The sequence below is a fragment of the Heterocephalus glaber genome, unplaced genomic scaffold (assembly GCF_053883595.1).
Source record: "Heterocephalus glaber isolate CG9 unplaced genomic scaffold, H.glaber_assembly_v1.0 deba00001729, whole genome shotgun sequence".
NCBI lineage: Eukaryota > Metazoa > Chordata > Mammalia > Rodentia > Bathyergidae > Heterocephalus > Heterocephalus glaber.
This window is the reverse complement of record NW_028258440.1, coordinates 15533202-15605290: the sequence shown is the minus strand read 5'-3', so window position 1 is coordinate 15605290 and position 72089 is coordinate 15533202. Positions and strand designations below refer to the sequence as shown.

The window sequence follows — 72089 nt, the reverse complement described above, 5'->3', positions numbered from 1 at the left end:
GGCTGTTGGTTTTTCATAGATGACTTTTATCAGATTGAGGTAGAGACCGTCTATTCCAATTTTTTGTAGGGCTTTTATCATAAATGCATGTTGGATTTTGTCGAATCCTTTTTCTGCATCAATTGAGATGATCATATGGTTTTTGTACTTGGCTGTATTGATATAGTGTACTACATTTATTGATTTGCATATGTTGAACCATCCCTGCATCCCTGGGATAAATCCCACTTGGTCAGGGTGTATGATCTTCTTGATGATCTTCTGCATTCTATTTCCCAGTATCTTATTAAGGATTTTTGCATCTATGTTCATTAGTGAGATTGGCTTATAGTTCTCTTTTTTGGTTGGGTCTTTTTCTGCTCTGGTGATCAAGGTGATGCTTGCTTCCTGGAATGAATTCAGGAGTATTGCTTCCCTTTCAGTTTCATCGAAGAGTTTAAACAGTAGTGCAGCAGTTCCTCTCTAAATGTCTTGTAGAATTCAGCAGTGAAGCCATCAGGACCTGGGCTTTTCTTAGTTGATAAATTTTTAATTATGTTTTCAACTTCATTGATTGATATTGGCATTCTTTTTGGCTTCACAAGGGTTATTCTCCAAAATAGACCACATGCTAGCTCATACAACATGTCTAAGTAAATGTAAAAGAAATGAAATTACACCCTGTATATTATCAGACCATAGTGCAATAAAATTAGAGATCAATAACATAAGAAACCGCAAAACTCCCACAAACACATTGAACTTGAATAACACCCTCCTGAACAACCAATGGGTAACAGAGGAAATTAAAGAAGGAATTAGACAGTTTCCACAAGTAAATGATAATGCCAGTACAACATACAGGAATCTATGGGATACAATGAAAGCAGTTCTACGTGGGAAATTCATAGCAGTGAATGCCCATATTAGGAAAACAGAGAGAACTCTGATAAATAACCTAATGTAGAACCTCAAGCTCCTAGAAAAAAAAAGAGCATAACAAACCAAAGCTCATACAAGAGAGAAAATTACAAAGATCAGAGCAGAAATCATTGCAGTGGAGACTAAGAGAATGATACAGAATATCAATGAATCAAAGAGTTGGTTTTTTGAAAGAATAAATAAAATTGATAAACTTTTAGCAAACTTTATCAAAAAAAGGAAAGAAAAGGCTCAAATCCATGTGATTAAGAATGAAAAAGGTGAAGTCACGACAGACCCAGCAGAAATCCAGAGTATCATCAATACCTACTTTGACAACCTGTACTCGAATAAAATGGAAAACACAGAAGAAATGGACAGATTCCTAGATACATATGAATTGCCAAAATTAAAGAAGAAGATACAGAAATTCTAAACACCCCAATTAGAATGAGCAAAATTGAAATTGTGATAAAAAATTTACCAATTAAGAAAAGCCCAGGTCCTGATGGCTTCACCGCCAAATTCTAGAAGACATTTAAGGAACTATAGCCATTACTCTTTAAACTCATCAAGGAAATTGAAAGGGAAGCAAGTACCCCAAATTCATTCCTGGAAGCAAGTGTTACTTTGATTGCAAAACCAGAATAAGACCCAACCCAAAAAGAGAATTACAGACCAATCTTCCTAATGAACATAGATGCAAAAGTCCTCAATAAGATACTGGAAAACAGAATACAGAAGGTCATCAAGAAGACCATACACCCTGACCAAGTCGGATTTATCCCAGGGATGCAAAGATGATTCAACATTCAAAAATCAGTAAATGTAATACACTATATTAGCAGAGCCAAGGACAAAAACAATATGATCATCTCAATAGATGCAGAAAAGGCATTTGACAAAATCCAACACCCACTCTTGATTAAAAATGCTACAGAAAACTGGAATAGAAGGCCTTTCTCTCAACCTGATTAAGGCTATTTATGAAAAGCCAACAGCCAGTGTCATACTAAATGGTCAAAAACTGAAAACTTTCACCCAAAATCAGGAACAAGACAAGGATGTCCCCTATCACCACTGCTATTCAATATTTTTCTGGAAACATTAGCCACAGCAATTAGAAAAGAGAAAGAAATAGAAGGAATAAAAATAGGAAAGGAAGAAGTTAAAGTGTTATTATTTGCTGAAAAACTCAGTCAAAAGTCTTCCAGACCTAATTGACAGATTCAGTAGAGTAGCTAGATATAAGGTCAACACTCAAAAAACAATAGCCTTTTAATACACAAATAGCAGATTCATTGAGAGAGAAATTAGGGAAACAATTCCTTTTACAATAGCATCCAAAAAAATGAAATATCTAGGAATCACTCTTAACAAAAGAAGCAAAAGACCTCTACACTGAAAACTACAGCACTTTGAAAAAGGAGATCAAGGAGGATATACGAAATGGAAAGATATCCCTTGTTCCTGGGTAGGAAGGATCAATATAGTGAAAATGGCCATACTTCCAAAACTACTATATAGATTTAATGCAATGCCAATTGAAATTCCAACAATATACTTCACAGAACTAGAGAAAACAATCCAAAAATTCATTTGGAACCAGAAGAGACCTGGAATAGCAAAATCAATTCAAGGCAACAAAGACATGGCTGGGCATATCACAATCCCCAACTTGAAACTATACTACAAAGCTACTGTGATAAAAACAGCATGGTACTGGCAAAGAAACAGACCCAAGGAACAGTGAAATAGATTAGAAGATGCAGAAACAACTCCAGACATACTCAACCAACTCATCTTTGACAAAGGAGCCAACCACCCTCATTGGACAAAAGATAGCCTATTTAATAAATGGTGTTGGAAAAACTGGATTTCAACCTGCCAAAGATTAAAACTAGACCCATGCCTATCACCATGCATTAAACTAAGATCTAAATGGATTAAACATCTAAATATTAAGACAGAAATATTGAACTTGCTGGAAGATAAGTTAGGTATAACTCTTGAAGGCATTGGCATAGGAAAGGACTTTATGAACAAAACCTTAGTAGCATGGGAACTAGCACAAAGAATCAACTGCTGGGATCTCATCTTATTAAAAAGCTTCTGCTCTGCAAGAGAAACCACCAACAGAGCTAAGAGACAACCTACAATATGGGAAAAATTTTTAGCAGCTGTACCTCAGACAAAGGTCTACTATCTAGAATATATAAAGAATTGAAAAAGTCAGACCCCCCCCAAATTCAAAGACCCAATTCAAAAATGGGCATCTGAAATGAACAGACATTTCTCAGAAAGAAGTAAAAGCAGCAAATAAATATATGAAAAAATGTTTAACATCACTGGTCATTCGAGAGATGCAGATGAAAACAACACTGAGATTTCACCTCACCCCAAAAAGAATGGCTGCTATCAAGAAATCAATCAATAACAAATGCTGGTGGTGGTGTGGAGAGAAAGGAACCCTTCTCCATTGTTGGTGGATGTGCAGACTGGTGCAACCACTGTCGAAATCAGTATGGAGATACCTCGAAGAACCAGGGCTAGTGGTCCCATTTAAACCAGCTATTCCCCTACTGGGTATCTTCCCCAAAGAATTAAAAGAATCATACCACAGTGATATATGTGCACCCATGTTTATAGTGGCACAGTTTCTAATAGCTAAAGCTTGGAAATAGCCGAAGTAACCATCAACTGGAAACTGGATAAAGAAGATGTGGATTTTGTTGTAAAATGGAGTACCACTCAGTCATAAAGAATGAGAAACTAGAGACATTTATAGCTAAATGGATGCATATTGAGGCCATACTCTTAAGTGAAATAAATAGGACACACATGTGTAAAAACTGTATAGTTTCTCTAGTGGGAGAAACTGAAAGTGTAAATAAGCATTAAAATGAATAATTGATAATTTGAAATAGGAAAAGGTCCAAAGGTGTATGGGTGGTGAGAAGGGAAGAGGAAAGGGAAGAAGGGAAAGGAAAAATTATGAGAAAAGAAAAAAATGGAAATGAAATCTATGTAGAAAGGGAAGGGTGGAGGGTGTGAAAGGTGCACAGGTAATGGGGAAAAACATAAGAACTAAAATAGATCATGTACAGGTACAAGCACCCAATGATAAATGTAAACGCATTGTGTACCTAAAATGTAACAATAAAATAATTTTTTAAAAAAACCAACAGCCAATATCATACTAAGTGGTCAAAAACTAAAATGCTTCACACTAAAATCAGGAACAAGACAAGGATGTCCACTATCACCACTCCTGCTCAATATAGTTTTTGAAACATTAGCCACAGCAATTAGGCAAGAGAAAGAAATAAAAGTAATAAAGATAGGAAACGAAGAAGTCAAATTTTCATTATTTGCAGATGACATGATACTCTATGAAGAAGACCCTAAGAACTCCACCAAAAGTCTTCTAGATGTACTAACCAAATTCAGTAAAGTAGCTGGATATAAGTTCAACACACCAAAATCAAAAGCTTTTCTATACACCAAAAACAGACTCACTGAGAAAGAAATGGAGCAATCAATTTCTTTCACAATACCATCCGAAAAATTGAAATACCTAGGAATCAACCTAACAAAAGTAATCAAAGGGCCAAGGATTTAGCTCAGTGGTTCCGGCGCCTGCCTCACAAGCACAAGGTCCTGAGTTCAATCCCTGGTACCAAAAAAAGAAACCAAAGAAAACCAAAATGAATCAAAGACCTCTACTCTGAACACTATAGCACTCTGAAAAAAGAGATTGAAGAGGATATCAGGCAATGGAAATACATCCCTTGCTCCTGGGTAGGAAGGATCAACACAGTGAAAATGGCTATACTTCCAAAACTGTTATACAGATTCAATGCAATCCCAATTGAAATCCCAGCAGCATACTTCATGGACCTGGAGAAAGCAATCCAAAAATTCATTTGGAACAAGAAAAGACCTAGAATAGCAAAAGCAATACTAGGGGGGGTATCACAATCCCCAAGTTGAAACTATACTGCAAAGCTACTGTGATAAAACAGCATGGTACTGGCAAAGAAACAGACCTGAGGACCACTGGAACAGATTAGAAGATGCAGAAACAATGCCAGACACACTCAGCCATCTCATCTTCGACAAAGGAGCCAAACACCCTTACTGGAGGAAAGATAGCCTCTTCCATAAATGGTGCTGGAAAAATTGGGTTTCAGCTTGCCAAAGATTAAAACTAGACCTATATCTGTCTCCATGCACTAAACTAAAATCGAAATGGATTAAAGATCTAAATATTAAAACAGAAATACTGAACAATTTGGAACAGAGGTTAGGTAGAACTCTTAAAGACATTAGTGTAGGAAAAGATTTTATGAACAAAACCTCAGTTGCCCATGAACTAGCACAAACAATCAACAAGTGGGATCTCTTCTTACTAAAAAGCTTCTGCACAGCAAGAAAAACCACCAACAGTTTGAAGAGACAACCGACAATGTGGGAAAAAAATCTTCACCTGCTGTCCCTCAGACAAAGGTCTACTATCTAGAATATATAAAGAACTTAAAAAATCAGACCTCCCAAATTTAAAGACCCAATCCAAAAATAGGCATCTGAAATGAACGGACATTTCTCAGACAAAGAAGTAGAAATAGAAAATAAACACATGAAAAAATGTTCAACATCACTGGTCGTTGGAGAGATACAGATGAAAACAAAGCTGAGATTCCACCTCACTCCAGAAAGAATGGCTACTATCAAGAAATCAACCAACCACAAATGCTGGCAAGGATGTGGGGAGAAGGAACCCTGCTCCACTGCTGGTGGGAGTGCAGGCTGGTGCAACCACTGTGGAAATCAGTATGGAGATACCTCAAAGAACTAGGACTGGAATTCCCATTTGTCCCAGCTATTTCCTTGCTGGGGATCTTCCCCAAAGAATTAAAAGAATCATACCACAGTGATATATGTGCACCCATGTTCATAGCTGCACAATTCGTGATAGCTAAATCTTGGAAACAACCCAGTTGCCCATCAACTGGAGACTGGATAAAGAAAATGTGGGGTATTTTATAAAATGGAGTATTACCCATAAAGAATGAGAAACTAGAGACATTCATAGCTAAATGGATACACATTGAAGCGATACTCTTAAGTGAAATAAATAGGACACACGTGTAAATACTGAATAGTTTCTTTAGTGTGAGAAAATGAAAGTGTAAATAAGGACTAAAAGGTATAATAGAAATGTGAAATAAGAAGAAAAGGTACAAAAGGGAAGTGGCAGGGGTAGGGGAAAAGAAAGAATGGAATGGAATTAATATGAGAAAAAGAAAAAATGGAAACAAAGTCTTTGTAGATAGGGAGGGGTGGAGGGGTTGAAATGAGGGCAGGGGCAGGGGGAAAAATAAGAACCAAGATGGATTATGTAAAGTTGCAAATTTCCAATGATGAATGTCATTATATTGCATACCTTAAATGTACCAATATAATTAATAAAAATATTGAAACACAAAAAGCTTTGATAACTTGTTCATGGTCACTATTTTGTGACAATCTCCCAAGTGTCTGTCATGTTTCCTCCTGGCTCATGAGCAGAGATGCTGAGTGATATTGTTTTGGACTTAATTTTTCAAGGATATGTGTACGGCGATCAGCTTTGGAAGATAATGTCTTCCTCTGGAGCAAAAGTCAGGTACATTTACTGCCCGTCTTAAAAGATTCACATTTATTACTCTCAGTGTTGCTGTCCAAAGCATTTGCATGTGCCACCTAGTTTTGTTTGAGTGCCTCCTACAGGACTCAAGAGGAAGAAATGGTAATACATGAAAATGCTTAGATATATTGGCTAACATTGTTGCTATGAGAAATTAAGTCCCTGATCAATGACCCAGGAGTCTCATGTCCTCTCCGAGCATCCATGAAAATGTGGCCAGCTAACTTGTTAGTTAGTAGGTAGATAAAATCTGAGTATTCTCAAGTCTTGATCATCACACAGGTGAAAAGCATCAGAACTGGAAATTGCACTCATGTCTATTTCACTCTAGAACTCACACTCCTTCCTGAGATGGTGTTGCTTCTTGAGTTGTACTCGGGAGTAATTGTTCCATCATATGATGTCGTTTCTCCCTGTACTTCCCCATACCTGTATGTCGCTAGAGCTGAACTCACTTTTCGAGTTTTATGAGTGGGTCCAATTAGTCCAAAAGGAAGAGCTTTTAAATAATCTGATTGTCTTTCACTCTGTCTCCTGGGTTAATGCAAATCCTTAATCTGTTGTCCCATTTTTTCATTTGTGCTATTTTCCCAGGGCTATGGTTCTTGTAATACTCAGTATTTTGCCAAGCAGATTTATATAAATGGAAGGAATACCTAGAGGACACAATTGGAACACCTTAGACACTTCATAAATAACCAGCTAGTTTTAGCTTTTTGTGGGATACTTGCCCAAGTATTCTTGGCCTTGCCAAATTTTACATTAAAAGACATGAGAATTTCTACATGCCTGTTGGGCCACCTCGTTGGTAGGTAGTTCAGATAGTTTGTAATCCTAAATTCACATTTTCATGTACTTCTAACCCCAAATTAATTGTACAAAGCAATTTCAGTAGGAATTTCTAAATTTCTAATCTTGGGAATCCTAAGCATCTCCTTTGTTCATTTAGGTCTTTTGCTCTCATCGTCTATGAACTTTTTATCTTCATGAATATTGGGGTGTTAGGCAATCATTCTCTCAGTTCACAAAAGCTAGAGAAACGGCTGCCAGCATGGGGCTGGAAAAAGCAGAAATATGAGGCCGTGGAGGAGTGAGGCCATTCTCACTTATCATGTCCTCTGAAGACTGCTCTAACAGAAGGCCGGGTGATGTGTCTAGTATTTTCACCAAAATGATTCCGTGCCATTCTCACAACAGCCCTTTGAGGACACCAAGGTCCAAAAAGATTAAGTCAGTAGTCCAACATCACACTATACTCTGGGGCTGGACTTCCTTTCCTTTTCCTGGGTATGTAGCAAATTCACAGGATAGTTTCAAGGAGGTAGAAGAATAGGAGCATTAGGATGGAGCTTCTTTTACTCTGACAGATTCTGGTCATCCTGCCCAGAAGACAAAAGTTCAGGGAACAAAGAGCAAGGTAACATCAGTTTTTTTGGGTTTTTTGTTTTCTTTTGTTTTGTTTTGTTTTTTGTACTGAAGATCCAGACCTTCCCTTTGTGAGACAGGTGGCAGAACCACGGAGCTAAACCCCCAGCGAGGTAATATCAGTCTTAAGCGATGCCATGTCATGCTTCCTTCCACAAAGGTAAAGTGGAAGGGTTATTTAGGTGTCTTAAAGATTGTTATACTGCATAGACCTCCCCATAGCCATCTGCTGTCCTCTCCTTGGACCCAGCAGCAGTTATTGCTCTTATCTAAACAAAGGATGGTTGTTTAACTTCTTCACTTCTGGGAATAGATTTACTAAATTGGGCTCTATTTGAGTTGGAGCCAAAGTTGGTAGAAAGAAAACAGTACAGAAAGGGACTACACAAGTTGAGGTTTCTACTAGCTTGATCCAAGCAAGGAGGACTGAAGATGGGAAAGGGCAGCCCTTGGTACCCAGGCATCTATAAGGTAAGGAAGGTCTTGAAAAAGTGGACACGGGGTCCCTTTTCTTGACTTGTGTGTCTGCTTGAAGAGGCAAGAGACAAGAAAACATTTAGCTTATTCTTATTCCTAGCCTGCCAACTCCTCAGGTGGACAGCAACATGTCCCAGTAATATTTTTTTGGTAGTGTGAACGTGAGGAGTTCTCTAAAAAGTGGGAGCCGCATAGGGAGGGGACACTAATTTAATCCTTTTATCTTAGATAACAGAGGTCCACTTAGGATACCTTAACAAAAGAAAGATTAAGGGGAAGACACACATTGCTTGGGAAATCACTAGATTCCAAAGCAGCTCTAGGGAGCAATATCTTGTTGTCTTCCTCTCCCATAATATTTCTGCTTCCATCTGAAACTTTGGTCTATTCCCTTCTTGGCACTGACTGGAAAATTCCCTCCATGGTCTGTGGAAACAGTTCCACAGGGGGCCAGTCTGATTCTCTTAGCTTGTTGCTACCAACCTGTATTGGTCAGCTTTCTTGTTGCAGAGAAAAAATACCCAACACCCAAACTTAAAGGAGGAGGGGTTTATTTGGCTCACAGTTTTAGACGTTTCAGTCCATGGTCTGCTGGCTCTAAGGCAGGAACATAAAGACCAAAAGTCTTGTTGAAGCAAAACTGCTTGCTTCATGGTGGTCAGGAAGCAGAGCATAGGGTAAAAATGCCAGCAAGAGATACACCTTCCAAAGGCATGCTCCCAGTGACCCACCTTCTGCATATGGGATCCACCTCCTAATGATACACTGTAAACAGCAACAGATTGATTAATCCACTGATGATTAGAGTGTCCCTCAATCCAATCACCTCTTCAGGTGTCTTTTAATCCAATCAAGTTGACAATCAAGATGAACTGGTACATAATCTTATTAGATAGACCTCTTTGTGCCAGGATATCTTATCTATCACCAAATTGTGGAGCTCATTGCTGGTATAGTCAAGGTAACCTACACAACTAATAGAATTTGTCTTTCCAAGCAGGGGGCAGTGAGCAGAGTGTTGGACATGGCAGACACCTTGACTGATTGGTTTAGTACTGATAACTTCCTTCTGAAGATTTAAGTCAGCCTTGGTTAAAACTCACATATTAGATATTCCACTCATGTTGACAGGGTCAGAAAGACAGGGGTCAGTTCTATAAGTGTGTAGAATACACAACAGTCCATGCTGGTGTTTCCCAAGTCATGGCCCTCGATTCCTTGAATCACATTTATCTTAGTACATATTAAACTTCCAAATTTCTGGTCCCATACTTCAGATCAGCGGAATCAGAATTTTGGAATTAGGATCCAGGGATGTATGAGAAACTGAAAGTGTAAATAAGGATCAAAAGGTATAATAGATAATGTGAAATAGGAAGAAAAGGTCCAAAGGGGAAGGGAAAGTGGGAGACATAGGGAAATGGAAAGAAGGGAAAGGAATAAATGAGAGAAAAGGAAAAAATGGAAACAAAGTCTTTGTAAATAGGGAGGGATGGAGGGGTTGAAGGGAGGGCAGCAGAATGGGAAGAAAAAATAAGATCCAAGATATATTATGTAAAGGCACAAATTCCCAATGATGAATGCCATCATATTGTATAGCTAAAATGTACCAGTAAAATTAATATTTAAAAAAAATTAAATGTTAAAAATTGAAAGCAAACTGTGACAAACATCAGGATACCCTTCACCTGGAATTTTTTGTGCACACGCACACAAATACATATGTAAAATACATCTATGCATTTCGCTATAGCATTTTAAATTAAATTGCAATCATGCCACTCTAGAACTAAATACTTCAGAATCTATCTCCTAAGAATAAGAGCATAGTTTCATTTTCTTGCATAATCATATCATTATTACATCTAAGAAATTTAATGTTAATAGGACAGAATAACATTATCTAATATTGAGTGTATATTAAATTTCAATTGCCTTCAAAACACCCTAGCTGTTTGTATTACAGGATTCAATCAAGAATCATGGGTTTCACTGGATAAAGAAGATGTGGTTTTTTCTTTATAAAGTGGAGTACTACTCAGCCATAAAGAACAAGAATCTAGAGACATTTGTAGCTAAATGGATGCACATTGAGGCCATTCTCTTAAGTGAAATAAATAGGACACACATGTCTAAATACCAAATAGTTTCTCTAGTGTGAGAAACTGAAAGTGTAAATAAGGATTAAAACAATTAAAATGAATAATTGATAATCTGAAATAGGAAGAAAAGGTCCAAAGGGGTAGGGAAAGTGGGAAGGGAAGGGGAAAGGAAAGAAGGGAAAGGAAAAATTATGAGAAAAGAAAAAAAGGAAACAAAGTCTATGTAAATAGGGAAAGGTGGAGGGGGTGAAGGGCACACAGGTAATGGGGAAAAAATAAGATCCAAGATACATCATTTACAGGTACAAGCACCCAATGATAAATGTAAACGTATTGTATACCTAAAATGTACCAATAAAAGAATTTAAGCAAAAAAAAATATCATGGGTTTCGTTTGATTGTCTTTTCTTTAGTCTCCTTCAGTCTACATCTGGAACAATATCTTTGGCTCTTTTCCCAGGGACACTGATATTTTTGACAAGTTCAGATCATTTGTGTTGTATACAATCTGGGTTTTTTGGATGTTTTCCTCATTATTACATTCAGATTAAACATGCTGGGCAAGAATACCACAGAAGTAATGTTGTTGAAGCCCCACTGCATCACAGCAGGAGGCCCTATGATTAGTGATGCTAAATTTAATGGCTTAGCTGAGGTGGAGGTCTGCTGGTATTCCTCCTTGTGAAGGTGCATTTTTTCTTTGAAAATACTAAATAATCTTTGGAGCAATACTTTGAGACTTTATGAATATCCCAATCTCCCTGAAATTTTCATTAATGGTTTTAGAATCCACTGATTTAGTTGCCGTCTTGACAAAGAAAAATCCTGAGAAGTCATATGTTCTGGGAGCCACTAAAAGCATCCACATGGGATACACATAATAATAATGACAGCTATCATCTTTTTGAGTGAATTAGGCCAGGAATACTGTATAAATTTATATCATTTGATTCTTATACCAACCTAATGATTTTACAGATGGGGAAACTGAGGCTCAGAGAGGTGAATGTCACACAGCTATTAAGAGTAGGAATTGACATGGAAACAAGCATCACCTTGATCCCCAAAGCAGAGAAAGACCCCACCAAAAAAGAGAACTATAGGCCAATCTCACTAATGAACATAGATGCAAAAATCCTTAATAAGATAATGGCAAACAGAATGCAGAAGATCATCAAGAAGATCAGGCACCCTGACCAAGTGGGATTCATCCCAGGGATGCAGGGATGGTTCAATATATGAAAATCAATTAATGTAATACACTATATCCATAGAGCCAAGGACAGAAACTATATGATTATCTCCATAGATGCAGAAAAAGCATTTGACAAAATCCAACATCCATTTATGATAAAAACCCTACAAAAAATTGAAATAGATGGTCTCTATCTCAAACTGATAGAAGCCATCTATGAAAAACCAACATCCAGTATCATACTAAATGGTCAAAAACTGAAATCCTTCACACTAAAATCAGGAACAAGACAAGGATGTCCACTATCATCACTCTTGTTCAATATAGTTCTGAAAACATTAGCCATGGCAATTAGACAAGAGAAAGGAATAAAGATAGGTAATGAAGAAGTCAAATTGTCATTATTTGCAGATGACATGATACTCTATATAGAAGACCCCAAGAACTCCACCAAAAGTCTTCTAGACTTAATAACCAAATTCAGGAAAGTAGCTGGTTACAAGATCAACACACAAAAATCAATAACTTTCCTCTACACAAATGACAGACTCACTGAGAGAGAAATAGGGTAAACAATTCCTTTCACAACAGCATCCAAAAAACTGAAATACCTAGGAATCATCCTAACGAAAGAAATCAAAGAGCTCTTCTCTGAAAACTATGGCACTCTGAAAAGAGAGATTGAAGAGGATATCAGAAAATGGACAGACATCCCCTGTTCCTGGGTAGGAAGGATTAATATAGTGAAAATGGCCATACTTCCAAAACTGCTATATAGATTTAATGCAATTCCAATTGAGATCCCAGCACCATACTTCATGGACCTTGAGAAAACAATCCAAAAAATCATTTGGAGCAAGAAGAGACCCAGAATAGCAAAAGCAATTCTAGGTAACAGAGACATGGCAGGGGGTATCACAATCCCCAACTTGAAATTATACTACAAAGCTACTGTGATAAAAACAGCATGGTACTGGCAAAGAAACAGACTTGAGGACCAGTGGAACAGATTAGAAGATGCAGAAACAACGCCAGACACACTCAGCCATCTCATCTTCGATAAAGGAGCCAAACACCCTTACTGGAGGAAAGATAGCCTCTTTCATAAATGGTGCTGGAAAAATTGGGTTTCAACTTGCCAAAGATTAAGACTAGACCTATATCTGTCTCCATGCACTAAACTAAAATTGAAGTGGATTAAAGATCTAAATATGAAAATAGAAATGCTGAACCGGCTGTAACAGAGGTTAGGTAGAACTCTTGAAGACATCAATGTAGGAAAAGATTTTATGAACAAAACCTCAGTTGCCCGTGAACTAGCACAAACAATCAACAAGTGGGATCTCTTCTTATTAAACGGCTTCTGCACAGCAAGAGAAACCACCAGCAGTGTGAAGATACAACCCACAATGTGGGAAAAAATCTTCACCTGCTCTTCCTCAGACAAAGGTCTACTATCTCGAATCTATAAAGAACTTAAAAAGATCAGACCTCCCAAATTTAAAGACCCAATCCAAAAATGGGCATCTGAAATGAACAGACATTTCTCAGACAAGGAAGTAGAAATAGCAAATAAACACATGAAAAAATGTTCAACATCACTGGTCATTCGAGAGATACAAATGAAAACAATGCTGAGATTCCACTTCACTCCAGAAAGAATGGCTGCTATCATGAAATCAACCAATAACCAATGCTGGCGGGGCTGTGGGGAAAGAGGAACCCTGCTCCACTGCTGGTGGGAGTGTAGACTGGTGCAAGCACTGTGGAAATCAGTATGGAGATACCTCAAAGAACTAGGACTGGAAGTCCCATTTGACCCCGCTATTCCACTGCTGGGGATCTTCCCCAAAGAATTAAAAGAATCATATCACAGTGATATATGCGTGCCCATGTTCATAGCAGCGCAGTTTGTAATAGCTAAAACTTGGAAACAGCCCAAATGCCCATCAACTGGAGACTGGATAAAGAAAATGTGTTCTTTTTATAAAATGGAGTACTACTCAGCCATAAAAAATGAGAAATTAGAGACATTTATAGCTAAGTGGATGCACATTGAGACAATACTCTTAAGTGAAATAAATAGGACACACATGAATTAATACTGAATAGTTTCTCTGGTGTGAGAAACTGAAAGTGTAAATAAGGACTAAATGTATAATAGGTAATGTGAAATAGGAAGAAAAGGGGCAAAGGGGAAGGAAGTGGGAGGGTTAGGGGAAAGGATAGAAGGGAATGGAATTAATATGAGAAAATGGAAAAATAGGAACAAAATCTTTTTAAATAGGGAGGAATGGAGGGGTTGAAGGGAGGGCTGGGCAAGGGTGAAAAATAAGAACCAAGAGAGACCATGTAAAATTGCAAATTTCCAATGATGAATGTCATTATATTGTATACCTAAAATGTACCAATGATTAGAATGAATACTTGATAATGTAAAATAGGAAGAAAAGGTCCAAAGGGGTGGGGTAGTGGGAGGGGCAGGGGAAAGGAAGGAAGGGAAAGGAAAAATGATGAGAAATGGAAAAAATGGAAATAAAGTCTTTGTAAATAGGGAAGGGTGGTGGGCGTGAAGGGAGGGCTAGGAATGGGGAAAAAATAAGAACCAAGATGCATTATGTAAAGGTACAATTCCCAATGAGAAATGTAATTGTGTTGTATACCTACAATGTACCAATAAAAGAATTTAATTAAAAAAAAGTAGGAATTGAATTCCAATCCACTTCCAATTATAGACCTCAGGCTATTCCCCTTAATAAGCAATAATTCCACTTGACTTCAGAATTCTCTTGCCATTTTCTTTGGAAGAGTTCCAGGCCCACAGCATTTCTGAGAGAAAGGAAGCAGGGACACTGGACTTTCAGAGGCAATGGGGTAGGGGGTGAGATGGTGCAACAGAGAAGTCAGTCGGCATTTCTGTGGTCTTAACAGCAAGTGAGTAACTGAAAAGGCTGCTGATGGAGAGATCTTTAGCTCTTGCTTATGCATTTGCCTCTGATTTAAGAGGCACCTGAGAATCACTGTAATTTCTGACTTGTGCCTGTGAATCCAGGGTGGGCTCAAGTTGGATTAATATCAATTCCTCAGTGTGGGAAAATGCAGGTGCGTGATAATAAACAGGTTTGTAGATTTTGGTGGAAAGGACCAATGTTGTCTAACAGCCCCTTCTGTGCTTGGCACCTTTGACTGACTGTCTTTGGGTTTACAGCTTTCTGTCCAGCCTGCCACAGAGGAAAACTCTACCTCTTAGAATCTAACTGGCTCAAGAAGACCTCTCATATGTTCCCTCCATCCCCAGTAAACAAGACAAAGGCCTTTTAAATATACTCAAATTTTGTGTAGCCCATGGTTTTCTCTATGGTATCGATACTCCCATGTGAATGCACAGTGAAATGCTGCAGTGAAATGAAACAAACTGCAAAAACCAACAACTACAAGACTCTCCTGCTCTGAAGAGACATTTATAATTCAGGGCTCTACTGAACACTTTATCTTTAGTTTCAGGTTGCCCATTTCTTAGTGACTGAGGGGTCAAGAAAACATCTCTGCACCTGTTGCAAAGTTTCATTTATGGCTGGAGACAAACATAGACACATACACACACAGACACACACACACACACACAGAATATCATCCCAATTTTAGCATACGTGCTGTTGAATCAAGTACAGTACAACATATAAAGCACCATCCAAATGTAGCATATGTCCTGATAAAATAAACAGCATCATATATAAACACACAATATTTCAAGGTTGGAAGAGTACTCAGAGGTCATTTAGCAAAGCCTTCCATCCTATGGCTCACTCGCTGGCAGTGGATGTTTAGAGCATCTCTGTCCTGCAATACCAAAGTCTGAGCAGTTCCACTTGCTTCCTGACTTTCCAAGGCAGCTGGTCTTTTTCACCAGCTTTTTAAAACAAAGGTCTTATAAAATAAAGTAAAACCTATCTCTCCTGTACCTTCTAGCCTTTAGGGGCTACCTCCTTCCTTTGGGGTCACTCAAAACAAGACATGTCTTTTACCACACAGGCCCAGGCCTATATTCTAGAGACTTAAATGTCTAGCATCATTGGGACTCTCTCTGCAAAGACTCTTCTTCCCCTCTGACTGCTCCATTTTGATGGGATGTGTTTCCAAGGTTCATTTCCCCAGTCACTGCTGTCCCACCTGTACTGTGCTGCTCCTCCCTGCCCACCAAACAAGCAGTTTCTAGGAAGCTGGACCCTGTGGGTCCACTGCAGTGCCATCACTGTGCTTGCCAAAAGCCATTTGAGACAGCAGGTAAGCAGTGAGAGAGGTGCAGTGGGTTTCTGAGAGGCACCAGTCTAGGTAAGGCAAAAATAGGCTCTCACTTCATAATCTGCTCATCACACACAGTAAGAGACACCCTGACTTATTCAAAGACACCGTGGGTGGTGCAGAAGATGAATAAGCATGATTCATGGCCACTCTGGCACCCGGGGCATGAAGAATAATAAAATCCAAAGAATTGTAGCCGCCTGAGTAGTAAATTAAGAGATCCAGGGCTCAGCTAGACTCTAGACATCAATGTTGCCATGGCAATAAAGGGCTCCAGCATTCAGCAGCTATTACAGAGCAGGCATCTAATAGGCTACTCTATGTCACAGCCAAAGCCCAAGAGGCTAGCAAAGACCAATTAGCATATTCATTTATTACAGGTCTCTGCACACATCTTCTCTTAATTCCAATTAGTTGTTTGTTTTAACCAAGGTCTCTTGCCTGCATTATACTCATTAGTGTCTTTTAGCCCCTGGAAATAGGCTTGAATTTCCACGAGGACCTCACAATTTCCCAAACCTTCATTTTATCCCTAGGGTTCTAGTCTTGTACAGTCACAAACCCATGGCCTTCAGTCCCTTGAAATGAAAGTATCTCTCACTGTACAGCTATACTTTACAGATGGAAACTGCTCAGGAATGTGATGTGCTAAGGATTCTTCCTGAAACCCAGTGAAACAGAGATCTGAGGCCATTATCTAAGATTGTTTTAGTCCAGGAAACTTTCTGGCTTTAGTCAGTAAGCCTGCTGACTACACCTGCTGGCCACTACTCAGAGGGTAACTGTTCTGGAGGGGCAATTTGGAACACTGGGGACCAGACTGGCATCATAAAGTCCAGCAGTGACTGTTCCAGCTTGAAGGATTCCCCTTCAAGGTCCAGCCCAAACCCTGCCTATTCTGGGAAGCCTACCCTGATCATTGTAGCCCCAAGTGAGTTTTCCCTCCTCCTTGCACAGTGAAAAGGACACCCTTTGCTGGGCAGCATCTTTAGGCAGCCCCAGGCCCTACCTTGGCCTGGAGCCCCCTTACCCAGTGACTTCAGAATCCACAGGTCACTATTTCTGGAAGGCACTAGGGTTCTAGAGAATGCTCAACAATGCTTATGTGATTTCAAATGTAAACAATTCTTGAGTCTTACTGCATGTGGTCTCCCTGAGGATCCAGCCAATCTCTGAGTAGGGAAAGTTCACAACTATTCTTCGATGGCCTTAGAGCACACTACCTCTGTACACACACACATTTTTGGAAGTAGCCAACAAGAAGAGATGTCATGAACTAGCCCATCTGATGGTAAAGTCAAAGATTCTCTGAAGGGTGCTACCATCTCTTCTTCCATTGGGAACAGAAGGTCACGAACAGTCTGTAAGATTGTTTCTGTTCCTGGCTGCCATTTTCAGCAACTGCATGATTTTACCAGAGCAGACAACCAAGACAGAAAAAGGACCTATAAAAGCAACTGCTAAAACTTGCATGGGCATGTAGTTTTAGACTTGGGTAATTTGTCTTTGATCTGCTAACATATTCAAAGCCTCTTTCTCCCTCCCCTCTTGCCTTCATAACCACTGCTCCATTTGCATTCTCGTTGGCCTCTTCTCGCTCCATTCTGCTGCAATATAATAAGCATATTGCTTTTTAAATTTTCTTTTTGTTTGTTTCCTGTACTGGGAATCGAACTCAGGACCTTGAGCTTGCCAGGCAGGTGCGGTGCCACTGAATGACATCCCTGGCCCTTGCTTTTTTGTTTTTCAAAATTAGCAGTAATGGTTTCTCCTTTAACTAGAGTTTTTTGAGCATGAACTTATACAGATTTTTAAAAATTCTTTATTGGTACATTTTAGGTATATAACACATTTACATTTCTCATTGGGAACTTCTACCTTTACATGATGCATCTTGGTTCTTATTTTTTCCCCATTCCTAGCCCTCCCTTCACGCCCTCCACCCTTCCCTATTTACAAAGACTTTGTTTCCATTTTTTCCATTTCTCATCATTTTTCCTTTCCCTTCTTTCCTTTCCCCTGCCCCTCCCACTACCCCACCCCTTTGGACCTTTTCTTCCTATTTTGCATTATTGATTATTCATTATAATCATTGGCACATTTTAGGTACACAGTATAATGACATTCATCATTGGAAATTTGCAATTTTACATAGTCTCTCTTGGTTCTTATTTTTCACCCTTGCCCAGCCCTCCCTTCAACCCCTCCATTCCTATTTAAAAAGATTTTGTTCCTATTTTTCCATTTTCTCGTATTAATTCCATTCCCTTCTATCCTTTCCCCCACCCCTCCCACTTCCTTCCCCTTTGCCCCTTTTCTTCCTATTTCACATTACCTATTATACATTTAGTCCTTATTTACACTTTCAGTTTCTCACACCGGAGAAACTATTCGGTATTAATTCATGTGTGTCCTATTTATTTCACTTAAGAGTATTGCCTCAGTGTGCATCCACTTAGCTATAAATGTCTCTAATTTCTCATTTTTTATGGCTGAGTAGTACTCCATTTTATAAAAAGAACACATTTTCTTTATCCAGTCTCCAGTTGATGGGCATTTGGGCTGTTTCCAAGTTTTAGCTATTACAAACTGCGCTGCTATGAACATGGGCACGCATATATCACTGTGATATGATTCTTTTAATTCTTTGGGGAAGATCCCCAGCAGTGGAATAGCGGGGTCAAATGGGACTTCCAGTCCTAGTTCTTTGAGGTATCTCCATACTGATTTCCACAGTGCTTGCACCAGTCTACACTCCCACCAGCAGTGGAGCAGGGTTCCTCTTTCCCCACAGCCCCGCCAGCATTTGTTATTGGTTGATTTCATGATAGCAGCCATTCTTTCTGGAGTGAAGTGGAATCTCAGCATTGTTTTCATTTGTATCTCTCGAATGACCAGTGATGTTGAACATTTTTTCATGTGTTTATTTGCTATTTCTACTTCTTTGTCTGAGAAATGTCTGTTCATTTCAGATGCCCATTTTTGGATTGGGTCTTTAAATTTGGGAGGTCTGATCTTTTTAAGTTCTTTATAGATTCGAGATAGTAGACCTTTGTCTGAGGAAGAGCAGGTGAAGATTTTTTCCCACATTGTGGGTTGTATCTTCACATTGCTGGTGGTTTCTCTTGCTGTGCAGAAGCCGTTTAATAAGAAGAGATCCCACTTGTTGATTGTTTGTGCTAGTTCACGGGCAACTGAGGTTTTGTTCATAAAATCTTTTCCTACATTGATGTCTTCAAGAGTTCTACCTAACCTCTGTTACAGCCGGTTCAGCATTTCTATTTTCATATTTAGATCTTTAATCCACTTCAATTTTAGTTTAGTGCATGGAGACAGATATAGGTCTAGTCTTAATCTTTGGCAAGTTGAAACCCAATTTTTCCAGCACCATTTATGAAAGAGGCTATCTTTCCTCCAGTAAGGGTGTTTGGCTCCTTTATCGAAGATGAGATGGCTGAGTGTGTCTGGCGTTGTTTCTGCATCTTCTAATCTGTTCCACTGGTCCTCAAGTCTGTTTCTTTGCCAGTACCATGCTGTTTTTATCACAGTAGCTTTGTAGTATAATTTCAAGTTGGGGATTGTGATACACCCTGCCATCTCTGTTACTTAGAATTGCTTTTGCTATTCTGGGTCTCTTCTTGTTCCAAATGAATTTTTGGATTGTTTTCTCAAGGTCAATGAAGTATGGTGCTGGGATCTCAATTGGAATTGAATTGAATCTATATAGCAATTTTGGAAGTATGGCCATTTTCACTATGTTGATCCTTCCTACCCAGGAGCAGGGGATGTCTGTCTCTTTTCTGATGTCCTCTTCAATCTCTCTTTTCAGAGTGCTATAGTTTTCAGAGAAGAGGTCTTTGATTTCTTTTGCTAGGTTGATTCCTAGGTATTTCAGTTTTTTGGATGCTATTGTGAAAGGAATTGTTTGCCCTATTGCTGTCTCAGTGAGTCTGTCACTCATGTAGAGGAAAGCTATTGATTTTTGTGTGTTGACCTTGTAACCAGCTACTTGACTGAATTTGGTTATTAAGTCTAGAAGACTTTTAGTGGAGTTCTTGGGTTCTTCTATATAGAGTATCTTGTCATCTGCACATAACGGCAATTTGTCTTCTTCATTTCCTATCTTTATTCCTTTTATTTCTTTCTCTTGTCTAATTGCCATGGCTAATGTTTCCAAAACTATATTGAACAAATGTGGTGATAGTAGATATTCTTGTCTTGTTCGATTTTAGTGTGAAGGATTTCAGTTTTTGACCATTTAGTATGATACTGGATGTTGGTTTTTCATAGATGGCTTTTATCCGTTTGAGATAGAGACCATCTATTCCAATTTTTTGTAGGGTTTTTATCATAAATGGATGTTGGATTTTGTCAAATGCTTTTTCTGTGTCTATAGAGATAATCATATAGTTTCTGTCCTTGGCTCTGTGGATATAGTGTATTACATTGATTGATTTGCATACATTGAACCATCCCTGCATCCCTGGGATGAATCCCACTTGGTCAGGGTGCATGATCTTCTTGATGATCTTCTGGATTCTATTTGCCAGTATCTTATTAAGGATTTTTGCATCTATGTTCATCAGTGAGATTGGCCTATAGTTCTCTTTTTTAGTGGGGTCTTTCTCTGCTTTGGGGATCAAGGTGATGCTGACTTCCAGGAATGAATTTGGGAATATTGCTTCCCTTTCAATTTCATTGAAGAGTTTAAACAGTAGTGGCAGTAGTTCCTCTCTAAATGTCTTGTAGAATTCAGCAATGAAGCCATCAGGACCTGGGCTTTTCTTAGTTGGTAAGTTTTTAATTACATTTTCAATTTCATTGCTTGATATTGGGTTGTTTAGAATTTTTAGGTCTTCTTCATTCAACTTTGGTAATTCATATGTATCTAGGAATCTGTCCATTTCTTGTGTTTTCCATCTTATTGGAGTATAGTTTCTGGAAGTAGGTATTGGTGATCCTCTGGATTTCTGCTGGGTCTGTTGTAATTTCACCTGTTTCATTCCTAATTGCATGGATTTGGGCCTTTTCTTTCCTTTTTCTGATAAGGTTGGCTAAAGGTTTGTCAATTTGGTTTATTCTTTCGAAGAACCAACTCTTGACTTCATTGAGTTTTTGTATCTTTCTCTTAGTCTCCATTGCATTGATTTCTCCTCTGATCTTTATAATTTCCTCCCTTTTATGAGCTTTTGGTTTGTCCTGCTCTTCTTTTTCTAGAAGCTTGAGGTTCAGCATCAGGTTGTTTAATTGGGCTCGCTCTGTTTTCCTAATTTGAGTATTCACTGCTATGAATTTCCCTTATAAGTCTGCTTTCATTATGTCCCATAGATTCTAACATGTTGTATTTTCATTGTCATTTAGTGGAAGGAACTTTCTAATTTCTTCTTTAATTTCCTCTGTGACCCATTGGTTATTCAGTAGTGTGTTGTTCAATTTCCACATGTTTATGAAATTTTTCCAGTTTCTTTTGCTATGGATCTCCAATTTCATCGCACTATGGACTGATATTATACAGGGGATAACTTCAATTCCTTTGCACTTACTTAAACATGTTCTATGTGTGAGTATGTGGTCTATTTTGGAGAATGACCCATGTGCTGCTGAGAAGAATGTATATTCTGATTCTGTGGGGTGGAAGACTCTGTAAACATCTGTTAATTTCATTTGTTCAAGAGTTTGATTGAGTTCTAGTATTTCATTACTTATTTTTTGTCTAGTTGATCTATCTAGTTGTGACAGTGGGGTATTGAGGTCCCCCACTATGATTGTATTAGTGCATATATGACTTTTCATGTCTGTTAGTATTTGTTTTATATAGTTGGGTGCACTAGTGTTTGGTGCATAGATATTTATGATTGCCATCTCTTCCTGTTGGATTGTTCCCTTCACAAGGATGTAATGTCCTTCTTTGTCTCTCTTAATCAGGGTTGGTTTGAAATCCGCTTGATCTGCAAAGAGCATAGCTACTCCCGCTTTTTAGGGGGTTCCCGTCTCATGGAGTATAGTTTTCCACCCTTTAACTTTCAGTCTATGAGTTTCCTTTTGAATTAAGTGTGTTTCTTGTATGCAGCATATTGTTGGATTTTGCTTCTTGACCCATTCTGCCAGTCTATTTCTTTTGATTGGTGAATTGAGACCATTAACATTGATGGTTATAACTGATATGTATTGACTTATCATTGTCATGACCTTTTCTTTTTGTTTTATTCTCCTCTTTTGCATTTAATTTCTTGTCACACCTGATGGGTTCATTCTGCTGTGCTTCCTGGGGTTGTGATCCTCATTGTCTGTTCCTAAGATATTGTCTAAAATTTTTGGAGTGCTAGTTTGGTATTCATGAAGTTCCTAAGGAGCTCTTTGTCATGAAAGTATCTCATTTCTTCATCAATTTTGAAAGATAGTTTTGCAGGGTACATCAATCTGGCTTTGAGGCTGTTTTTCTTTAGGGCTTGGAATATGTCACTCCAAGCTCTTGCCTTAGTGGTTTGTGTTGAGAAGTCTGCTGTGATTCTGATGGGCTTTCCTTGAGTTTCCAGAATCTTAACAATTATATGCCTATGTGTAGATTTATTTTTTTGACCAAGGCTGTTTGGAATCTTATATGCCTCACTTATCTGTATGCCAAGCTCTTTTCCCCTGCTTGGGAAGTTTTCTGCCATTAGTTCTGTGAACAATTTTTTTATGTCATCTGCACTCTCTCCTCTTTCTTCATTGACTCCAATCAGTCTTCTGTTATTCTTTGCATCATCTAGCAGCTGTTGGATTGATTTCTTGTGGCCCCTTACAATTTTGAAGCATTTTTTTTCCTGTTCACTAATTGCAATCTTATTTTCTATATCTGAAATTCTATCCTCACATTGGTTCATTCTGCTTTGTAGACTTTCAGTGGAGTTTTTGATCTCCTGGAAATCTATTTACATCTGTTTTATGGATTCCATTTGTTTCCTATGTTGGGATTCCATCATGTTCCTCAGCTCCTCTCTAGATTTATTAATCATGTCTTGCACTACAAGCACAATCTCTGCTGTTATCTTAGAAATTATTTCTGATTTCATTTTTTCCAGATCCTCTTTTGTTGCCAGTTCAGGGAGTTCAGGTGGTTGAGTATCAGTGTTCCATCTCATTTCCCTTTGGGGTTGCTCTAGGTGATCTGGAAGTCTGGTTTTGAGACTTGTTTACGTGTCTTCTCATTTTGACCCAGGTGTGGGGTGGTGCTGTTGGCGCCCACACGGCTCACTACCTCTGAGCTGGGAGTGGTGGGACAGTGGCTCAGAAGCCCCTTCCTCTGGGCTGGGAGCAGCAGGATGGATGGCAGCCCAGAAGCCTCTTCCTCCAACCTGGGAGCAGTGAAACAGCAGCTCAGAAGCCCCTTCCTCTGGGCCAGGAGCAGTGGGACAGACAGCAGCCCGGAAGCCCCTTTCTCTGAGCTGGGAGCAGTGGAAAAGTGGCTCAGAAGCCCCTTCCTCTGGGCCAGGTGTGGCGGGATGGATGGTGACCTAGAAGCCCCTTCCTCTGGGCTGGGAGCGGTGGGACAGACAGTGGCCAGGAAGCCCCTTCCTCTGGGCTGGGAGCAGTGGAAACGACCTAGATTTTTGTTTTTTACATCCTGTGAGATTTGGTTCTTTTACCCCACCCAATAGCTGACATTCCAGAAGACAGCCTAGACTATAGTCGAAACACACTGCAAATATACTAATATATGTCAAGCCATCAATTCTCAAAATGCAAGGGAATGAGACATTCTGGAGAATGGACATTTTGTTACCAGAGGTCATGTCACTCCAAACTCTCTTTAGTTCCCCTACTCTTGGTGCTTGAAATGTTGCTAAAATGATCATACTCTCTTTTCTGCATTAGTAAGACAAAATCTGTTGATCTACCCTTTGGTTGCTTTTGAGTCTTCCGCGGGCCTCACAATTCTCATATTTAACATCTGGAATCATATAAAACACTGGAGCAGAGAAGGTGTAGACATGGAGCTCAACATCTACCCAGACCAAGTACCCTCTGGGATATATTTTCCTTTCATTAAAATCCAAAGAAAAGTATGAGCTTCACTTTTTTGTAAGTGGCTTCTTTCTCTTCAAAGAAGTGTTTGGGGAGAGACTCTGCTAAGGAGGAGTCCAGATTAGTAACATTATAGTAAATGAAGTTCTTATTTTAAAGTAACCACAATTGAAGCCATTTTCATAAGAATATCCTAGAGTTGTCATTATGATTAAATCTGAGTGATTGTGCTGTTTTTCTTAGTTATGCATCTGTCCAGAACCTCAGTTTCTGCAACATGCTCAGCTATCTGAGTATAATGGAGAAGAAAGTGATTTGTAAATGAAGGATCACAAACTATATCCAGGCCTTTTAGTTATTCAGGCCCCAATGGAGAGAACCAAACAGACCAAAACTGCTACATGATATTTTAAACTGTTTCTACTAATTTTTATTTTGTTGGATCCTATATTGGCTTTGGGAGTTATATATGTCTGGGAAACTGACACTGCAAAGCTCTGGCCTGTTCTCTGCTCTGATGCTAAGGGATAAATATAGATCTCAACCACTGCAGAAATTCGGCCAGGATTCCAAGGGGTGTGTGTATGAGAGGCAGTGACTGATGGGGCCACTCTGACATGTGGGCTAGGAAAAGGCTTCTTTATGTCCACAACTCTCTTTGGAGCAGGGAAGGGTAAGACAAGAACCTTGCCTTTAAAATTAGAAGGCACATTCAACATTTTAAGGTGCTCATGGACTGACACAAATAAGGAATATTGTAGGTGGCTTAATGTGCGGGGGGGAGGATGATGGGGAAAGCAAAGGGAGTTTTTCCTGACACCCTAGATCCTTTTGCATGAGATCAGCCATATGAAAAAAGCAAGTTATTCTTGACCATCTCCCCTCACCCCCAACTCCCACCCACGCCCCGCCCCTTGCATACACTGATATCCAACTCTCAATTGAGAAGAATATGACTTAAGATTTCCATTGGGCCCATTGTATCTTAGGTGCTGGAGAAGGGCAAGGGGTGGAAAGACACACGAATGAGGGTGGGGTGAGTTGCTCATCCTCGTGACCCAGAATATTCCCCCTCCCTGTAATGATGAGCTTGCTTTTCCATAAGGGCTTTCCTTTGATTCGGGGAAGGGGCCAACCAATGAGAAAGGGGCATGTTAGATTATTTTGAGGAAGGGCTCATGCCAGGAGAGTTCACTTTTACCAGGCGCCAAGCATTCCCAGTAACCAGTGTCTCCTGTACCATCAGAAGCTGCAGAAGTCACCTACTTGCTGCCTCTGCATAGTCTTTGCCCACTGAACAGCCATGAGAAGGCAACTCCGGTCCAGGAGGGCTCCAGCCTTTCCTTACGGTTATCGCTACAGACTTGTGAGTCCCAGGGAGCAGAATATTTTGCTTCCCCTTTTTAATGGGATGGGTTGGGGGCTGTGTAGACAGCAGCTTATGGCTGTCTCTCCTTGGGATGAGCAGATACAGTGAAGCTTAGGGAAACCCAGGATTTCAAGAAGGAACACTGACTCCCAGTCCTCCTACATCCTTAACACCTTAAATTGCTGGATGGAGGGAGGAAGTGCTCTTTCCTTTGGAACAAAGAGAAGGGAAGGGGAAGATACCAGAGAATAAGGAGTCTTTTCAAGTTTTTCTTTATTAGGAGTCGAGAAATTGCACAGACCTTTTAGAAGCTGAGGGTAGAGGTTTCATTCTGCTGGCCAGAAATTTAGCTAAGAGAGAAGTGAAGAGGAAGAGGAAATGAAAGGCACTGCCTAGCCAGTTGTCTCAGTCCCTTTGGATGGTAGCTTCTTAGAACCCAGCTGCTCTTTTTCTAAAGCAGAAATCCCAAGCTACAGCTAAAATTGTAAACTCCTTGGTAGGAGCTGGGAGGAATCCTAGACGTCATCATTCCATAACCCCTCATTATGTAAAGAAGGCCGCTTGGGCTCAGAGCACGGAAGTGACTTGCCAGTTAGTGGAGGAGCCGAAGTGAGAATGCAAGTGTCCTCACTTCTAACCTTGTGTTCTTTCCATTGTATTAGCAGTACGAACTCCCTCATCCCCTGGTAAACCACCACCCACTCTACCACCTTGTCCACCACCTCACAGACCCCACACACACACCTTTGGTGTCACTATTTATCTCCTGGATATGTTATTTGATCCAAAAGTTTCTTTACATTTTCTTTGGTATAAATCATTAGAATATGTCACACACAGCACTATTGAGAGCTATTCACAGAGAGGGCTATAATCTGAGGGGGGGAAAACATAATCCATTTTTCTTTGGATATGGCCACTTATATAATCAGGGAATTAAGTGAAGACTGTCAAACACAAAAAGAAAATATGAATTTTTCTAACCCCATGTCAACTACTGAAGGCTTCTCTTAGATTTCTAGACACAATTTGTACAGACTTTCTTTTGATATTCCCAGAGTCCTTTCCAGCTCTCAGAGCTGTCACGGTTGGTAGGACAAATATAACTATTCCTCACTTGGCTTCTTTTCTATGGAATGTTTATAAAGTGTTGTGCATAATTTCAGTTATCTGTCAAGTAATTTGGATTTTAAATGCATCAGAGGATCTTGCTCTTTATAATACTTGATCAAATTTTAAAATTATCATATACTTAATTTCTCTTTAAAAATTAACCAATCACTCAAATGTTTATAGGATATTGTTTAATGTGGGGCACAATTTATCCTTTGTCTCAATGTTTGTTTATATATTTGTTTAAATGTTTATATATTTAGATTGCTCAGGGCCAGGAATTTAGCTTAGTGGTGCAGCTGCCTGCCTCGAAAGTACAAGGTCCTGAGTTCGATCCCTGGTACAAAAAAAAACCCCAAAAAACAAAAAACAGATTGCTCAAAATAAACCCACCCCTGTCCTTCAGACTTCCCTTTTAGGAAAACATAATGACCCCAACTCACACCCACTGCCATATTCCAGCACAATCACACACTATCACATGAGGAAACAAATAAAAACAGAGCCTTGGGGATATGCATTCTCATCACCAAAGGATCCCTAGTAGATTTTGTTAAGTAGTTGCATGAAAGTGCATTTTACATGGATTTAGTTAATAAGAAACTTTCAGGGAAGGCCTCTCTTGCACAATGTGTTTATTCCCCTATCCCTGGAATCAAGGAAAAGGAAAAAAGCTATTTGAGGTTCCTGAAGTAAGACTCGGATGCTATGAGATCTGTGGGGAGAAATTAGCTCTGAGAAAAGATTAATTCTTCCCAGGAGAGTAAGACTTTAATGACAAGCCATTTTTAATAGGATTATCACGAGAGCATGTATCTACAAATAAGATCAGGCTGAGGCCATGGCCAACCTGCAGAGCAGAGGTGGAAGGTGGGCCTAGGCAACAAGGAGAGAAAAGAAAGTTGTTCAGAAAATACAAAGGAAGTATAAATTCCTCCATGATGAAAAGATACATTTCAAATTCTCTGAGATTCTCAAATGCAATAGGTTGTCTATGGGCCATGATGACTACCCACTCTAGTGCACATGACTGCTGAGGCTAAGGTGACAAGTTTTATGACACATTTCTTCAGAGTCCTGCATAAGGTCTTTTAACTCAGGCAGATATCATTGATATTTGGTCAGTAGCCACTGGATACTTAGCTATGGGCTTCACACTATGGATGATCAATAAGAGGCTAGACAAGATAGACTCTTCCATTGGGTGCTCAAAACATAGTTTGGGAGGTCAAATATGTACATAGGTTCACAAAAAAGTTAAACAGATTTAAGAACATGTATTCATCCATTTAACATTGAATGAGAGATGAGGTTTATTTTTCTAAGCCTTACACTGTGGGTCCATATCAGAGTTTAAAAAATATTTGATTATAACCATCTACAATCTCTTGGAAACACAGAAGTTAAGATGTTACTGTGCTTCATAAATCTGCTAAGCCACCTCTAAGCACTTGTGCTCAGTGTAATGGAGGACAAATGTCATTGTCCAGAGTACCAAGAGACATAGGTTCTGAGACTGTCAATTATGTCATGAATTTGCTGCATGGTTTTGGCTAGATCCTATCCCCTCTCTGGGCCTCATAGGGAAAAACAAATCTTGGATATACCTATCAGTTCTAATATGGTGTTTGTGATGTACAGCTGTACATTTGAACAAATTCGAGAGCAATTCAAGTGTGCTTATAATCAAGAGCTACATAGTCCCAAGCAGACTGAATGGTGAGAATAGAGCTTTGTCATTATGTATCACTTTTACTGATTCTGAACATTCCAATTTCATGAACGCCCTATGAAAGGCAGCATTTTTTAGCAGTGTGCCCTCTAAGTGGCCTTTGAGGAACCAGGCAGGGAGGGGACAGCAAGGAGCCTTTGGCATTGAACATTTGACATATCTAACCCTAACAGGTGCACAAGCCCTGCCGCTCTTCAGACTTGGACAGCACAGGGAGAGGAGCATAGCCTTTTTTCTGCTGTGGCAGTGCGCCTTGGAAAACCCCCAAAGAGCAAAGATACAACAGCCCTCCAGCCTGTGTTTGGGAAGCATTTAAAATGCCACTTGAAGTCTGAGTTTTTCTTTTTCCTTTTTTTGTTTAATTTTCTTAGAACCACTCAGAGAAGATTACAGTTTCAAATCTCAAGTAATAGCTGCAATTAGTCAATCAGCAAATATGTGCTGAGCACTTACTACATGCCCAGCTTCTTGCCTAGGGTACAGGGGAAATTAAGGAAGGAATGGTTGGGGTCCTCTGTCCAACCAGCTTAAGGCAAGAAGGGGTTCCAGCTATGGCAGTAGTAGAGAAGCAGAAAATAAACCCCTATCTCTTGCTTCTGTAAAAATGGTAGTCTAAGTTTTGAGAAGGGGTACAATAGTTGGCCTCTCCCTCCAGTACTCATCCTAGACTCTTTTTAGGCACAACTTGGGATAGTGAGGTTGGGCAACTGAGTTAGAACAAAGCAGGCTTGGACTGAGAATTTGCAATCATACATATAAATATCCAAGACTACTCCATCTTCTCAATTCTGCATTGACAGATCAAGTTAAGTGGAAGACCAAGGTCTCAGGACAGAGTAGTGACAAGAGATGTCCTAGCAGAAGAGCCCAAATGCCAGAAGCTGAGAATAAAACTTGTGCAACTATGAAAAGAATACTGATTCAGTATTGGTCAGAGAAAGGATATTTCCTCAAAACAAAACAAAACAAAACAAAACAAAACAAAACAAAACAAAGAAAATCCACCTCTCCTAACAATGATTATGTTTATGAGGAAGTGGAAATTTGAAGCATCTCCAAATATCGAGTTGTTTCCATTTATTTTTGGTTGGTTGGTGGGGTGTGCCCCTGGGCAATTTTTTAAAAAAAGGATTGTGTTTTGTCACCATTCCAGGATGATCAGGATGAAGTGAATCAGAACTACTTAGCAGATGAAGAGGAAGAAGCAGAAGAGGCTCAGGTGTTGGTGGTGCCTGATTTGGAGGAAGAAGAGGAGAAAGAGGAGGAGGAAAGGAGTCAGGGCCAGCCAATAGGCAATGCCTGGTGGCAGAAATTACAGATCATGATCGAATACCTATGGGATCCGGAGAGAAGGATCTCTCTGGCCCAAACAGGTCAGAGTTGGAGTAAGTCCCATTCATCCCAATGCCCTAGTCTGGTGTCCTTTATTTTTTGGCATGGTATCTGTACGTTGGCTGAAAACTTCTCCTAACATTTCACAGAGAAATCCCTGGCCTATGGACTGATCTATCAGAACAAACTCAATAAACAGATGAACAAACTTGAAATCCACTGGGCTCAGTATGCAATGCAGAGAGACAATGAGAATGAATTGAAAAGACAGGATTATTTTTCAAAGTCCCAGCCCTGTCACCTTCTATCCATGTGACTTTTGGGCTTGTCATTTACCTTCTGTTAGCCTCAGTCTCCCCACCTGCCAAATGAGGGAAACAGTACCTGCCTTGCCTCTCTCACAAGATCAGCATCACACTCCAGTATTAAAATTATGAAGTTAAGAGTACTAATCCTAGCAAAAAAGGGCTGGGAATATGGCTCATTGAGAAGGCCTTGGGTTCAATCCCTAGTACTGGGAAAAAATACTATGCAGAAGACTATTTCTAGGATGAGACCCAAGTCCCTGTTAACCCGCAAAGCCTAATCTCTTCATCTAGTAATGTCAGAGAAAGAGCACCAAAAGGCCTGCCCCTGGCCTCAGCTTGTGGATGCTTAATTCTCCTATGTAGACACAAGGGAGTTAGGTTTAAGGGAGTAATTACTAGAGATTAAGACTGGGCCTCTATGTTGCTTGATCAATGGCAGAATTTTTTCCTTAGCTTCCCCTTTTTATACCACATGCTGACACCTCTGTGTGTGTTACTTCACAACCTCTATAACTTCCCCTTCCCAGGATCCTGCCCACTCCTTAAACTATGACTGCTGAGCCTTCTCAGGTTTTTGCCCATAGCAAAGTTCACACTTGCCACACTCTACACAGCCCAGAAAAAAGAACAGCTCCTGGTTTGGAACTCAATCCAAAGGAGGGAAAAAAAATAGAGGATGCCATGGATGAAATGGAGACCCTTAGTGCCAAGGGTATATGTTGCTGAAGTTGATGGCCATGCCTTCCAAGGGCCCCTTTGGCTGATAATTCTCTCTTTCCTAATTAACATTACTAATTCAGCTCAGTGAGGGTGAAACATCTAGCCCTGCTTCCTGAATTTAGGAATAGCAGGTGGAGGACTCTGAACAACTTCCATCTCCTATCACCCTTCCTCTGTTCCCAGCCCCACCCCTCCCCATCCCCCAAACTCTCAACTGGAACAAATGTACCATTTAAAGGATATTCTGACATTCTTGAAGCTGCAGACAAATGTTGAATACTCACTAGGGCTCCAAAAGGAACACAGCTGTTTCTCCATTGCCTAAAGAAGACTGCAAAAACAGGCCTTGAGAAATGAAAGCATGATTCTGGGGTGAGAAGCCATGCAATGGTTAACCGTTGGAACTAAATGGCCAACCATTGGAACTTCACCAACTGAGCTGATCTAAGTTGCTCCTGTGGAGGACAATCCATAGACCAATAAGTGGAGATTAGGGAGGAAGTTTCAAGTACCTGTGGAAGATATGGCAGCAGGGACAATTTCATGATAGGCCATAGTCAGATCACTGGGTAGTAGTTCTAAGGAGGGCCCAGCAATTCAGGCTTCTGTTGAGCTACCCCTTGGCAAAGGGCACACAGTAATATTAATTCCTAGGCTGCCCTCTTTCCTGATGGCTAGGTGCCTACTTGAGCATTACTAATTCTGTCCCAACCTAGACATCAACATGTCCGCCATATTCACCCAGCCTGTTAATACACTCTGGGCTTTTCCTTTGGTAGATGGGCAACCCCTATTCTTAGGAACTATATGTTATTTTATTGGTTACTGACAAGAACCATATGAGGTAGTAATATTATTATCCCCATTTTACAGATGCAGAAACTGAGGCTTAGAGAGGGTAAGTAACTTATCTAAAGACACACAGTAACTAAGTGACAGTGCTGGGATTCAAACGCCAAAGTCCATTCTTTTGCCAGGACAATGTGTCATCTTCATGAATTCCAAAAATGATTACAGCCCTGATGAGTTGAGCCTCAAGACCAGATGGGCTGTCTTGGTGAATCATTGGGAGCATGGGTACTCAGTGTTCTCTCCAAGCCTGGGTAGGGCATTCAGGAGAGAACCCTAGGTTAACCAGAGGAGGGCCCAAGAAAAATATGAACATCTGGAGCAGAAAGGATTCAGAAGGATCAGTGAGTTCAGATGGAGGCCACACTTTTTTGCCTGGGGTGGGAGTGAGATAGACTATCACAGACTCCAGGGAACCTCTCCTAGGTGAGGCTCAAGGAACTTATTGCTAGTGTCATTCTCCTATCTACAACTTCCTGGCTGTACATCTTGGGAAAAAACAAAGAAGATATTGCCAAGGGAATAAACTTGTGTTCCATTGCTTTGTGTCCATGCATGACACTGAAATTTTTGGGTTCCCTATTGGCCAATTCCCAGGATGGAGATGAGGGTGGATGCATGGAGGAGGAAGCACAGGGCATATCTCATTAGGACAGCCAGCACACAATAACCAAGTGCCACAGGCTCACAGGCACTGTTGTTTCTTCTCCAGGGACTCCACCTGAATTAATATGTTGATGTTCCAGGTCTGCTTTAGTTCATCTTATAAAACATAGTTCCATTTCCAGTTGGGTTACTATGAGTTTTTTTCTCTCCCTCGACCTTTTTGGTCATATTTATTTGGTTCATTGTTTAATTGAAAACTTAATATTTGAATTCAGTTTTGAGTACAGCAAAGTTATATCGTTTGCCTAGTTTCTAGTTCACTATTCAGTTGGTCCTGTAGCAATAATAATAATGATGATGCCTGCCATTTATACAATACTTGATATCTGACAGGCTCTATATAATGCTGTTTATATGCATTATTTAATGCTAAGAAGTGAGTACAGTACTGTTATTATTGTTATTTCCCAGATAAAGAAATTGAGGCCCAGTGAAATGAACAGTGTAACAGTGTGTGGAAGATTAAATAGGTAGAAAGTGGTATACTCAAAATAGGGTGTAAGAAAAGACTGAACCGATCCCCAGTACCAAAAAAAAACAAGAAAGAAAAGAAAAAAAGAAAAGGTTGAATTTCAGATATCATTAAGGATATAGGTCATGAGGTAGTTACTGAAAGTGTCATCATCCTACCTGTGATTAATCAGGGGCATAGAAAAGTTCTGTAAATGGGCTGGGGATTTAGCTCAGTGGTTTCGCCGCCTGCTGCACAAGCGCAAGGACCCGAGTTCGATCCCCGGTACCAAAAAAAAAAAAAAAAAGAAAAGTTCTGTAACTTGCCCAAATTCACAGAGAGCAAGTGTTGTTGATTAAGTACTGTTTCCTTCTCCTCCCTTCCCCACCCTGTGTTAGTGTTCTTTGTAAAAAGCAGAACCTCTTAAATTTTGCTGAAAATTAGTACGATTTGAAATACGGAGGGTAAAAACCTCACTTTGCCTTGATTAGCGGCAAGTCCAGTAGAAATTAATCAAAATTCAAATCATAGACTATGCTGTTTGCACTACTTCCAAATACACATAATCACTGGAACCAAGCTGCTAGGACTCTTCAGGGCACCTGCTTTAATGAATAGTGAAGAATGATTTGTACTTAGGACATCAACTGTTGCCCAGAGGACTCTCAAGCAATTTGCCCTCTGCAATACTTTAAACTGCACTCCCCTATAGTCTTGTTCATGATCATCATGTGCTCAGCAAGCCGTTCTAGCACAGATGCTATAAAGATAAACTGCAATCAGACCCCTGACATGATCCTCACCAATTCCTGATTGGTGAAACCTCAATCAGCAAGGACATACTGAATCTGGGGAATTAAAAAAAATCTATCTTGTATTTGAGTTGGTTCTGGTTCATGAGTTCAAGTGGGTAGGCAAGGCTTGTTGGCAGGAACTGACCACTGTCATCTTTGATTGCTCTGCAGGCCTGATTTTATTCATTTACTTCTTCTTCTATGCTTCTCTGGCTGCTGTGATCACCCTCTGCATGTATATGCTATTTCTGACTATCAGCCCTTACATGCCGACCTTCACTGAGCGGGTAAAGACTCCTGGTGAGTGTATCCAAATGGCCTATGTTGTCAGAACTTGCCGGACAGAAATCTGCTTACACAGCTTGTTCAGCCTCAATTAACTTTGGTTCTTCCCGGTAATGACACAGAGATTCAACTATTAAGAGTAAAAGTAAAATGGTACTTAGAAAATTATGGTCCTTTTCATTTTTTGAGCATTTGGGGGGAAATGGTTTCATGGGAATCAAAAGAAAAATTATTCAAGATTCAAAAAGGGGTTAATATATCCAAGACCTGTTTTCATTGCCAGGAGTTATGATCAGACCCTTCGCCCATAGCCTTAACTTCAACTTCAACGTTTCTGAACCTGACACTTGGCAGCATTATGTGATTAGCCTAAATGGCTTTCTCCAAGGTAAGTTCCTCTGAATAGCAGAAAGCTCTCTTGAAAGGCGATGGGTGGGAATTCAAAATTCACCTGGTCCAAAAGTCCTAGTGCTAGAGACCTCAGCCTATCATGGTCTTTCCTTACTTTGCATCCCCCTCAGCACTTTTCATCCAATCCAAACTGCTCTAGTGTGTGATTGCATGTTACCGTGAAAGTACACAAGCCAACTCTGCAACAAGACAGTAACTTCTTTGAGGCAGACAACTTATTTTCTCTTCATGAACACCCTACAGTACATAGATAAGTCCTAAGCACATTTAGGTGGCTCAATGGTGATCCCTAATAAAAGAATATTCTGGAGGATGATAGTGGTGAAAATGTTCTCCAGAGCTGGAAGATTTCTGCCTCCTCTACTGTCTCAAGGTAAGAGAATTCATTTCTTGGAAATTGGCTATCATAAAGGAAGAAAACAGTATCTTTATTTAACATGAATCCAAAAAGGAGTGAGAAGAATAACCTCTGGCTGGCACTCAACATTTTGATCTCAAATATTTTGAAGATACCTTTTCAGAAACAAAGTGGATTTGTGGGAGACCCTTCCACACAGTAAAAGTGGAGGTAGTAGCAGCTTGGTTAAGGTTAAACCCAGAACACACAGGTTCTGTATTTATCCAGCTAGCAAACAGAAACCCCAGTGGGGTTTGCATTTGCTGCACCTTATCTTTGTGGGGGAAAAAAGCAGTTCATACTTATTTGCTGCCCTTCCCTGGCTGAAGTAGGGGCATAAGGATAGCTAGTAGAGTGCATACTGATTTAGAGGGGTAATGATTTCTTATCACATGCCAGGAATTTTTATTTAAATGTGTAAGTTTTGTCACTCAACTTTAACCCTTCATAACAGAATCCATTGTCATCATTTTACAAACTGAGGGTACTGAGGTTCAGAAGGGAAAAGTGACTTGATTAAAAATCTAGCAGCAGAAGTCGTGTTTGAACAGGATGTTTTCATGCCCTTGCTACTCAAAAGTGTTATCCAGGAACCTGCAACATGGGTGTAACCTGGGCGTTTGTTAGAAAGACAGGATCCCAGGCCCCACTCCAGAGGTATTGAATCAGAATCTGCATTTTGACAAAAACTACAGGAGATTTTTATGAACTTGAAAGTTTAAAAAGTGCTGTTTTTCATAACTCTATGCTATTGCCATCTGACCAGGAGTTAGAAACTCAGCTTTATACCAGTAATGCTCAATGTTGTTTTGGGTAAGACTGAGCCTCAGATTCCTCACCTGTAGAATGAGAGGGGCTGGGTTCTTTCTGAATCCATGTAGTTCCAGTTTTGGCTACAAAAATATTTAGGGCATAAGAATCAGCACAATATCTTTTTTTCTTTTGAAATGCTTACGAGCTGTTGCAAATATGTGCATTGCCAAAATCTCTGTTGAGGAAATCCCTCTGAAAAGCAAGTAAATAAAGAAATACCAATTCTGACCTAATGAAGGCGTCAGGGGACATTACAAAAGTCTTGGGTTTTTAGTTCCTAAGAGTAGATAATGTGCCCTGCTTAAAAGGAACACATCTCTGAAATAGACATCCCAGAGTATCAGTTTCACTCCCATGAGGACTGTGATTTTGCAATAAGGGTCATACCCGTGTCACATTATTTTTAAAGGACTACCTCAAGAGAAACAATAAGCACATGATTGCTGCTTCTATTTAGAAACTTATGTGAGCATAGTTCTTATTCTTAAAAAAAATGTTTATAACAAAGAGTTGAATTGAATGTAGCTTTGTCAAAGGAAAAGTAAAGGCATAGCCAATTGGAATGGGATTTAAAATTACCAGTTGCCTCTTCATAATATCACACCCAGGTCACAACCTGTGTAGACATGGATCTAATAGTACATTTTGAGTTTTACCTCTGGTACAGTCTCCTCTGAAAAACTGAGCTACTTCAAACATGAATGCATGGGGACTGGGTCTAACAAGATTAACTGGACTCCGTCACTTGGAACCAAATTGGAAGTAATGAAATCATTTACAGAGCCCATTTTAAAGCATCTAGTAGCTCAAAAAGTAAACACAGAGTGCCCTTTGCTGCTTTCTCCCTGATCTGTGTACCTTGGATACCCATTACATTCCATCTTATGGAAAGGAAAACTAATTCTGAGTATCTCAGGTCTCAGTAGAGAAGATCTCATCCCTTACCCTTTTAGTGGAGACCCTGTAGTTGTTATTTGTTTCTGTCTTTCATCCTAAGTCCCTGCTTTCCAGTGCTGACTTCAGAGTGCTAACTTCAGAGTGCTGACTTCCCTCCGTAAAGGAGGAGGAGCTGGTTTATTTCCTTTTCTTTCTCCTCCACTTCTTCTTCCTACTTCTGCTATTCTTTCACATTTTTTTCTATCCCACAACACATACTTCTCACTCTGTTACACCAAGTGTCTCTGTTGACCTCAGAAGAAGACAGTTTCTAAATTGAACTTAAGGAGATTTAACCTAGGAATTTAGCTTCCTAATATATGCCATGCCTTAACGTGCTTCAATCCATCTTCCAAAATCTACTATGTGCCTATTCTTGTCCCCAAAGTAGAAGGGGAAGCATTCCAGATTTACAGTTTACCATGTATGAAAAGGAACAATGGAAAATAGAAAAAAAATAAGGTGGCCAACTCATGGCCCAGAGATGGATATCTAGAAGTTCTGAGGGAAGGACAAGCAAGAAGTAAGCAACCAAGTGGGTTAAAATGACTAGCCAGGAAGGGTTCCTGGAGGGATGAAAACCCTTGGCACATAGTGGCAGGTCAGGAGTCTCAGGGTAGACTGAGTGGGCTTTCAGAAGGATACAAGCAAGCTGGAGGAAGGAAATCAGGGAGCGAGGACTATTGAAAGCATGGTCTTCCTCTGTAGCACCTTTCTAACATGACCATTTGCCACCCACACATGCTTCAGGTTATAATGACAGTCTTCAAGAGGAAATGAATGTAGACTGTCCCCCGGGGCAGTACTTCATCCAAGATGGCAATGAGGATGAGGACAAGAAGGCCTGCCAATTTAAGCGCTCCTTCCTGAAGAACTGCTCTGGTTTGGAGGACCCTACTTTTGGATACGCTACTGGACAGCCTTGCATCCTCCTAAAGATGAACAGGGTATATTAGCCCTTAATATCTGATGGTGATAAGTGGATGAGCTAGGTAGGAAAACACTCCATTTCTTTTGGGCTCTGATCTTCATACACTGCAGGTTTGGCCATTTTTATCAACAGCTTCAAGAATGCAGACAACCAGCCGAATCTACCAAATCCTTTTTCTCCCTGAACATTCCCTATTGCCATTCTTCCTTCCTGCTCTCAAACCTGCTCCTTGATGGACTTTATTGAGAATGGGGTCCTGAGCTGTTTGGAACAGAGGATTGATGGTGGGGGTGGGTGAGGGACAGTACTTGTATCATTAAAAATACATTTTCCAGCTGGGTGTACTGGCACTCATCTATATTCTCAGCTACTTAGGAGGTTGAGGCAGGAGAATCACAAGTCTGGGGCCAGCCTAGGCAACTTAGTGAGACCCTGTCTCAAAGTAAAAACTAAAATGGGCTGGGGGTGTAGCTCAGTGGTTGAGAACTTAGTATGAAGTTAGTTTCAGCGAGAGAGAGAGAAGAAAGGAAGGGAAGGGAAGAAAAGGAAAGGAAAGGAAAGGGAGAGGAAAGGGAAAGAAAGGAAGAAAACATTTTCCTTCTCTCCTGTCATGGTTTAGGTGTGACAGAGCCTTCCCCAAAAGTTCTCTATATCTTTATGATTATCTTGCTACAGTTTTCCCTGTGCATAAACATCAGGCATAAGTAAGGAATAAGTTGGGCTGTACAACTCAGGAGTTCTATTTTCTGCCGTTTATAACGTTTATTTCTTTCTTTTTATTTATTTATTTGGGAGTGCTGGGGAAGGCCTGGGGCCTTCCTCATGCTACGCTAGCACTAGGCAAGCACTCTAACACTAAGTTACAGTCCTAGTTCTTTTAAGTTTTGTTCTGAGACAGAGTCTCACTAAATTGCTCTGGCTGGCCTTGAAGTTGTGATCCTCCTGCCTTAGTGTCCTGAGTAGCTGGATGGCAGGTGTGTGCCACCAGACCTGGCTTGTTTGTAACATTTCTGAGAGGGCTAAGTAAATGAAATTTATGCCTGAGGAAAGATAACTCAGGGTTGGGGAAGTAAAAAATTCTCAGTCTTACTCTCAAATCTGTTTAAAAAGAAATACTGGTTTTCTTTTGCCAGATTGTAGGCTTTCGTCCTGAGCTTGGAGATCCCGTGAAGGTTTCCTGCAAAGTTCAGGTAAAGTGTCCTTTTGAGTAAGCATTGTTACTACTTCTGTTTCCTGTAAAAAGGCAGTTCATTCCTTCCAATGACTGTACGTTAGAGAAGTGATCATCTTTTTTTCGTAACTATACTTGCCCGTAGTGCCTTCAGAGTTTCCAATGTCCAAAACGTGTGTGTGTGTGTGTGTGTGAAGATTTATACATGTGAAAGCCAAAGACTGAACCTCAGCCAGGGGCCACAGCAGGGAACAATGATGCGCTAAGTCATGAATAGGCACTTTGTTTACACTTTTGCTTTTAGCTCTAATTACTTGTTACTTTGAACTAAACAAACAGCTTTCATTAGAGTCATTAGTCCCTGATTTTAAAACTGAATTTCACATTTTGCTGCAATGACCAGTGGCACTGGGTGTTGCAATAACAAATGACTACAAGGGAAGCATAAACAGAACTCCATTAATATGCTAATTAACTGGAGCATTAATTCCTATCTCATCCGCACCAATTAGCTCCTTTGTAGGAAAAAGCCCTAGATCTGGATTTGCTTCTTAAACAGGCAGTGGCTTCCTCCTGTTCTGTGACATCAACTGTACTCCCCAGCACTGGACTGTTGTTGTCTTGTAAACATGCTAGGCCAGGCAATCCCATTCTCAGGACAGTACTAGAAAGCAAGCTCAGAACTCCAGACTTCATGGTGGCAAATCAGAAAACAGCAAAAGGTAGCATTTATTCAGCTAGTGTTTTACACTGAGCAAAGACTTATTGATCACTTACTAAATAAATACTGCATCCTTTGCTAGGTGTTGGGGTACTGAAACAAATATGACTGTCTCTGAAATCAGAAGGTACAGTGGAAACATTACAGAAAGAAAGCTTAGTTCCTTTCGGGAGATGGTGATGCTGAAGATGAGCTTAAAAACCTTAGGCAATATTTGCTAGGTGAATGAGGTGGAAGGAAATTCATTTTATTCACATGTAGTGTATGTGTGTGTAAATAGTTACTCGCATGAAATGTGACTACCAACTAGTGAAACTGATTCCATAGGCCATTGATGAAAAATAAATCTCATTGGTTTTTAGGAAAATATATAAATAAATCATAAAGACCAACTCAGCCTTAGACTAACTTTTTTTTTTTTCCTGTGCTGGGGATTGAACAAGGGGCCTTGCACATGCTGGGCGAACGCTGTACACTGAGCTAAACTCTCCCCCTTCCCTCTCCCCAGGCTTTAAACTAGTTTATTAATGGATCAAGTTCTGCTTGTAGTTTTCAAAAGGAAGCTGTACCTTGCTGAGAAGTATCCTTTAAAAAAAAAGAAATATTGAGTCTTTACACACTCTATAACAAACAATACTCATAAAATCCACACCCACTTGTGCAAAATCAAGCAGGATGAGGTAATGACTAGAATAAATTATGGAGAGCTCAGTTTATACCAAAAACAATTATAGTCTATATATGTATACATGTACTATACAGTACAGTATACTGTATAGTATATTGACAGAAGTAATCACATGGCCCTAGTGAATAATTCCCTAGGAGTGATGCACTATTTGTCCACATTAGCTTTGTGCTATTTAGGGCAAGCCTAATGCATTAGCAAAATGAGCAGCCCTCTACCTGACAATGTGATAAGAGTAGCCCTGTTTAATCATTTCCATTACCCAAGTCCCTCTTGCTTGTCCTCCTGACTCCAACTACTGTAATTAAACAGTACCAAGAATGTGATCAGAGACATAGGTTGAGGTGAGCCAACTGTAGGTTATATGCCCAAGCGTTAGGTCCCTGTGTATACGATCTGGTTTCCAACAGAACCATGCTTGCAGTGTGCAAATTGTGAAGTGGGATTTAATAAATGTGTTCTAGCTTATACCTGCCTCAGCTCCCGAGTCTACCACTGGGTGTCAGGCCCAGTACGATTCTTTGGAGAAGGGCTACAGTGGTAGACCTTCTTTCTAAAGCAGCATCCTTTGGAACCTTTCTGTCTGGGTCCTGTAAAAGCCAGAACAGAGCTATGGGGTGCTATTCACCTCCTCAGCCCAGGCCTTCTATTTCAGCATTCTGTGAACTGAAAAGCCAAGGAAATGCTCCTCTAGTGATAGGTCAGGGCTGACCTCTGCCACATTCTGCTTTTGTGGTCTTCCTGGAACAGTTGATTGTGAGTCACACAGAGATTTCACCTGGGGCACAAGTCCCTTTAGTCCAGACTCCAACCCACTTTATGACCCAGCATCCTACATATACCTGCTTTTGCTTACAGAGAGGTGATGAAGATGACATCCGATCCATCAATTATTACCCAGAGTCGGCTTCTTTTGACCTCCGTTACTACCCTTACTATGGCAAACTGACTCACGTAAGCTATATCCTCTTCCTTCTTTGATGTCAAAAAGGGCTCAAACACAAAGGAAGGACCACCTGGGATGTTTAAGAATAAGGAAGCAGCAGGTAGTAACAGGTAGATGAATAGATAATGGCCATACCCTGGGTCTCCCTCTACGAATTCCTATTATAACTACATGGCTTTCCTTTTTTTCTTTTTGGTACTGGGGATAGAACTCAGGTCCTTGCGCTTGCACAGCAGGCGGCGAAACCACTGAGCTAAATCCCAGGCCCTACATGGCTTTTCATATGTGAAAGAATCTTGTCTGTAGTCGAGTCTAACTCCCCCTCAGTTTTCAGATGGGAAATTTGGGGTTTGTAGAGGAAAAGTGAGTTTCCCAAAGCCACATAGCTAATTAGTGGCAGCACCAGAAGCAGATAAATTACTATCATTTGTGTTTAACCATGCCCAAATAATCACACTTCCCTGTTTCTCCCAATTGAAGCCTTGGGATGGTGAAGGCTTCATCTCCAGCATATGAACTTGATAGATACTAGTTCTGGTTTGATTCGTGGTCTGATATCCAGAAAATCAAATCATTCTGAGACAGAATTGGTTTCCCTCAGAGGAACATCAGACATTTGACAGTGACTTATGAGAGAAATATGTAAATCCCTCACACTTTCCCTAGGCAGGGAAAATATGTCAGGTTGCTGTGGCCATTGGTGATTTGGCATCATCAGATGTACTCACTTCCCTCTGTGGAGGTTATCTCACCCTGCACTGAATAAGTTTCCCTCCTACCACCTCCCTCTACTTAGATTCATTGTTCTTTCATCTACAGGTTAACTACACTTCCCCTTTGGTGGCAATGCACTTTACAGATGTAGTGAAGAACCAAGCGGTGCCTGTACAGTGCCAACTAAAAGGCAAAGGCATCATAAATGATGTCATCAGTGATCATTTTGTGGGTAGGGTAATCTTCACCTTGAACATAGAAACCTAAGAACTTCAGGAGGCCACTCCTACCAGTTCTGTTTCTGTTTTATCTCATGTTATCCCTGGTAGCACCTGAATCCTTTCTCTTCAATTAAGACACAGTCAAATGGACATTAAAGATGACAGATCATCTTTCCTTGCCTTTGACATGTGTAGGAAGTGATATTGTGGGAGCTGTTTGATTTTTTTAAAGGTATTCTCTCCTGGTGACAGATAATATTAATTCATTTTCCCATTACTTAAAACTAAAAGTCATTCTTGCTGTTAAAAATCTCACTGTAGTATAAACTGATACAATTCACAATAGCCATTCACAATGGTCAGGAGAATGCTTATGATGCTTATAAATCCATCATGTTTTCTAAAGTTTTGTTTTATAGATAAAATTCCTCCCAACCAACCTGATAATCTACCCCTCCCCCCTCCTTTTAAAATCTGCCTGGCAAGATCTTTCCTTGGGATTCATCACTCAGACCAACCCAAGTAGCACCATTGGGCCACTGTACCAATAGCAATGTATAACCCGGGGTGCTAGAGAAACTGGCTGCCTTTTGGAGCAACTAACTACTGATTCAGAGATTAGGTTACCTTCAACTGGGATAGAAAGCAGTGCTAACTAGATATTGTTCTGGAATAGAGACGAAGACCTTCTGTGTTTTGGGAAGGTAGTGCTCACTTCAATTGGGAAGAACACTTAGCATATGGATTGTTGATCCCTTCCTTGCTCTATGGTATAATCACCCAAAGCCAAACATTCCTACAGACAAGTTTGTCTGAGCTTCAGGTGAAGGAGAAAACATGGAAGATCTCCATTGGCTAATTCTTGGTTTTTTGTTTGTTTATTTGTTTGACAGTGGTGTAATATTCTTGGAGACCATCAGGGATAGATATGTTGAAACCCCAGCTACAGCCTTGGGAATTGAAATCAGGGTCTTCCAATTAATATATGGCAAGACAGAGTGCTCCTGCCAGGCCATCTTGAAGCCAAAGCTCATTAGCCAGTTTTGCATTTACTTTAAAAATGACATGGGGCAGATGTTTGTCCAGGTACCTTTGTCTTATCTTTGGCTATGTGACCATTCCATTGCTACTTAACACCTCCACCAGGGGAAGGGCTGGGATAAAGAGAGAAAGCCAGCATGGGTGAATAGATTAGTGTCTCAGGGTCCAAAGCAAGCTTTAATGACAGAAGCACCCAGCATCTGAATCTCCTCTACAGTGCTCACTTCAAAACAGGGAACAGGCAGTTTGGTAGTGAAGACAAATGAGTAGAGAAGTAACTATGATACGGTGTAACGAGAGTTGTAGAACTGGTATGTAGACCATGAGGAAAAATTACCTTCAGCTGAGAAAACAAGAGAGGGAATTTTATTTTCTTTGTTTTTGTGGTACTGGGGCCTTTGCACTGAGCTATATCTCCAGCCCCCTTATTTTTTATTTTGAGGTAGTGTCTCACTAAGTTGTTAAATTGCCTGGGCTGGGCTCAAATTTGCAATCCTACTGCCTCAGCCTTCCAGAGTGCTGTAATTACAGGCGTGTACCACCACGCCTGGCTTCAGAGGAAGTGTCACATGAAAAGCCACAATCATGAAAAGGCCATCATGTGTTTTCGGAACTTTGAGTAGTTCGTGTAACTGGAGTGTAAAGAGCTCAGAGGACTGGCAGAAAGTGTTAGAAAATGGGGCTAGGAGGTGCTCAGAGACTGGATTTTATTCAGTAGGTGAAAAAGAATCTTTAAAGCACTTTAATCAGGGAAGATCTGTGATCACATTTGCATTTTAGAAAGAATAATTTCACAATCATAATGTGAAGGGTGGGCTGGAGAGTGACAAGACGGATGAATGGGAAGAAGAAAGAGTAAAAAATGACCCCAGGTTTTTGAGTTTGGCTAGAATCAGCCAGATGATAATAGTGTTGATAAATACTGGGTATAAGAGGTAAACAGATTTGAAGAGGATATTGCTGAGATCAGCTTTGGACATTTTAGGCCTGTGGTTTCTACTGATCAGACATTGATATGAAAATGTAAATTCATGTTGAGTTGAAGAAAAGGAAAGCTGAGAACAAAAGCAACATTTGGTTAAGCAAATTCATTTTAAAAATTCTTAACAATTTAATCTTGGGAATTTGAGCCACTTATGTAAACACACTATTCCAATGTAATCCCTACCATAGTGTTTTTCTCTTGGCTTTGTGGCAGAAAGGACTGCTGTTGCTCTTTGGAATTTCCTTCTCAGATATCTTTTAAGTTTTATTGACAGAGTAGAGGAAGCCTGACTGCTATTAACAAGTAAAAGAAGATAACACAATAGCAGGCGTGTAAAAAATTTAAAAACAGTGAAACTGTCTTCTCCCAACCAATTTCCTTAACAAATTCAATTATCAAAACTAAACTTTAAAACTGAAAAAGACAGTAACTTAAGATCATTTAAAAATTACCTCAAACAGCCGGGCATGGTGGTACATGCCTGTAATCTCAGCATTTGGGCGGCTGAGGCAGGAGGATTGCTGTGAGTTAAGAGTCCAGCCTGGGCTACATAGTGAGTTCAAGGCCAACCTGAACTATACAGTGAGACCCTGTCTCAAAAATCAAACAAACACACAAAAAATTACCTCAAACAATCAAACTCTCAACATTCGATAGTAAAAGATAATAGCACATTAACTCTGGAAAGGATATTAGAGAGCATTTAGAGAAAATAGTCTGCATTACATCTGACTCCAGGTCCAGTGCTCTTTCTACTCTGAGCTGCTACTTACCAGGAAGTATCATTTTTTTAAATCAATGAATGATATCCCAAATATTTTGAAATGTAAGTCAAATTTTAATAAAAATAGTTGACATTTCACAGGAGTTAAACTACTGGTGCTATATTTTATATATAATACATTATCCTGTTAAATACATTGACAATTCAACAAGGAATTATGAATCTTTTGTCATACAGTGTTTTTCATTCAATGGACTCTATCATGTCCACAACTTCAAAGAAATATTGAAGAACATTAAGGCAGTTTGGGTTGTTGGCTAGGACATGAAAAAAATCACTTTATTATATAGAATTGGATTAATGAATATGTTCATTAATGTTAGATTCTAACTATTCCATGAAATTCTAGTCGATTAACTTAAATAGTCTCCCATACTGTGCCATACCAGGATTTGATTTATATACCATCTGTTGCAATACATTTGATTTTACTTGATTGTCAATGAGAAATACTACTTCCAAATGATTTCATGGTATTGTCCATGCTAGATTTTCCAATCCACTCCTCTGAAATCATTATCCTAAGGTAATATTCCTTAGCATCTATTTATAACTAACATTTATGTTGTCTTGGGGAGTTGTCGACAACAATAAATTGAAATAAAAAAGAAATGTGTGATTTCTTTCTAGGGCGTATCACTGATTTTTCCACAGGAATATTGGGCAGCCACATGGATGGAACACTTGACAATTGACAGCCTATTAGTTGAAGACTGTTTTTCTCCCATCACAACTTTTTTTTTGTTGGTTTTTGTTGTTGTTGTTGTTGTTGTTGTTGTTGTTATTTGGATTTTTTCTTTACACTTGGAGTTTCACACATAGGAAGGTGAAACTGGAAGTAGTTTTGTTTCTGAGCATTTTGTTTTCCTTTTGCAATCTCCATGCTCCAGTCCCTCAGTTAGAATATCTTTCCTTTTCTCATCAAAGTTAGTTTCTGATATAAATTGTTCTGTTTGTTTGTACTGTAGAGTAACACTAAGAGAAACTTTGAGGGGGCGGGGACTGGGAACCCCTGAAACCTTACCGGAAACTTCTGCAGTAGACTCCAGTCTCCTGTCCAGTGTATGATGCAGGCCTGAGAATAAAAAACTAAAAGACAGAACTAAGAGAGACAGAAAGTGGGGCGCCAGGACAACCAATGCCAGTGCAACTGACAAAGGCACTAGCCAATCCAAGCCATTGATTTTTATTGGTAATCACTTCGGGTAAAGGTGAGCTACATGCAAGGGCAGAACTACGTGCGAGGATGTACAGTCATGTGGTTTTTATGGAAATGTAAGCAAGGGTCATAAAATATAAGAAAGCATTTTTTGAATTAGGAACAGAATAGACAAAAATATATGGTTGTAATTAGAACATTGTCCTTCTAGTAAGGAGGTTTCAATTGTGGGAACAGAATTTGGATGAGAGTTACTCTGACCGCTGCACATAGGCTTCAGCTGGACTTACTTCTATAAACAAGCCAATTGTGGGGTTAACTCTTTACAGCCTGAACTCTTTACAGCCTGCTTTGGGCATAATCAATATTGCCATCTCCTACAGGGGGCATAGAACAAAGATCCAGAGAGAAACTCTGCAAGTACTTGATAAAAGCTTGGCTACATGACTTCAGGGCATATCTGCCTACAAACTGTCTCTCAAAGCAAATCTCTCTCTAGTAACAGTTGCAATTAAAGACAAGTATTCCCAGTTCCTTATTCTACTGGTAGGCTAGACTGCAGCAGTAATGCCTTCTTTCCTTGGAGGCTGCCCTGGCCTAAGATCTACTAGATTGATACGATTTGATTGGGGGGAGGGGTGTCTTGTGATCCCAAATATATTTCCTTCATCTGGGTTCTTCATTAGAGTAATTTCTTTACTTCCCCTTAAAATATTCACACATAATAAAGTAATTTAATCAAATCATTCAGAAGTGTTTTCTCTGCAGTACTGGGGAATAAAGCCAAGGTATTTGGACTGAGCTACCTCCTTATCCCTTTTTTATTTTTTATTTTAAGACAGGATCTCACTAATTTGCTCAGGTTAGGTTTGAGCTTATGGTCCTCTGCCTAAGCCTCCCAGAGGCTGGATTACAGGTGTGCACCACTACCACATCCAGCTTTCACTGTGCTGTTATCTAGGCAGAGAGTAGAAATGTGTGTGTGTGTGTTGGAGGTGTATAGGCTGGATGGAAAAGAGAAGGAAAAAGAACTCAAAAGACTACTTCACCAAGTTCTTTAGTTGCAGGCTAGAAGGAAAAAAGGTTGATGGGGGTTTAAAAATGTTTAAGAAAGATATGGTAAGTTCTAAATCTGGCAGTTTACACTCCATAATGTACCCCTTGCAAGCTTCTGGATGGCCATAACACCAACTTTTGTCCCAACAAGAAATAGCACACTTGACAATAATTAGAAGGGGGTTCATTTGCAAAGGGATTATTTATAAAAGCATAAATTTCGGGAACAACAAATAGCTCAGTAATCTAATAAGAGCTGAACTCTTATCATCACTAGACCCTAAAGTACAGGAGTAGGGACTAGTTACCACAATGCAGAAGTGAGTCACGTATAACTGGCTACCTTCAGTGATAACTTAGTTGAAGGACTAAGCTAGCCCAAGGTGATCTTGTGGGAAAAGGAACAGAAAAATAAATACTGGAACCTAATTTTCCTTTTTCCTTCTGATATACTGGTAATTCTCTTGGCCAAACCCAGTCAAAAGCTAGACAGCAAGGAAGACTATTTATGTGGTTCATACAGGTCAGCTTCTCAAGGAAGAAAGCAAGCTGGAAAAGGATGAGAGGTGCCTGGTGGGGCAAATGGAAGATACCTAGCACAGCCATCAAGTGTAGTTTCTGTGGGCAGACCCCTTGGAGCCTGGTACAGTGCTAGAACCATCTCCTGAACTAAGTCCAGTTACTGAGTCAGCTTTATCTTCATATATATTGCTGTCAGGGAGGTTATTCCTCCAGGGAAAACTGAGGAGACACTGCCAAGAAAGAACAAATAGATATAAAGTCCTATTAAATCCTACACCTACTTATGGTTATATCTGAACTTTTAGAATAAAATCTTCAAAGTTTTAATATTAAGTTTAATATTAAGTTCTCCAAAGAACACTCTTTTCCATTGTGTCAACACCTTTCACTTGGATGAAGAAAGTGCGAAAACACACACATGTGCGCACACACAGAGAGAAGCAAGAAGAGAGATCATCTTCATTTATTCTGCTTTGACTTTATCAAATAAAATCTATAATTCAACTCTGCATCAAATGTCTAGCTTTCATAAAACAGTTTTTTCTAGAGAGAAATGACAATCTTCATAAAACAGTTAACTTGAATTAGAAAAATATTTTTACTTCCATCAAGAACAAACATGTTCAGTGAAAATGACATCTTTTCCCTCCTTTTGAGTCTTCTAGCTGATGACATGAGCTGCTATATAGAAAATCCTGAGGAATATAGTAAAAACTATTAGAGCTAATGAACAAGTTCACCAAGGCTACATGATACAATATCAGTACACAAAAAGTTGTTTCTCTATAGCAATGCAAACTTTAAAAATGATATTAAAACAATTTCATGTAAACTAGCGTAAAAGAATAAAATACTTAGGAAAAGTCAACAAAAGAAATGCAAAGCTTATATATTGAAAACTAAATATTTTTGGACTTTTATTAGTACATGTCTGCAGTACATAATGATTACAGTCACTGTAGGGAATTGGTACATGTACATAACACATTCCAATTCTTTTTTCCTCCTTCTCTCCACTCCCCTTTTATTTTTCCAGCATTGGATTCATTTATTTATCTTATAAGACCTTATAGAAAAAAATAAATAAAAAATAAATTTTAAAAAGACCTTATAGAGTTAATTTCCATATACACAGATTGAAAACTAGACTAATAAGCCAAATATCATGTAAAACATATAAGACAATTGTACTAAGTCAAGGTACAGTTTTAGATACATTGTTCATGCTGGATTACAATACCTTTTCTTTTTCTGTTTTTTCCCTGTTATCTATATTCATATCTCTATTTACATAGAGAGAGGGAAGAGAGATAAAGATATAGATACAGATTGAGTTTTTCATATAAAAGAAACCATGTGATAATCTAGTGTGTCTGAGTTATTTCACTTAACATTATGGTCTCAAGGTGCATCCATTTTCCTACAAGTGACTCAAATGTATCCTTCTTTATGGCAATGTAATACTCCATTGTGTATAAACAGCACATTTTCTTTATCCACTCATCTGTTGATGGACATACAGGCACCTTCCAAGATTTAGCTATTACAAATTGTGGTGCTATAAACACGGGTATTCATACATCACTGTGGTATGATGTCTTCAGCTCTTTTGGAAAGTTATCTAGAAGGGGAATAGCGGGATCAAATGGAATTTCCATATTTAGTTTTTTGAGGAATCTTCATACTGATTTACATAGTGGTGGTATCAGTTGACACTCCCACCAAAAATGGAGAAGGGTTCCTTTTTCCCCCACAGCCTCACCAGCATTCGTTATTGGTTGACTTCTTGATGATAACCATTCTTTCTGTGGTGAGATGAACAACTACATACTTTTGAAATCAGCCAAAAATAAAAAGACATTCATGTTCATGGATGATTAGATTAATATTGTTACAGGGCAATACTCACCAAGTTTATCTACAAATTCAAGGCAATCCCTGAGTTTTCCTTCTTGGAAATTGACAAGTTGATCCTAAAGTTCATAGGGAAACAGAAGAGACCCAAATAGCCAAAATGATTTTGGAAAATAATAACAAAGCTGGAAGGTTCATAAGTTCCACTTTTAAAACTTACTCTGAAGCTGAAGTCATGAAATCACTGTGGTACTGTCATAGGAAAGACATATAACTCAATGGAGTAGAATTGAGATTCCAAAAATAAACCTATAATTTATGGCAAATTGATTTTTGAAAAATGTGCTAAGACCATTCAATAGTCAAAAAATAATCTCTTCAACAAATGGTGCTAGAAAGGCCGGGAACTTAGCTCAGTGGTGCTGCCACCTGCCTCCCAAGCACAAGGACCTGAGTTCCATCCTTTATACAAAAAAAACAAAACAAAATAAAAAACAAATGGTGCTAGAACAGGCACTATATAAAAGAATGAATTCAGATCCCTGCTTCATGCCATATACAAAAATTAATTCAAAGTGGACCAAAGATGTAAGTGTAAGAGTTTATATCCTGGTGTGGTAGTATATACTTATAATCCTGATACTCTAGAGGCTAGGGGAGGAAGCCAGCCTGCACTACATTGCAAGACCCTGTCCCATGAAAAAAGTGTATAAAACTTTTAGGAAAAAAATAAACCTAAATCTTTGTGAGTGTGAATTTAAAAATTGTTACTTAAATATGACAAAAAAGTACAAATGACAAAAGAAATCTAGATACATTGGACTTCATCAAAATTAAAAACTTCTTCCAGGTGTTACACCTGTAATCCTAGCACTTGGGAGGTTGTGGCAGGAGGATTTTGTGTTCAAGGCCAGCCTGAGCTACATAGCTATTCCAAGGCTGCCTGGACTACACAGTGAGACCTGGCTTCAAGAAAAAAACAAGTGGGATCTCTTCTTATTAAAAGGCTTCTGCACAGCAAGAGAAACCACCAGCAGTGTGAAGAGACAACCCACAATGTGGGAAAAAATCTTCACCTGCTCTTCCTCAGACAAAGGTCTACTATCTCGAATCTATAAAGAACTTAAAAAGATCAGACCTCCCAAATTTAAAGACCCAATCTAAAAATGGGCATCTGAAATGAACAGACATTTCTCAGACAAAGAAGTAGAAATAGAAAATAAATACATGAAAAAATGTTCAACATCACTGGTCATTCGAGAGAAGCAAATGAAAACAACGCTGAGATTCCACTTCACTCCAGAAAGAATGGCTGCTATCATGAAATCAACCAATAAATGCTGGTGGGGCTGTGGGGAAAGAGGAACCCTGCTCCACTGCTGGTGGGAGTGTAGACTGGTGCAACCACTTCGGAAATCAGTATGGAGATACCTCAAAGAACTAGGACTGGAAGTCCCATTTGACCCCATTATTCCACTGCTGGGGATCTTCCCCAAAGAAGTAAAAGAATCATACCACAGTGATATATGTGCACCCATGTTCATAGCAGCGCAGTTTGTAATAGCTAAAACTTGGAAACAGCCCAAATGCCCATCAACTGGAGACTGGATAAAGAAAATGTGGTTTTTTTATAAAATGGAGTACTACTCAGCCATAAAAAATGAAAAATTAGAGACATTTATAGCTAAGTGGATGCACATTGAGGCGATACTCTTAAGTGAAATAAATAGGACACACATGTGTAAATACTGAATAGTTTCTCTGGTGTGAGAAACTGAAAGTGTAAATAAGGACTAAATGTATAATAGGTAATGTGAAATAGGAAGAAAAGGGGCAAAGGCGAAGGAAGTGGGAGGGCTAGGGGAAAGGATAGAAGGGAATGGGATTAATATGAGAAAATGGAAAAATAGGAACAAAATCTTTGTAAATAGGGAGGACTGGAGGGGTTGAAGGGAGGGCTGTGCAAGGGTGAAAAATAAGAACCAAGAGAGACTATGTAAAGGTGCAAATTTCCAATGATGAATGTCATTATATTGTATACCTAAAATGTACCAATGATTAGAATGAATAATCAATAATGTAAAATAGGAAGAAAAGGACCAACGGGGTAGGGGTAGTGGGAGGGGCAGGGGAAAGGAAAGAAGGGAAAGGAAAAAATGATGAGAAATGGAAAAAATGGAAATAAAGTCTTTGTATATAGGGAAGGGTGGAGGGCGTGAAGGGAGGGCTAGGAATGGGGAAAAAAAAAAAGAACCAAGATGCATCATGTAAAGGTACAAGTTCCCAAAGAGAAATGTAAATGTGTTGTATACCTAAAATCTACCAATAAAAGAATTTAAGAAAAACAAACAAACAAAAATAAAATGAAAAATAAAAATTTCTGTATTTCAGAGTATGCTATCAAGAATGTGAAAATACAATCCACAGAATGGAAGAAAATATTTGTAAATTACATATCCAATAAGGGACTAATATCCAGACTATACAGAACTCTTATAACAACTAACCCAATATCTCCAAAGAAAATACACAAATGGCCAATACGTACATTTAAAATGCTCAACATCATTACTCATTAGAGAACTGTCAATAAAACCACAATAAAGCTTTATGCCTTCAATCCACTTTGAACTGATTTTTGTGTATAGTGTAAGAGAAGGGTTTAATTTCTTTTTTTCTTTTTCTCTTTTTTATTTCCCCACCTCCTCTCCTTCCTCCTCATCCCCTTCCTTGTTTTTCTTCTTTTTTAGTATGTAGACTTCTAGATTTCACAACTCCATTTATTGAAGTTTGTCCTTTCCCTATTATATATTCTTGGTGCTTTTGTCAAAGTTACTTGTTTTAAACAGACATGGGGGCACACACCTACAATCCTAGCATTCTGGGAGGCTGAAGCAAGATGATCATGAGTGTTATGGTTTATTTCTGCATGTCTCCTCCCAAAGCCTCATGTGCTCTTAAGTGGGGCTTTGGGGAGGTGGTTAGATAGTGGGGGTGTGATACTCATCGGTGGAGTAGTCCACTGATGAGTTTACAGCTAAATGTTATATTGGGAAATGAAGCCTGGTTGGAGGAGGTGGGTCACTGGGGGCGTGGCCTGGAAGGGTCTATCTCCCTCCCTCTTCCCTTGATCTCTCTCTGGTACCTGCCACCATGGTATGAGCTCTTTCTCCTCTGCCATGCCCCTTTGCCACATTGCCCTGCCTTGGAGCCAGCTGACTATGGACTGAAATCTCTACAAACTGTGAGACAAAATAAACCTTTCCCTTTTTAGAGTTGTGGGTGTCAGGTATTGTGTCTTAGCAACAAGAAAGTAGCTAAGACAGTAACAAAAATTTAGTTGTCCATCTATGCAAAAATTTTTATTCTGTTTCACTAGTCTTTGTGTGTTTTTATACCAGCACTATACTGTTTTGATTACAAAAGCTTGTAATATAGTTGAAATCAGAGTATGACACCTCTTTGGAGAGTAAATATGGGGGCAACAGAATAGATTCATACTTACCAAGGGTTATTTAGTTACTATTGTCTATGACTTTCCAACCTGCCAGCAAGCGATCCTGACGTGGAACCTTTTGAATGGCATCACCACTGCAGGTGTCCAACTGGCCACTTGGTTATGAGTTGACTACAATAGCCCACTTATATATGAGATATTATAATAGTTTTTTTCAGAGTGATAAACATGTATTTTTTGGTATAGATTAGCTTTTCTAAAAGATAGCATCCTAACACTGCTATCTGAAATTTTACAGAGTATTTGATCAACCATCAGGTTATACCACATAAAATTACATTAGACAAGAGGATGCATTTTACAGTAAAGACATAGAAATTGGTCTATGATGATATGATTTCCTGATTTCATACAGTACACCAACACCCAAAAAACTGGTATTATGATTGAGTAATGAACTTGCCTGCTGAAAGACAGCTTAAGTACCAACTCAAAACCAATATTCTATGTGAGAAGGATCCTTTTCTTCAGAATATAGTGTATTCAGCAAATCAAAAAAATTGTATGTGGTGTATATTCTCAATAAGAAGAAACAAAAGAATAGAAACAGGAATATCCGCACTTACCATCACTATCAGTGACACAGTGACATCCCTGCAGTTTTCTACTTGCTAGAGTCAGAGGTCCTGGCCCTGAAGGGAGCTCACTCTAGCCTAAAGTTTCTCAATCTCATGACTACTGATATATTGGTAGGATAAATCTTTGTTATGAAAGTTGTCCTGTGCATTATAGTATATTTAACAGCATCCCAGGCTTCTCCCCACTGGATGCCAGGAGTACACATCTTCTAATTGTGACAAAAAATGTCTCCAGATATTGACAAATGTTCCTAGGGGGAAAAACTGTTCCAGGTTGAGAACCATTGGAGAAAAAAAGTTCATGTGAATTACAATTTGGGACTGACAACTGGGCATTTTGGTCTCTTTGTGTCCAGGAACAAGGAGGCAAGAAAAGTAACCATCTTATCTTGGTCAGTTGACTTCAGTGGTTGTAAGGAGGTAGAGCTGCTTTTCACAATAGGAACAGGAAGGGATTGTCAGGGTGTCAAGAAGTCTCTGAGCAAAAGCAGCTGCTAAATTGGGTGGCTACTCTGTCAGACATTTGACCAGATAGGTGACAACGAGCCCAAATGAATATACACAGTATATTACTTACATAGACAGCATAAGCAAGATCATCGTAGTTAGCTCCCTACATCCTTAATCCCACAGGACAGCTACATCAGATGACAGATGATATGACTGGTAGGTCACTCTGTTATTGAAGAGCCAATTCTAGACTGCAACTAATCAGTGTCATAGCCTGCAGCTATATACTAAAAAGATCAAGATAGATAGTCCCATGCTTCATTGGAAACAGTTAGGCTGATTAGAACCTGATTTTGGCTTTCTTCCAGAACAAAGGGACACTGATGAGAAATATCCTATGACAGTTCCTTACAAGACTAATTTTTTGGCATATTATTGAAAGGGTATTTTGCCAAGATTTAGAACCTCTAATTGAGCATTGGCTATGTGACCTATACAAATATATGCAAAGTTGCTAGTGTTCCATTGTTGAACTGTTTCCCTACAAAAGTATGTATAAAACCCAAATGATCCATTTGAATATTTTATTTTATTTTTTATTTTGTGAGCCAGAGTCTCGCTATGTAGCCCGGGCTGGCCTCAAACTCACAGTGATTGTCCTGCCTCAGCCTTCTGAGTGCTGGGAATACAGGCATGTGCCACCACACCTGGCTCCATTTGTTTTTTTTTTTTTGTATTAAATTCTTTTATTGGTAGTAGGTATACAACACAATTACATTTCTCATTGGGAATTGTACCTTTATATAATGCATCTTGGTTCTTATTTTTTCCCCATTCCTAGCCCTCCCTTCACGCCCTCCACCCTTCCCTATTTACAAAGACTTTATTTCCATTTTTTCCATTTCTCATCATTTTTTCCTTTCCCTTCTTTCCTTTCCCCTGCCCCTCCCACTACCCCTACCCCGTTGGTCCTTTTCTTCCTATTTTACATTATTGATTATTCATTCTAATCATTGGTACATTTTAGGTATACAATATAATGACATTCATCATTGGAAATTTGCACCTTTACATAGTCTCTCTTGGTTCTTATTTTTCACCCTTGCACAGCCCTCCCTTCAACCCCTCCAGTCCTCCCTATTTACAAAGATTTTGTTCCTATTTTTCCATTTTCTCATATTAATCCCATTCCCTTCTATCCTTTCCCCTAGCCCTCCCACTTCCTTCGCCTTTGCCCCTTTTCTTCCTATTTCACATTACCTATTATACATTTAGTCCTTATTTACACTTTCAGTTTCTCACACCAGAGAAACTATTCAGTATTTACACATGTGTGTCCTATTTATTTCACTTAAGAGTATCGCCTCAATGTGCATCCACTTAGCTATAAATGTCTCTAATTTTTCATTTTTTATGGCTGAGTAGTACTCCATTTTATAAAAAAACCACATTTTCTTTATCCAGTCTCCAGTTGATGGGCATTTGGGCTGTTTCCAAGTTTTAGCTATTACAAACTGCGCTGCTATGAACATGGGTGCACATATATCACTGTGGTATGATTCTTTTACTTCTTTGGGGAAGATCCCCAGCAGTGGAATAATGGGGTCAAATGGGACTTCCAGTCCTAGTTCTTTGAGGTATCTCCATACTGATTTCCGAAGTGGTTGCACCAGTCTACACTCCCACCAGCAGTGGAGCAGGGTTCCTCTTTCCCCACAGCCCCACCAGCATTTATTGGTTGATTTCATGATAGCAGCCATTCTTTCTGGAGTGAAGTGGAATCTCAGCGTTGTTTTCATTTGCTTCTCTCGAATGACCAGTGATGTTGAACATTTTTTCATGTATTTATTTGCTATTTCTACTTCTTTGTCTGAGAAATGTCTGTTCATTTCAGATGCCCATTTTTGGATTGGGTCTTTAAATTTGGGAGGTCTGATCTTTTTAAGTTCTTTATAGATTCGAGATAGTAGACCTTTGTCTGAGGAAGAGCAGGTGAAGATTTTTTCCCACATTGTGGGTTGTCTCTTCACACTGCTGGTGGTTTCTCTTGCTGTGTAGAAGCTTTTTAATAAGAAGAGATCCCATTTGTTGATTGTTTGTGCTAGTTCATGGGCAACTGAGGTTTTGTTCATAAAATCTTTTCCTACACTGATGTCTTCAAGGGTTCTACCTAACCTCTGTTCCAACTGGTTCAGAGTTTCTATTTTAATATTTAGATCTTTAATCCATTTTGATTTTAGTTTAATGCATGGTGAGAGATATAGGTCTAGTTTTAATCTTTGGAAAGTTGAAGCCCAATTTTTCCAGCACCATTTATTAAAGAGGCTATCTTTCTTCCAGTGAGGGTGTTTGACTCCTTTGTTGAAGATGAGATGGCTGAGTGTGTCTGGCATTGTTTCTGCATCTTCTAATCTGTTCCACTGGTCCTCAAGTCTGTTTCTTTGCCAGCACCATGCTGTTTTTATCACAGTAGCTTTGTAGTAGAGTTGCAGGTTGGGGATTGTGATACCCCTGCCATGTCTCTGTTACCTAGAATTGCTTTTGCTATTCTGGGTCTCTTCTTGTTCCAAATGAATTTTTGGATTGTTTTCTCGAGGTCTATGAAGTATGCTGCTGGGATCTCAATTGGAATTGCATTAAATCTATATAGCAGTTTTGGAAGTATGGCCATTTTCACTATATTAATCCTTCCTACCCAGGAGCAGGGGATGTCTTTCCATTTTCTGATATCATCTTCAATCTCTCCTTTCAGAGTGCCATAGTTTTCAGAGAAGAGGTCTTTGATTTCTTTGGTTAGGATGATTCCTAGGTATTTCAGTTTTTTGGATGCTATTGTGAAAGGAATTATTTGGCCTATTTCTCTCTCAGTGAGTCTGTCATTGGTGTAGAGGAAAGCTATTGATTTTTGTGTGTTGACTTTCTAACCAGCTACTTTCCTGAATTTGGTTATTAAGTCTAGAAGACTTTTGGTGGAGTTCTTGGGTCTTCTATATAGAGTATCATGTCATCTGCAAATAATGACAATTTGACTTCTTCATTTCCTGTCTTTATTCCTTTTATTTATTTCTCTTGTCTAATTGCTGTGGCTAATGTTTCCAGAACTATGTTGAACAAGAGTGGTGATAGTGGGCATCCTTGTCTTGTTCCTGATTTTAGTGTGAAGGATTTCAGGTTTTGACCATTTAGTATGATATTGGCTGTTGGTTTTTCATAGATGGCTTCTATCAGCTTGAGGTAGAGACCATCTATTCCAATTTTTTGTAGGGTTTTTATCATAAATGCATGTTGGATTTTGTCAAATGCTTTTTCTGCATCTATGGAGATAATCATATGGTTTTTGTCCTTGGCTCTATTGATATAGTGTATTACATTAATTGATTTTTGTATATTGAACCATCCCTGCATCCCTGGGATGAATCCCACTTTATCAGGGTGTATGATCTTCTTGATGATCTTCTGCATTCTGTTTGCCATTATCTTCTTAAGGATTTTTGCATCTATGTTCATTAGTGAGATTGGCCTATAGTTCTCTTTTTCAGTTGGATCTTTCTCTGCTTTGGGGATCAAGGTGATGCTTGCTTCCAGGAATGAATTTCCATTTGAATATTTCTAGATACTACCTTTCCCAGTTCTGACTATAAATAACCAAGTAAAGCAATCATGGACATGATGATGGAGAATCGTACCCCTAAAGGAGGAATACCTGGGTCATCCCACTAGCGAGGCTACTGAAACAGCAGAGATGCTAAGTGAAGGTAAGGAAAATTTATAGTGGATACTGAAGGCAGAAGATGGTACCAATTGTGAACCAAAGGCTAACTTCTCTAGCTTTGTTGTTTGTTCATTTGTTTGTTTAAGTGCTGGGAACAGATCCCAGGGTCTTATGCATACTAGGCAAGCACCATGTCTCTGAGCCACATCCATAGCCTTTACTACTGGTTTTAATTTATAACACTAATTTCTCACTTCTAAGTTTCTCCTCAGAAAGAAAATCCCTCTGGGGTCTTGTAGAGATGCTCCCCACCTACAAAGAGAGAAATGTATCCAAGTGGTACAAATGATACATTGAGGTAGACGTACAGATAAACTACCAGATCCCATTTCAAGGAAGAACGTGCTGCTTGTCTCTGGAGTGGACACTCAGCAGACAGGACATAGCTGTCAACTTCTTCAGGGTGTGTCTCAGCTGTAGAGTCTTAACCCAAGTTACACTCTTCTTAGCCACATCTAGTAACTGAGTTTGATGTGTGTGACAATTGTGGTATGTCAACCTGAATAGATTAATAAATGCTTCGCAGATTAGTGCAGAATAGTTCTGGGTGTATCTATGGATGATTAACTTGTAAGCCGGTAATCAGAGGAAGGGAAAACCCATGCCAGATGTGGGTGGCACCAACAAATACACTTATTGCTTGGACAGGATAAAAGGGAAAAGAAGAAGCAAGAATCCCCATTTTGGAAGAGCTCCAGTCTTCACCATCACTTTTGGACACTGGTCTCCAGTTTCATCAGCTTGCCAATGCAGATTTGCACCAGCAACTCTACAGTGACTTTCCAGGCCTTCAGCCTTGGATTGGTGCTGTGCCTTTGATACTTCTTGTTCTGTGTCTGCCATCTTCTTGGGCTAAGAAGCTACTGGAAACTCTTGGTCTCCAGTATGCAGATGGCCATCGTGAATTCTTTCACCTCTGATCCTGCAGATGGCTATTGTGAACCTGCCTTTGATTTTTTAAAGCTGCCTAATAAATCCCCTTGCATAATTATACATATATTTTCTATTTATTCTGTTCCTCTAGAGAACCCTAACTAATAGAGATTTTGGTACCAGGAGTGGAGTGGTGCTTACTCTTCTCCTGACATTCCATAAATTAAATATTATAATGTAGATTTAAAAAATCTTAAGTATCAATATTAAGTCTATCAGTGTTATGTTACAAAGAAATAAAGATACTTTAGACATGTGTACATATGCACAAGTATACTAACAAAATAGGGAAGAAATGTTCATGACAATTACAGTCCTCATTCCTGCAACTGGTCATGCAGTCATAGTTGGTATTTATAAATACCTACTTCTACCACTAATTGTGTGTTCCCTTGACCTGCAGCAAGTACCTCAGCAAGTCTTGGTTCTTTACTTGGGAGGGTGACCCATATCTTCATTTCTGAAGGTTCTGGGCCATTTATTATTCTGCCTGGATTGGGTTGTTGTACTTTCCCATTAACCTTAATAATAGCATTGTAATACTAGGAGATTTCCTAAGTTTCAGATGGAAAGGAAGACTCTATTGGAAACTAGACTAGAGCCCATGCATGATTCATTCTGGGAAAAAATAATTTATCTACATTTTGCCCATGGCCTGAGACTTTGTGGAAGACTGGAATTGATGGTAGTGAACTCACTAATCTGGTAGAGGAAATTTCACAGCAGCTCAACATCCAGGCTGTGGCATGGGTACTGTAGCTGCTTTTAACCACATATACAGTAAAAATCAGGAGAGAAGAGGAGAGGTAAATGACTTGAAAATCTTGTAGCTTGGCCAGAAAGGAAGCACCTACAAAGTTGGGGCCATGAAGAGTATGGTTGCAAAGAATATTAGCATTTTAAAAAGCAAATTATTTTGCATCAGTACAATGGAAAAGATAGTTCAAAAGCATCTCACAAATCAGTAAAACCTCACCCATCACACAGTCCAAGGTGTTAAAGTGTAAAACTTTCATTTGTAAAGAGAGCTTATTATGGTTTATATCTAAAATGTCCTCCAATATCTCATGGATTTGGAAGGTAGTTGGATCATGGGGGCACTATACTCATTAGTGGATTCATTCATTGATGAATTCAGTAGTGGAATAGGCTGTTAGGAGGTAGGGCCTGGTTGGAAGAGGTGGGTCACTAGAGGTGTGACCTAGAAGGATGCATTATGTCCCTAGCTTCTCCTTTTCCCTCCTCTCCCCCCTGTTTTTTTTCTCTCTCTCTCCCCTCCTCCTCCTCCTCTTCCTCTTCCAACTCTTCCTCCCTCTCCTCCTTCCTGGCCACCATGAAGTGAGAAGTTTTCCTCTGCCATGCAGTTTCTATCTTGGAGAGAGAACCAACCATGGGCTGAATCCTCTGAAAAACATGAGCCAAAATAAACTTCTCCTCTTTTATGTTGCAGGTGTTGGGTATTGTGTCTCAGCAACAAAAATGCCATCTAATACAGATTTTGATACTGGAAGTGGGGTCACTGCTATAATTGGACCTGACCATATGGTTTAGAAGCCTCTGGGACTTGTTTTGTTTTCAGGAGGAATGTGGAAAAGTTTGGAGATGCCAGCTAGAGAACCCCTAGAATGTTATGAGCAGTGCTTTATGTGCAATACTGGTCAGAGCTTAGAAGACCAGAATGCTGATAGGAATGTGGACAGTAAAGACAAGGATCAAGTGGTTTCACTTGGGAACAAGAGCCCTGTTGTCAGTTCACTTGAGGCCATGTGTGTTATGCTGTGGCAGAAAATTTTTCTACATTTTGCTGATGTCCCAAGACTGTGGGAGACTGAGATTAAAGGTGAATGATTAAACCAATAGGGTAGAGAAAATTCCAAGGCAGCCCAGCATTCATCCTATGGCATGAGTACTTCTGGCTGCTGTTTTCAGGTGTGCTTTTAGCAGATCTACAGCAAGAATCATGAGAAAAAAGAGGAGCTGAATGATTAACAAAGTTTGAAGTTTCACCAGAAAGGAAGTGACTGCAAAGCTGCGGCAAAGGACAGCATGACTGTTGAAAACATTAGCATACTTTGTTAATAATTAAAATGTTTTATGCAAAAAAGGTATAGAATTATTAGGAAATGAGTTGAGAGATAGATTAACAAATGAAAATATATTCCTTTAAGATCATGATACAGAGTGTATTTATCATTGTTATTATTTTTTTCATAAAAAATTATTTGTATATTTATTTTCAAATATATTTTTGTATATTTATTATTTTATATATATATTATTTTTATAGAGAGAATGGCTTTTATATTTTATTAATATATCTACTTGTGTTACATTAAAATAAAAATTAAAAAAGAAGCCAAGTACTTTGTATGAAGAAAAGAAAAAAGATTACTTTTTTCTTGAGCATCACAAGCTCAAGAGTGCAAAACTCTAAATCTTTCATTGAGAAGACTGTCTCTGGGACACCTGCTCATTCAGTTTTGCCTAGGGAAGTATATCCCTGATCTCAGCTATCTAGACACTCAAAAGCTGCAGCAGCCATGGTCTAAGGTGACCCAGCTTCTGCTCAAGCTGGTGGCCAACCTTGGTGTTATCCATTTGGTGTTGGTTTTACAGATATGCACAATGTAAGAGTTGTGGAGTCAAGAATGCTTCCACCCAGATTACAGAAAATGGTCTGGGAGTCAGGAAACAATGTGTGACAGGGTCAGAGTCCCTGGGAGAAGCCCAAAAGAGGAAAGTACGTGAAACAGAGTGAAGTCAAAGATGCAATGGAGACCCAAGGAAGTTGGAGGTGCCAGGAACATGATATATCTGCCAGGAAAAGCCACAAGGAATGAGTGGAGCTAGTCTAAGAGAGAGGCCATGTGAGATGCAACCAGGAAGCCCATAGGGGTGGGACTGACCAATCCCTTTGGAGCTCACATCTCACATAACCTGGCCTGGGTAGCTGGACATATAACTATAGGATTTAATGTTTGTTCTGCTGTGTTTTGGTCTTGCTTTGGTCTGATTTCTATCTATTTCACTGTTTTGGAATTGGAATATTTACTCTGTGCCATTGTATGTTAGAAGTATTTAACTTTCTTTTTGATTTTTACAAGGCTTCGCAGCTGTGTTTGCCTTGAGACTTAGAGGAAACCTTGGACTTGGACGTTTCAAAACTGCTAGAACTGTTAAAATTTGGCAACTATTAGAGATAGACTAAATGAATTTTGAATAATGAGATGGACATGATTCTTTTGGGGACCAGGGGAATAAGCTTGTTTCTAGCTTCTCTCTCCTCTTCCACCTCCACTTCTCTCTCTCTCTCTCTCTCTCTCTCTCTCTCTCTCTCTCTCTCTCTCTCTCTCTCTCTCTCTCTCTCTCCTCTCCCCTCTTTGTCTTTTTTCTCCTTCGTGGTTCCCATGGAGTGAACATTTGAACTTTGCCAAGCTTTCCCACCATACTGTTTCCACCTTGGAACCAGCCTACTGAACCCACTGGAAACTGTGAGCTAAATGAAATCTTCCTCCTGTAAGTTGAGACTATTGGGAATTTTTTCTCAGTGAAAAGAAAGCTGACCAATGCAACATGGAACCACTGACAATATTTTCTCTATAGGTCTTTCTGTTTGGCCTACATCACATTTTAACTTGCCCCTTTTACAGGTGTGGAGCCTTAACAAATATCTTGTACTCTCAACTCCATTTCAGCATGTTTCTGGAGAACCCATAATGCAACACCAAGCATGATTTTCATACCTTTTCTTAGTTTGCTTACGCTGCTATATCAAAATGTCACAGATGGGGTAATTTACAACAAATAGAAACTTATCACAGTGCTGAAGGCTGGAAAATCCTTGATGAAGATGCCAACTTACAGTGTCAGGTGAGGGCCTTCTTGCTCTGACCTCACATGGCAAAAAGCATAAGGGCAAAAGCCCTTAGTAACCCTTTTAAAAAGGCAGAGAATTTTTAACCACCTCCTAAAGGCCTTACTTCTCAATGCTTTTACATTAAGGCTTATGTTTCAATACATGAACTATGGCAGACACAGATTTAGAGGAAAAAGTATATCAAAATACACTACATATATAAAATATGTCAAAATACATTATATGTTCCCCACCCAGCTTTGTGGCCTGTGAGTGAGTGAGGTACCACCCCTGCTCCAGAAGTCCCTCGATCCATACACCTCAGATTATGGTAACCATCCAAGCCAAGGGGTCTCCTTGCTCAAGTTGGTAGATGAAGAAGATAAGTAGATCATTGGTCTCTGCTGGATGTAGGCAGTGAGGCCTGAGTTCAAGCATACTGCTGGACTTAGTCCCAGCACTTTCAGATCCAACCACCTCTAAAAGCCACACACACTGAGCCTGGTTTCTCATCATGGAGGGTGGGGCCTCATGTCCTTCCCAGCCTGTGCTTAAACTTTTCAGGGTTCTATGTCTACCCCACACCCTCTGTAACTGTCTCAAATGGCTGTCTCTCACCTAGTCACTGTGGGAAGGTAACACTGAAAACACTGAAGTGGAGTTGTTCTGTTACTGTCCTAAACAATTACCTCCTTCCAAAATGGCTTCAGATCAAACACTCTCTGGTAATATGGCAGACACTACAGTGAGTTTCTTCTCCAACTCTATCCTGCTATGAAGGAGTTACTTTCAGGGTAAAATCCCATACTGTTTTTGCAGTTTATAATAGCCATGAGATTTTCTTGGGGCTAGTGCTGTTGGCCCAGTTCATTATTGCTCTCTGGAGTTACTGACTCTCCAGGACTTACCTTCTCTCCCAGGGTGTTGGCCTTGTCCACAATCAGGTCAGTCAGTACCTCTGCTGCCCAGTGGCAGGGGGAAACAAAAAATCATTGCCTTCTCATGTTTCTGTTGGTGTGGGTGGGTGTGGGTGGGTGTGGGTGTGTGTTTGGGGGGTTTTTGTGTTTTGTGCTGAGGTTCAGGGTGCTTATAGTGGAAAGACTTTGTTGCTACTGTTAAGACCTTAGTGTATGCTTTTCAGTGATGCACTCTGACCATGGCTAATGCTCAGAGGCCTTTGCCTCTGTCCCAAAATCCAGCCACTTTCATTAATTTTGGAGAGAAGGATGTAGTGTAATTGGCTCAGCACCCAGTTTTCTGAGAATGGATCACAGTATTGTTAATGACCAAATGCAATCTGCATATTGGCATAAAGAGAAAACCAATTACAACAACAATGCCACCAAGACAATAACAATAAAATCAGGAACAGTTATAGCATCAGTGACAAACTGGATATTGACATACCCAAAGAACCAATAATGTAACTCCCTTATCCATGGAAAAGAGATCTATAATTATAGTATAAACACTAAGAAAAACCAAATATTGACATATAGTAAATATCCACAAAATGTAACAACTATACCTCCACTAACAATAGAAAAAATTCAACAGTAATTGCATAGAGTTAACTGTCTAAAGATTAATAAAATTTAATTGTTATATACCAGTAGTAAAGATAAAAGGGTTGAGGAACAGAGGAGTCATAGAAGAAAACTTTGAAAAATGAAGCAAAGGAGGATGAGGACAGAAATCTGTGCTAAAAATCTTACTAAGGAGTAAAAGAAAATTAATAGAATTAGATAAAGGTAACCAAAAAACCCCCAAGAAAATGAAGAAAAAAGAATAAAAAAGAAAAAATTCAAAGGAAAAACAAACCCCCAAACTCCCAAAAGCCAATGAAGAAGAAAGAGAAAAAAAGAAAAATGGAATGGGCAAGAAATGGTGGCGCATGCCTGTAATTCCAACACTGGGGAGGCTGAGGCAGAAGAATTGCCACAAATTCAAGGTCAGCCTGGGCTACATTGTGAGTTCAATGTCAGCCTGGAATAGGTAGAAAGACCCTGTCTCAAAAAAAAAGAAAAAGGAACGAAAGAAACTAAATAAGCAAGCCCCCCGCCTCAAAAAACCAACTTCCTCTCTATTTTTGAATGAGTTGGTTTTTTTCCAGGATCTGTGGTTTGGGGATCCACCAAGCCACAGTTTTCTCCACCTAGATTTACAGCCTGTGGGTTTGTGATGTGGCCCCCACTCCATTCCAGAGGCCCCTCTGTCCATTTACCCCAAGCAGTCACAACTGACCAACCCAAAGAATGTCTTTGCTCATGTTGGTAAATATAATTAGACCTCTGATCCATGCTGGATGTAGGTATCAGGGTCAGGGTTCAAGCAGACCATTGTACTTAATGTTTGCACTTTCAGACCCAGCTGCCTCTGAGAACCACACACACTGTGCCTGGCTTCTCACTACAGAAGATGTGGTCCCATATACTTCCCAGCCGGAGATTAATCTTCTCAGGTGGTCTGTGTCTAACCCACACCTTCTCCACAGCTGTTACATGGCTGTCTCTTACCTAATCACTATGGGAGGGTAACACTGGGAACCTGAAATGAAGTTGTTTAGTAGCTGTTCTGTGACTCACTCTTAAACCATCAACTCCTTCCCAAAAAGGCTCCTGAATAAACACTCTCTGGCAATATGGCAGACATTGCACTGGATTTTTTTCTCCAACTCTAGCCTGCTGTGTGGAAGGAGTCACTTTCAAAGAAAAATCTCATGCTGTTTTTGCAGTTTACAATAGCCATGGGCTTTTCTTGAGACTAGTGCTGCTGATCCAGTCTTTTATTTCTCTGTGATACTCCTGAACCTAAGTTTACCTTGTATCTGTAGACAGGTTCCCCTCCCCAGAAGCTGGGGTGAGCTTGCAGACTGATTTGTTCTTTGCTCTGCACTGTGCTCCATTTCTCCAGCTTCTCTCTAGTTTCTAATCTTCCTGTCAGTTCCCTCCCAATTCCTGGAGATCTACTTCTTTTTTACTCTTTGCCAAGTTGTTATTTTCCAGGTATCTGGAGTGTGGGTTCGGAAAAGGCTGTATTTTGCTGCTGATCACTACTCTGCCATTTTTGTTCCTCATTCCTGATATGTTTTGAAATTAGGGATTGAGATTCTTCCAACTTCATTCTTTTTAAAATTTGCTTGGGCTATTCAGAATAATTCCATTGAATTTTGGGAGGAATTTTACTTTTTCAAAAATTGCCACTGCAATTTTGATAGGGATTGTACTGTGTTTCTATGTTGCTTTGGATAGTTAACAGTCTTCCACACATGAACACAGGATGTCTTTCCATCTATTATTTTCTTTAATTTGTTTCAGCCACATTTTGTGATTTTTAGTATACAAGCCTTTCACCTCTTTGGGTAGGCTTATTTCTAATAATTTTATTTTTATGCTATTATAAATGGAATTGTTTTCTTAATTTCCTTTTCAAATAGTTCATTATTAATGCTCAAAAATGCAATGATCTTTGTATACTTTTGTTGTTATTGCTTTTTGCTTTTGCAGTGCTAAAGAGTGAACTGAGGGCCTTGTGCATGCTAGGCAAATGCTTTACCATTGAGCTATATCCCCAGCTATATCCTGCAACTTTGATGACTTTGTTTATTAGTTCTAACAGGATTTTAATGTAAATTTTAATGTTTTCTACAAGTCAGATCATGTCATCTGGGAACAGAGATAATTTTACTTTTTTTTTACAATTTGAGTGCTTTTTATTTCTTTTTCTTTCATAATTGATCTGGCTAAAACTACCAACACTAAGTTGAGTAGAGGTGGTGAGAGCTTCACACTTACAGGTTCATGCATCATCTTCTCTTGGCCTCCTGGCAGGGACTGCAAACCTGTCACACCACATTTTTTTTTGCCTAGCCTTCCTGGCCTTCTTCTGTAATGTAGGTGGAAGCCTATGTGACCCCATAACTCTTGTATTCTGCATATCTGAAAAATCAGTGCCATGTGAATGGTTTGTGACCAGCTTGAGCAGTAGCTGGGCCCCCTTGGACTATAGCTGCAACAGTTTCTGAGTGTCTTGATGCCTGAAATCAGGATTGTACTTCCTTGGGCAGCCCTGAATGAGCAGATGTCCCAAAGAGTCTATTCTCAAATGAAAATTTTAGTTTTGTACCCTTGAGCCTGCAATAGAGAGTATCTTGCTGATTTCTGGGGTACATTCAAGGTATCTTTCTTCTTGTTCCTGTACAAAGAACTTGGCATCTTTTTAATATTAATCTTTTCAGAAATTATGGCCTCCTTTGCCCCATTTTTGCAGGTACATCCTTTCTGGTGAAACTGCAAAACTTTTAAAATCATTCAGCTCTGCCATTTTCTCCTGATTCTTACTGTAGATCTGGCTAAAAGCAGCCAGCTGTTCCCAAATCACAGCCTGAACACTGGAGTGTCTTGACATTCCTCTGTCAGATTAAGTAGTCCACTTCCCTTAATCTCAGTCTCTTGCAGTCTCAGGATGTGGGCAAAATGCAGACAAATTTTCTGCCAGAGCATAACATGCATGGCTTCTAGTCCAAATGCCAGTGGAGTTCTCATTCCCAACTGAAACCTCCTGAGCCTGGCCTTTACTGTCCACATTCCTATTCTGGTCTTTTGAACTCTATCAAGAATCTCTCATCCATCTTTGCTTACAGCATTCTAAGGCTCCTCTAGTTGGTATCTCCAAAGCTTTCCAAACTCTTCCCATGAGCCAGTTCCAAAGGCTTCTGAACTGTATGTTCAAGTATACTCAAACAACGACCCCACACCTGGTACCAATTTCCTCCATCAGTCACTTTCCCATCACAGAGACAAAATAACTGACATTTGCAACTTCAAGGAGGAGAAGTTTATATTGGGTTTCAGTTTCAGTTGTTTCTGTTTGTGGCCAGCAGGCTGAAAGGCAGAAACAGCCTGGTAAAAGGGCCTTGTGGAAGACAGCTACTCACACCATGGTGGCCAGAAAGCAGAGGGAGAATTGCGGAGGAGTCAGGGATAAGAATACATCATTCCAGGTCATGCCCCTAGTGACCCATGTCTTCTGGGCATGCCCCAACTCAAAATAGCATAATCAGTTTTGAACTCATCAATGGACTAATCCACTGATGAGTAGAGTGCCTCCATACTCCAATCACCTCCCAATAGCTTCATCTCTGATCATGAAACTTTTAGGGGACATTTAGATTTAAGCTGTGACAAACCCCAACTAACGTAATGGTAGGTATTGTAAGGTGGTGGTACCTTTAACAGGTAAAATGAATAGAAGATAATTAGATCACAGAGTCATTATGCTAAGAAGGAATTAATGCCCATTTTGTGGGAGTGAGTTAGGTCTTATGGAGCTTGATAATTTACTGCAAGTAGGCTGTTGGAAAACAAAGCCACTTCACATTTGCCTTCTTTTGCACACATTTCCTTGCTGCTCACACATGCTACCAACATGTGATCCATCCATCATGACATGATGTAGCATGAGGCCCTCATTAAATGTGACTGCTTGAACTTGGACTTTCCAGCCTCCAAATCATGAGCCAAAATAAACTTCTTACTTTATAGAGTATCCAGTCTCAGGTTCTTTGTTTTAGTAACCCAAAATGGACAAAGTACCCCTCCAGAAGACCCTCTTGCTATCTGGGTCACCCTCTGGGATCAGCTAAGTGGAAGAGTTTGTATATTTTGCAGATGCTATTGTCATCATTACATATGACTAGAATTCATTGGAGAGCTATTGATTTTCAACCCTTAAAAAGTATATCTCCTTAGTTGGGTGTGGTAGCATACACCTGTAATCCTATGACTCTGGGAGACTGAGGGAGAAAGATCACAAGTTCAAACCCAGCTTGGGCACCTTAATGAGATCCTGTCTCAAACTGAAAAATATAATTAAAAGGGCTGGGAATGTAGATCACTGTGAAGTTGGTTCAATCTCAAGTGTCACACACACACAAAAATGACATCCCTGAAAAAGAATGGGACTCAAACTGGGTGCAGTGGTGCACATCTGTAATCTCAGCACTCGAGAGCCTGAGGCAGGAGGATTACCATGAGTTCAAGGGCAGCCTAGGCTACATAGTGAGTTCCAGGTCAGTCTAAACTACATAGTGAGACCCTGTCTCAAAAAGCAAAGCAAAGCAAAGCAAAACAAAACAGAGTTGACATTTGCACCATTTTACATTATGCACTGGTTACTCTGGCATCTGTTCTATTCCTTAGAAGTATAAAAATTTTTAAACATACCTCAGAAGCATGAAACATTCACCACTGCAGTTCTGGATCTCAGATCAAAAGTCATTTTCTCAGAGGCCTTTCCTAAATGCCTTATGTACAGGGCATAGTCTCAAACCCCTGTAGACTCCCAATCTCCCACATCAATTTACATATTAACTTAATAGCACATATCATGATTTATAAATACCTTGTTTATTTTTTCATCTATTATTACACCAATGGGATATAAATGACATGATTATGGTCAATAACTTTTCAGTATTTTTCACCACTTTTATCACGTGAACTTACTATGTGTTCAATAACTATCTGCCAAAAGAAGAATAAAACATAAATTTGCTAACCAAGAAAGCAGTATAAATTGGAAACACAGAGTTGTGATAGAGGTAGTATTTAAAATTATAGGCATGAATAAACTCATCCAAGGAGAGCATACAGAATGAAAAGAGGAGTCTGAAGACAAAACTGAGGAAGCAGCAACTTTGGGGCCTTGGGCAAAAAACAAGTAGTTCAAAGAAAATGGGAAGAATAAACCAGAGGCAAAGAGGAACATCAATAGAATTTGATGTTGCAGAAACCAAACAAGAGAGTTTCAGGGAAAGAATGTTCAACAGAACTACGCCTTACTGAAAGACCACTTGAGTGCTAGCTTTCAAAGTATCCACTAGCTTTTGTACTGAGGTAGAGACTGCTGGTGACCTTTAGGATTTTCACTATAGTTTTGAAGTTGAAAACCAAAGTGCAAAAGGTTGAATGGCAAAAGGTGTACAATGCAGACTATTCTGAGAAGAGAACAGGGTGGTATTGAGAAGGGCAAGACCCAGGGTAGAGGAAGAAATGACTTTAAGCATGAAAGGAACTTTAACAGGTTTACTGTATGAGAGTAAACCATCCAGTAGCACAAAAGACAGTAGGTTTGAGATGAAGGAATAGGATCTGTTCAAATTCCAGGGGCAGTGCCATACACCTATAATCCCAGCACTAAGGAGACTGAGGCAGGAATATCTAAGTTGGAAGCCAGACTACAGCACAAGCCCTTATTTCAAACAAACAAACAAACAACAAAACATCATCCCTGAGGAAATGGAATAGTAGGTATATCTAGAGCATGGAGATAGAATTTAGCAAGGAAAACTGAGAGACTTCATAGCTTAACTGCTTGACTTTTTAAAAATTCTTTTATTGGTACATTTTAGGTACACAATACGTTTACATTTATCATTGGGTGCTTGTACCTGTACATGATGTATCTTAGTTCTTATTTTTTTCCCCATTACCTGTGCGCCCTTCACCCTCTCCACCCTTCTCTATTTACATAGATTTCGTTTCCATTTTTTTCTTTTTAAATAATTTTTCCTTTCCCTTCTTCCCTTTCCCCTTCCCTTCCCACCACCTGCACACCTTTGGACCTTTTCCTATTTCAAATTATCAATTATTCATTTTAATCATTTTAATCCTTATTTACACTTTCAGTTTCTCACACTAGAGAAACTATTTGGTATTTACACATGTGTGTCCTATTTATTTCACTTAAGAGTATGGCCTCAATATGATCCATTTAGCTATAAATGTCTCTAGTTTCTCGTTCTTTATGGCTGAGTAGTACTCCATTTTATAGAAAAACCACATCTTTATCCAGTTTCCAGTTGATGGGTACTTGGCCTGTTTCCAAGCTTTAGCTATTACAAACTGTGCCGCTATAAACATGGGTGCACATATATCGCTGTGGTATGATTCTTTTAATTCTTTTGGGAAGATACCCAGCAGGGGAATAGTGGGGTCAAATGGGACCTCTAGTCCTCGTTCTTTGAGGTATCTCCATACTGATTTCCATAGTGGTTGCACCAGTCTGCACTCCCAATAACAATGGAGAAGGGTTTCTTTCTCCCCACACCCCTGCAAGCATTTGTTATTGGTTGATTTCTTGATAGCAGCCATTCTTTCTGGGGTGAGGTGGAATCTCAGTGTTGTTTTCATCTGCACCTCTCGAATGACCAGTGATGTTGAACATTTTTTCATATGTTTATTTGCTGCTTTTACTTGTTTGTCTGAGAAATGTCTGTTCATTTCAGATGCCCATTTTTGAATTGGGTCTTCCAATTTGGGGGGTTTGATTTTTTTTCAGTTCTTTATATATTCTACATAGTAGTCCATTGTATGAGATAAAGCTGCTGAAAATATTTTCCTAGATATTTCACTTTTTTGGATGCTATTCGTAAAAGGATTTGTTTCCCTAATTTCTCTCTGTGAGTCTGCTATTTGTGTATAAGAAGGCTATTGTTTTTTGAGTGTTGACCTTGTATCCAGCTACTCTATTGAATCTGTCAATTAAGTCTAGAAGTCTTTTGGCAGAGTTTTTTGGGTCTTCTACGTAAAGTATCATATCATCAGCAAATAATGACAGTTTAACTTCTTCCTTGCCTAACTTTATTCCTTTATTTCTTTCTCTTTTCTAATTATTTTTTTTCCAGAACTATATTGAACAGGAGTGGTGATAGTGGGCATCCTTGCCTTATTCCTGATTTTAGTGTGAACGTTTTCAGTTTTTGACCATTTAGAATGATGTTGGCTGTTGGTTTTTCATAGATAGCCTTAATCAGGTTGAGATAAAGACCTTCTATTCCAATTTTCTGTAGCCTCTTTATCATGAATGGTGTTGGATTTTGTTGAATGCTTTTTCTGCATCTATTGAGATAATCATATGGTTTTTGTCCTTGGCTCTGTTAATATAGTGTATTATATTTATTGATTTACGTATGTTGAACCATCCCTGGATCCCTGTGATAAATCCGACTTGGTCATGGTGTATGATCTTCCTGATGACCCTCTGTATTCTGTTTGCCAGTATCTTGTTGAGGATTTTTGCATCTATGTTCATTAGGGAGATTGCCCTGTAGTTCTCTTTTGGGGTTGGGTCTTTCCCTGGTTTTGGAATCAAAGTAACACTTGCTTCCAGGAATGAATTTGGAAGTATTGCATCCCTTTCAATTTCAATGATGAGTTTAAAGAGTAATGGAGATAGTTCTTCTTTAAATGTCTTGTAGAATTCAGCACTGAAGCCATCAGGACCTGGGCTTTTCTTTGTTGGTAAATTTTGTATTACATTTTCAATTTCACTCATTGTAATTGGAGTGTTTAGAATTTCTGTATCTTCTTCATTTAACTTTGGCAATTTGTATGTATCTAAGAATCTGTCCATTTCTTCTGTGTTTTCCATTTTATTAGAATACAGGTTCTCAAAGTAGGTATTGATGATACTCTGGATTTCTGCTGGATCTGTTGTGACTTCACCTTTTTCATTTTTAATTGCATGGATTTAAGCCTTTTCTTTCCTTTGTCTGATAAGGTTTGCTAAAGGTTTATCGATTTTATTTATTCTTTCAAAAAATCAACTCTTTGATTCATTGATTTTTTTGTATACTTCTCTTAGTCTCCATTGCATTGATTTCTGCTCTGATCTTTATAATTTCCTCTCTTGTACAAGCTTTGGGTTTGCTATTCTCTTCTTTTTCTAGGAGCTTGAGGTTCTGAATTAGGTTGTTTAACTGAGTTCTCTGTGTTTTCCTAATATGAGCATTAATTGCTTTGAATTTCCCTCCTATAAATGCTTTCATTGTGTCCCATAAATTCCTGTATGTTATGCTGGCATTATCATTTACTTGTAGAAACTGTCTAATTTCTTCAGTTTCCTCTGTGACTCAT

At 39.4% G+C, this 72089-nt stretch overlaps 1 protein-coding gene across 4 annotated transcripts; it reads left to right on the top strand.

Annotated features, from left to right (window-relative positions):
* The first annotated feature begins 25283 nt into the window (after positions 1-25283).
* Positions 25284-46361, top strand: Atp1b4 (ATPase Na+/K+ transporting family member beta 4). 4 transcript variants are annotated; one of them, XM_004874599.3, is made up of 8 exons: positions 25284-25463; positions 29465-29684; positions 33603-33731; positions 34000-34104; positions 37024-37220; positions 38338-38394; positions 40643-40738; positions 41550-45104. In XM_004874599.3, exons 1-8 carry the CDS (start codon positions 25401-25403, stop codon positions 41709-41711), a joined length of 1029 nt encoding a protein of 342 aa, XP_004874656.1. In that variant the 5' UTR covers positions 25284-25400; the 3' UTR covers positions 41712-45104. The 4 variants fall into 4 exon arrangements, with proteins under 4 accessions (XP_004874656.1, XP_004874655.1, XP_021107664.1 ...); XM_004874598.3 differs by having other exon boundaries at positions 29465-29696; XM_021252005.2 differs by lacking the exon at positions 33603-33731 and having other exon boundaries at positions 41550-46361.
* Positions 46362-72089: the final 25728 nt, after the last annotated feature.

Bases quoted from the DNA above. Each gene is read 5' to 3' on its own strand.
- Atp1b4 (XM_004874598.3), top strand. From the start codon at position 25,401: ATGAGAAGGCAACTCCGGTCCAGGAGGGCTCCAGCCTTTCCTTACGGT. The intron at 29,697-33,602 runs GTAAGTCCCATT...ATTGCTCTGCAG, and splicing joins CCAAACAGGTCAGAGTTGGA to GCCTGATTTTATTCATTTAC. The intron at 40,739-41,549 runs GTAAGCTATATC...TTTCATCTACAG, and splicing joins ACTATGGCAAACTGACTCAC to GTTAACTACACTTCCCCTTT.